General features: G+C 39.7%; 4 protein-coding genes across 6 annotated transcripts; 2 read left to right on the forward strand and 2 right to left on the reverse strand.

Annotated features, from left to right (window-relative positions):
- Positions 1–21,528: 21,528 nt before the first annotated feature.
- LOC121977809 (acyl transferase 4-like) lies at positions 21,529–24,121 on the reverse strand. The gene is made up of 2 exons (XM_042530230.1): positions 23,656–24,121; positions 21,529–22,617 (listed from the first exon to the last, which is right to left on the reverse strand). The coding sequence occupies exons 1-2, from the start codon at positions 24,091–24,093 to the stop codon at positions 21,778–21,780; spliced, it is 1,278 nt and encodes a 425-aa protein (XP_042386164.1). The 5' UTR covers positions 24,094–24,121; the 3' UTR covers positions 21,529–21,777.
- A 10,828-nt stretch (positions 24,122–34,949) lies between these two features.
- LOC121975950 lies at positions 34,950–38,259 on the forward strand. Of its 2 annotated transcripts, none has more exons than XM_042527892.1 (7): positions 34,950–35,294; positions 35,377–35,526; positions 35,619–35,735; positions 36,909–37,027; positions 37,132–37,323; positions 37,408–37,498; positions 37,980–38,259. In XM_042527892.1, the coding sequence occupies exons 1-7, from the start codon at positions 35,040–35,042 to the stop codon at positions 38,073–38,075; spliced, it is 1,020 nt and encodes a 339-aa protein (XP_042383826.1). In that variant the 5' UTR covers positions 34,950–35,039; the 3' UTR covers positions 38,076–38,259. The 2 variants fall into 2 exon arrangements, with proteins under 2 accessions (XP_042383826.1, XP_042383825.1); XM_042527891.1 differs by having other exon boundaries at positions 35,377–35,502; positions 35,577–35,735.
- Positions 38,258–39,003, reverse strand: LOC121975951 (16.9 kDa class I heat shock protein 2-like). The gene has a single exon (XM_042527893.1). It carries the CDS (start codon positions 38,901–38,903, stop codon positions 38,433–38,435), a length of 471 nt encoding a protein of 156 aa, XP_042383827.1. The 5' UTR covers positions 38,904–39,003; the 3' UTR covers positions 38,258–38,432.
- A 1,881-nt stretch (positions 39,004–40,884) lies between these two features.
- On the forward strand, positions 40,885–53,162 carry LOC121975953. Of its 2 annotated transcripts, none has more exons than XM_042527894.1 (6): positions 40,885–41,520; positions 41,596–41,807; positions 50,342–50,630; positions 50,706–50,791; positions 50,864–50,961; positions 52,489–53,162. In XM_042527894.1, exons 1-6 carry the CDS (start codon positions 41,161–41,163, stop codon positions 52,719–52,721), a joined length of 1,278 nt encoding a protein of 425 aa, XP_042383828.1. In that variant the 5' UTR covers positions 40,885–41,160; the 3' UTR covers positions 52,722–53,162. The 2 variants fall into 2 exon arrangements, with proteins under 2 accessions (XP_042383828.1, XP_042383829.1); XM_042527895.1 differs by having other exon boundaries at positions 40,890–41,520; positions 50,864–50,955.
- Positions 53,163–72,089: the final 18,927 nt, after the last annotated feature.

Genomic DNA, 72,089 nt, shown 5'->3' on the forward strand with positions numbered 1-72,089 from the left:
CGTTGGGCACGTGGCGCTCTCCTTGTTGCTGACGTAGATCTCCGACCGGTCGTACGACGCTCCGGCGAACCTGCAAAGAATTCGGGCCGGGAAGGGGTTCCCGGCGACGACCCTCCGACGCTCAAGTCAGGCAAGTGGACAGCAAAGAAGTGGCTCCGAATATCAGAGAATTCATACCTCCGGCGAAGTGTGAGGCTCCTTATATAGAGCTGGGAAGGGGCTCACGCACACACACCGAGGCTAATACGTGTCCTCAGCCCATACCTCAGTATGGACTTGTCAGAAAAGCTTACTTGACACCATACTGCTACAGTCCGAACACATCTTTGATGGGAGAGCGGAACCCTCTGTCATAAGATCCTGCGTATGGCCTGCTCGTCAAACATGCCCGCTGTCAGAAAATGTTCCCTTGTCCTTTTGTCTCTTCTTACCTCATGCCGAGCGTCCGGCCGGTCGGCAGTTCCATCACGTCCGGTCGGTCGGTCCGCTCGGGAGAATCCCAGTGGTGTGCTCCGTGGACTTAGCAGTATTGCTACTTTATGCCTTCGGCCGAGCGAGCCACCCGCTCGGCCATACGACCTTGTTCAATATGAGCGTCGGAACCCCGACTCCCGCTAGGGTGTCTTTGCTTTCAGTTAGACTCCGGTCGACCGGTTGGTCCAACCCCTTTTTGGTAGGCCGGTCGGCCCACCCTTCTCCGATAATCCTTTTAACCTTTTGACCTCCACGTGACGTTGACTTCTCGGAAAGGGGGTCCCCTGTTCTTACCGTCGGATCACTTGCCTCCCCTTCAAGTCTAGTCGAAGGAGGTGATTAGTTCGACTGACTGGACCATCAGTTTAGCCGAACGACGTCCTTCAGCTATCATCCTCTCGGAATCAAAGGGGGTAGCCAAAACGCCAGTCAACGTCACCCTCCCTCTGACCTCCTTGGAAGTTTCACCAATCTCCGTCATTAAGGCCAAGCACGCGCCCTGCGCCTCGATAAGGCGCTTATTAAATGCTCCCCTGTGGCGGAGTGCCACGTGGCATTGCTGCCGTCAGCGTACGGCGGCGGCGTCGCAGGTGATGAGACCGAGGCGATTCGAAATCAAGGGCCCGATGCACGCTCCGATTCTCGCGACCTGGATCCAACGGTGGAGGCCGCTCGAGCTCCGCCCTATAAAATCTTCGCTTTCTCCTCTCTTCACCGCATTTGCGTCTGTGCGAGTTCACTGTTTCTTCTTGCGCTCCAGACTCCCGGCGGTCTCGCGCTTCTGTTTCCGGCGATCTCCGGTGCTCTCTCCTCGGTCTTCCTCTTCGTCGTAAGGTTCTTCTTCCTTCTCTCTTTGATTCTAGCATTTTCTTTGCGCTTCTTTCCCAAGTTTTCGTCCTCGGGGGTACTGTTTCGTTGCCGTCTTCTTCCTTTTATCCTTTTTCATCTTTTTTGGTTTCGTCCGCTCGGACAATGGCTAGTTCTTCTCAGCCACAAGACAAAGCCCTCGACCCATGGTATACTACCATGGAGTCACGCTTCGATCGGCGCGACGCCGACCTTTTGATAAATAGTTTTGACATCCCTTCTAATCTCGAAATCATCTTACCCACCGCCTCCGCTCGGCCCCACAAACCGTCGCGCGGAGCATTCTGTGTTTTCCGCGACCAGTTTACTTCAGATCCATCCCTTCATCATTGACGTCTGTAATTTTTTCGGCGTTCCACTCGGGAGCCTAGTTCCCAACACTTTCCGCCTTCTATGCGGTGTAGTCGTCCTATTTAAAATCCATAGCATTCCCCTCCGACCGGAGGTTTTCTATTACTTCTATTACCCTAAACAGTCTGATCCGGGCACTTACATGTTCCAGGCTCGTCCCGGCTTGGTTTTCTTCAATAAAGTTCCTTCTTCCAATAAGCATTGGAAAGAATTTTACTTTTACATTCGCCTTCCCGAGCGGACGCCCTTCCGAACCAAATGGCAGGTCAGAAATCCTCTCTCCCCAGAACTCAAAAGATTCAAGACCCGGCCGGATTATCTTCATGCCGCCAGCATGCTCGCCGGCCTGCGGGTTGACATCAACAAGTTCCTTCCGGAAGGGGTTATGTACATATTTGGCCTGAGTCCGATCAGAACCCCCTCCCAAGCAGCTTCGGTAAGACTTTTACTCATACCTTTGCTTTGATTGCTAACTGATTTTCTCCTTTTTCCTTTGCAGCTAATATTGTCATGGAGTCGGTGATGGCTGGTATTTTGAAGAGGAAGGCGGCGGCGCTCGAGGCCGCGGCTGCTAAAGAATTGGAGACGCTTGGTATTCAACCGGTTGGCTCCAACGAGGGAGAAAGCCAGACACATACTGGGGAGTCGGCCGCTCAGGCTTCCCACCCAGAGCCCGCGGCTGGTACAACTGCCAGTCAAGAGCCTTCCGCCCGGGAGGAAGGTGTTAGGATCTCTTCGTACGGCTAGAGAGGGGGGTGTGAATAGCCGACCCCAATTGCTCGCGTTTCTTTCTACAAACTAGGGTTAGCACAGCGAAAACTAAATGCAGAAAGAAAACAGGAGAAGAAATCAAACCTCTACACAAGGATGTAACGAGGTTCGGAGATGAAACTCCTACTCCTCGGCGTGTCCGTAAGGTGGACGAAGCCTATCAATCCGTCGGTGGATGAGTCCCCGGAAAACCGGCTAAATCAAACTCCTTGTGGGTGGAGAAACCTCGCCACAATCACTTGCAACAGCAAGCTAAGAGTACAAGAGAATAGCAAGAACAAAATACAACAGGAATGTAAACACAGTAGCTTGCCTTCTCGTCGACTGGGGTCCCGGATGAAGTAGCAACTTCACGGACAGATGCAACAAGCAACTCAGCAGCAGCTGATCCAGTCGTGGAATGAAGCTCACGCGAAGCTTCGACAAGGAGGAGCTCAAGCACAACAGCACGAGGGAAGGAAGAAGAAGAAGAAGAAGGAGGCGTTCACCAAGTCCTGTAGCCCTCTTTTATACTGCGAAGAAGAAGACAGAGAACTACTTCCGAAGGTGCGCAGCTTCTGATCGGTCCATGGACCGATCGGGGAACCTCTGATCGGTCCGCACCGATCAGGCTTCGATCCTAAATCGATCGGCGTCTCACGATCGATGCGTGGACCGATCGAGGAACCTCTGATCGGTCCATAGATCGATCGATTCCTCGACCAGCGATCTATGCACGATCGATGCCGGCCGATCAAATGAATCGGTCGGCGACCGATCCACGGCTTCTTTCGAGGTTGCGTTGCCTCTGATGGTCTCCGGACCGATCGATTCTGTCGATGAGCCGCGATCGATTACGATCGGTCACCGGGCCGTCGAGCAACACGATATCCGGATCGGTCACGGACCGATCCAAACTTCGACCCTAAACCTAAGGCTTCCACACCAACATCCGGTCAACCTTGACTGTTGGTACATCATCCCTGCATCCGGTCACTCCCTTGACCGCTAGCACTCCGCTAAGTGTCCGGTCAATCCTTTGACCCACTTAGACTTTCCACACCAGATGTCCGATCATCTCTCATCCATCTGGATTTTCCTCTTCGTGCCAAGTATCCATCACTCCTTAATCTACTTGGACTTTCCAACACGGATGTCCGATCACCCTTGATCCATCTGGATTTTCCTGGCCTCACCAGGAGTTTCACCTAGCTTCACTCACTAGGGTTTCACCGCTGCCTCAGGATTTCCACACCGCCTAACATCCCAGTTAGGACTTTCCCATTGCTTGGCTTCACTCACGGGACTTTCCAACCGCCTAACATCCAGTTAGGACTTTCTCCTCCTCTTACTCACCAGGACTTTCCCTTGTGCCAAGCTCCTGCTTGGACTTCTCGTCAAGTCACCATACTTGGACTTTTCGATGCCAAGTCTCCATACTTGGACTTTTCGGTGCCAAGCTCCTGCTTGGACTTTTCGTTGCCAAGTCTCCATACTTGGACTTTTCGTGCCAAGCTCACTTGGACGTTTCGTTGCCAAGTCTCCATACTTGGACTTTTTCCCGAATCAGTCAACCAGGTCAACCTTGACCTCTGGTTGCACCAACAATCTCCCAAACATCTATTCTTGTCAAACATCAAGAATAGAACTCTCTTCTCGTCAAATATCAACATACAACTCAACTGGGTCAATCTTGACCTAAGGTTGCATCAACAATCTTCCCAAGTCAAACATCAAAATACAACTCGAGTCAAGTCAACTCGAGTCGGGCCAAAACCAGTCAACCTTGACCTAAGGTTGCACAACAATCTCCCCTTTTGATGTTTGACAAAACCCATAATCAAGTTAGGTTAACCCGATAACCTAACTTAGGTTTTCAACCATCTTCATGTTCTTTCCTTGAACATTCTCTAGACATTCTCCCTAGGTTAACCCGATAACCTAACTTGGGTTCTCCAATAATTCTCCCCTTTTGACACACATCAAAAGAATTCCAATGTTCTTCCTCGAACATTCCTTGACATTCTTCCCTAGCTTAGGTTAACCCGATAACCTAACTTGGGTTCTCCAATAATTCTCCCCCTTTTTGACAACATCAAAAGAAAAAGAAGGGTATCAAGGTCAAGAGTTTCTTCCTAATGAAAGTCCCATACTTTTCATTGAAACTCTTAATTTCCCTTGATACTAAACTCAACAATCAACTTAGTGATAATCCCATATCACTAATCCTCAAAGTCTTAAGGAGTAAAACTCCCCAAAAGTCAACTCCCCTTGACAATTAGGTAAAACTCCCCTAAAGATCAACTCCCCTTGACCATTGCACCAACAATGTCTTGGAGTTTCAAACCTTTAGAAACCGAAACTCACTCCCAAAACTGAAATTTCAGACACCTGCTGAAAATCGAAGCGCACGCGATCGGTCCTCAGACCGATCAGAAGCCCTGGATCGGTCCCGGACCGATCCACGCCACTGAATCGATCCATTCCGATCAGTCACCGGACCGATCAGGCCTTCCTGGATCGGTCGGTGACCGATCCGACCTCTAATCGAGATTTCTGATTTTCTCCGGGAGAAGTTCGAAACTCACGAAAATTACAGAAAATTCCAAAATTACGAAACTTTGAGGATACATTCCTCATATCATACACTATCAAGGAAAAATAGTTTTCTATGAAAATAGTTTCCATTTTTCAATCTTGATACAAAGTTCAAAAACTTTGAAATAGTTCAAGTTTAACTCAACTTTGTATCACAATGTTCAATGATGAATGCTATCACTAGGAAAGCTTCATCAAGGTTTTTCAAATCAATTTTAAAATGCTTTTAAAAACATTTGAATTTAGGACCATAATCTTAGGGCTAGATGTACATGACTTGTACACAAGCTTTCCCTATGATCCTTAATTTCTTGAATTAGGGTCATATAGGTACAAGGACAATGCACCTTGATCCTAACTCATGATCTTAATATCTCACACACATCTAAGGTGTATCAAACCACATTCAAGTCAATTTGATGTGAGATATGGGTTAAGGTCAACTTAGGCTAAGTTCTCATGCATTTTCTAAACACCAATTTGATCTCAATATCAAATTATATGTTTGTCCTCAAATCAATTTCATTGATTATAATGCAAGAGATGATGACATGGCATATAATGATATCATAAGTAAAAATATGTGCCAATGTCATGATGTCATGGCATAAAGTTTGAAAACTTAAATAAAGCATGACATATAAACTAGCCTAAGCATTATCATGACATTTCAAATGATAATAAAATAAATATGATGTCATGGCATGGCATATGGCAACCAATCATGGCAAGTTAGCACAAATAAAATACCTAAATTCCCTATCTAAGTATCCTTAGCCTTAGCTAACTTAAAATCTAACCCTAGATTGCCCATATATCCCTAAGAGAAAACCAAAATCCCAATTATGGTATTTCTCTAGGTTTTCTTAAATTGTGCCAAATAAGATTAAAATCGATATTTTTCAAATATGGCACAATTTACTCTTCAAGGAGTAAATAATAATTCTTTTTCATTTTCAAAGGTTATCAAAACCTTGAAAATGCTCCTTGAGTGTCAATTTCCTCAAAGTTGGGTTAACTACCCTTCTAATTGGAGTTGACACTCTCTAACCCATCTATGGGATAGAGAAGATGCTCCTAGGAACCCAATATCTATGTGAGCTCATTGGGTTCACTAAATATTCACTAGCGATGACTTCCCTAGCAACCCTCCTAATGACCCTCCTAGGCTTTGAAGCCTTGGTCATTTGGGACTCATCAAGATCAACTCTAGGGGTGACTCCCCTTGTGACCTTGGTGGTCTTCCTAGCCCTAGGTTTTGTTCCATAATCGAATGGAACATCATGATAGGTGGGCTTGACCACTTGGGACTTAGGTTTGTGACCCATACCTTTCTTGTCCTTGGACATTGGTTTTTGACCCTTAAACCCTAGGGATGACTTCTCCATGTTCTTAAGAGTTTTTTCCAAAGTATCAAGTCTTGACTTCAAGACTTGATTCTCCTTCTCTAATACCTCAATTTTTGATTTATCACTCTTCCTTGAGATATTCTTAGGCATATGTCTAGTTGATTTAGGATTCCTACCTAGGTTATCCTTAGCCTTAGATGGGTTGATCCTAGGGTTAGCCTTTCTAGAATTATCCTTATCTAGACTCACATGTTTAGCTCCTAAGCACATGTATTGATTCCTAAGGTTATCATGCTTGTTATCATCGACAAGTGCAATAAAATTCCTAGCATGCATTTTATTAGAATTGCAAAAATAAACCTTAGAGGTTACCTTAGGGTTTGCCTTAGCTCCCCCTATCGATGTGCCCGGTCTCTTGCCCTTGTGAGGTTGCCTCCCCCTCGGACAATGGCTCCTATAGTGTCCCCTTTGCTTGCATTGGAAGCACACGATGTGCTCCTTGCCCTTGCGTTTCGGGACTCCGGCTTCCTTGACCTTTGGCGCCGGTGGAGTCTTTCTTACCCTCTTCGGGCACTTACTCTTGTAATGTCCATGTTCCCTACACTCAAAGCACATAATGTGTAATTTAATTGAACTTAAATTGCTTGAGTTACCTAGGGTTGAGGGTGGATGCGAGCTCTCTTCTTCATCCCTTTCGGAGGTAGAAGCTTCTTCTTCTTGCTCCGAACTTGAAGAAGAACTCTCCTCCTCTTCATCCTTAGATGTTGAGTAACCCTCAACTTCTAATTCCTCTCCTCCATGATGTGAGCTACTTGATGACTCACTTGTCTCCTCTTCATGATTTGAAGTGGAGCTCTCCTCATGGTACTTGGCCAATTTATCCCATAATTCCTTGGCATTGTTGTAACCTATCTTACACAAGATGTTAGTAGGCAATGAAAATTCAATTATTCTCGTTACCTCTTCGTTGATTTCGGATTTGTGAATTTGTTCTCTGGTCCACTCCTTCTTCTCAAGAGGTTTTCCTTCCTTATCCACCGGAGGAGTAAAACCTTCTTGTACACAAAACCAATTCATTATGTTAGTCATAAGAAAGTACTTCATCCTTACCTTCCAATACGCGAAGTCACCGCATTCGTAGAAGGGTGGAATGGTGACATCTTCTCCGAGTAGATCCATCCTCTAGCTCATGCTCCCCGGGTGTTAATCCGATGAAGAGCAAACCTTTGCTCTGATACCACTTGTTAGGATCTCTTCGTACGGCTAGAGAGGGGGGGTGTGAATAGCCGACCCCAATTGCTCGCGTTTCTTTCTACAAACTAGGGTTAGCATAGCGGAAACTAAATGCAGAAAGAAAACAGGAGAAGAAATCAAACCTCTACGCAAGGATGTAACGAGGTTCGGAGATGAAACTCCTACTCCTCGGTGTGTCCGTAAGGTGGACGAAGCCTATCAATCCGTCGGTGGATGAGTCCCCGGAAAATCGGCTAAATCAAACTCCTTGTGGGTGGAGAAACCTCGCCACAATCACTTGCAACAGCAAGCTAAGAGTACAAGAGAATAGCAAGAACAAAATACAACAGGAATGTAAACACAGTAGCTTGCCTTCTCGTCGACTGGGGTCCCGGATGAAGTAGCAACTTCATGGACAGATGCAACAAGCAACTCAGCAGCAGCTGATCCAGTCGTGGAATGAAGCTCACGCGAAGCTTCGACAAGGAGGAGCTCAAGCACAACAGCACTTCGCAACAGGAAGGAAGAAGAAGAAGAAGAAGGAGAGCGTTCTCCGAAGTCTTGTAGCCCTCTTTTATACCTGCGAAGAAGAAGAGCAGAGAACTAGCCGTTGCGTCGCAACGGCTAGATTCCTGATCGGTCCATGGACCGATCAGGGAACCTCCTGATCGGTCCACTGACCGATCGGGCTTCGATCCTAAATCGATCGGCGTCTCGATCGGGTGCGTGGACCGATCAGGAACCTCCGATCGGTCCATAGACCGATCGAGCTTCCTCGGCCAGCGATCTATGCACGATCGGCCCGCCGAGCCGATCAAATGGGTGGATCGGCCGAGACCGATCCACGGCTTTCTGCGGTTGCGTTGCCTCGATCGGTCTCCGCATCGATCAGATTCTAATCGATGAGCCGATCGATTACGATCGGTCACTGGACCGTCGAGTAACAACGATATCACCTGGATCGGTCACCAGACCGATCCAAACTTCTCAGCCCTAAACCTAAGGCTTCCACACCAACATCCGGTCAACCTTGACCTGTTGGTACATCATCCCTAGCATCTGGTCACTCCCTTGACCTGCTAGCACTCCCCGCTAAGTGTCCGGTCAATCCCTTTGACCCACTTAGACTTTTCCACACCAGATGTCCGATCATCTCTGATCCATCTGGATTTTCCTCTTCGTGCCAAGTATCCGATCACTCCCTTGATCTACTTGGACTTTCCAACACCAGATGTCCGATCACCCTTGATCCATCTGGATTTTCCCTTGCCTGGCTTCACTCACCAGGAGTTTCACCTAGCTTCACTCACTAGGGTTTTCACCTGGCTTTACTCACCAGGATTTCCACACTGCCTAACATCCCAGTTAGGACTTTCCCATTGCCTGGCTTCACTCACCAGGACTTTCCAACTGCCTAACATCCCAGTTAGGACTTTCTCACTGTCTGGCTTCACTCACCAGAACTTTCCCTTGTGCCAAGCTCCCTGCTTGGACTTCTCCGTGCCAAGTCACCATACTTGGACTTTTCCAGTGCCAAGTCTCCATACTTGGACTTTTCCAGTGCCAAGTCTCCATACTTGGACTTTTCCGGTGCCAAGCTCCTTGCTTGGACTTTTCCGTTGCCAAGTCTCCATACTTGGACTTTTCCGGTGCCAAGCTCCCTGCTTGGACTTTTCCGTTGCCAAGTCTCCATACTTGGACTTTTTCCCGAATCAGGTCAACCAGGTCAACCTTGACCTACGGTTGCACCAACAATCTCCCAAACATCTATTCTTGTCAAACATCAAGAATAGAACTCTCTTTTCGTCAAATATCAACATACAACTCAACTAGGTCAATCTTGACCTAAGGTTGCATCAACAATCTTCCCAAGTCAAACATCAAAATACAACTCGAGTCAAGTCAACTCGAGTCGGGTCAACCAGGTCAACCTTGACCTAAGGTTGCACCAACAGAAGGCTCGGCTCAAGAAGAAGGACAACTCCCCCAACCAAAGCGGCGCCGCACGGATACACCCATCCGTTCGGCTACATCGGCTGTCCATCCTCCCGAGCGGACCACGGCTGATTCGAGAGGCAAAGCCCCAGCAGTCGAGGCAATATCGTCCGATCGGACCCCCTCTCACTTGGACGCGCCGGCGGATCCTCTTGAGGCAATTCCTGTCAGCGTCCTTCCGCCCGCTCCCCGTCAAGTCCGGCGTTCAACCATTTTATCTCAATTTTTGGCGCCGGCCTCTGATCCTCTTCCATCCTCCGCTCGGGCAATCCCCGGTCATGGCTGCACGGTTAGGGTCACTCTGCATCTCCCCACCGAGGAGCTTTTACCCGAGTCCAAGCGGCCAACTGTGCCTGAGCACACCATCACCTTGAAGGGGCCCTTAGCTGAGATGTGGGCCGACGCTCGGGCTCGCGTCGCGCTAATCCCCCTCCACAATTTGGCCAACAGCCACATGCAAGAGGCCACGGGGGTAAGTTCAGAAAACTAAGTTTTTTCTGCATTCTTTCCGATCGGCCTATTAATGATTCTGTTAATTGCAGAGATGGGTAGAGGAGATAGTTGTCTCCAACCGCCTGGCGATGGTGGACGAGGAATTAAGACAATTGAAGGCGGCAAGCAGTCCGTCCAGCTTCCAAGGTCCCTCATATGCCGAACTGCAGAAGGAGCTGAAGAAGGCCCAAGACTTGTTGGCGGCCGAGCAGAAAAAGACGGCCGATCAGGCCCATACCTTGGGCGAGCTCGAGCGGCAAGTCAAGACGCTCGACCAAAAGATAAGCCTGGCCACCACTCGGAAAAACACTGCTATCTCCGATTTGGAGAAAAAGAACGTGGAGGCTCGGGGCCTAGAGCAGAAAGTAAAAGAGCTGATGGAGCAGCTTGACGGAGAGAAGGCGAGCCGCTCGGCCGATGCAAAGAAGCATAAGGACGAACTGCAAACTCGGCAGGAGTCCCTAGCCGCCTCCCAAGCGGCCTTCAAAGAATATCAGGAGGCTGAGCCGAGCCGGGTCGCTGCCCTGAGACAGAATTATATCCGCTCGCCCGAATTTTCGGAGAAAGTTTGCGAGCGGATGTATACTGCGTTTGACCTTGCCATGGCTGCCACCACCACATACTTGAAGTCCAAGGGGCAACTTCCCGAGTCCGCCGTCATCCCGGCCGCAGATCAAGTGGCGCTCCTCGACAACATCCCGAAGGACCTCTATGATTACCTAGAGTAGAAGTTTTACATGTAATTCGGCGGCTCGGCCAAGGACACTCCTCTTTTGTAATTTGGCCACTCGGCCACAGTCTCTTTAATATGCTATCCTTTCGCTTGTTTTGTCCTTTTGTTAGTTAACATGTGTGTTGTCCGCTCGCCTATTATCACACCTTTCGTGATCGAAAAGTATTTTTACGAAGTATTTTGCGTAGCTCTTCCGCTCGAGCGAATATGTCATGTTTCGCCAGAAGAGGTTGTTCGCTGGATGTTGGTAAGTACCTTTGGGTACTGGACCGAGCGGAACGTAGAGGCGGTCGAACGATATTGGCGGCGAATACCTTTGGGTACTTGCTCCCAAGTCCTCTTTATTACCTCTGTCCGACCGTAGGGTTTATAGTCGCCGGCTCGACTCTCGATATTTAATGTTGGAGCTCGACGGTCTTCCGCTCGGAGGGTTTATAGTCGCCGGATCGACTCTCGATATTTATCGTCGGAGCTCGACGGTCTTCCGCTCGGAGGGTTTATAGTCGCCGGCTCGACTCTCGATATTTAACGTCGGAGCTCGACAGTTTTCCGCTCAGAGGATTTATAGTCGCCGGCTCGACTCTCGATATTTAACGTCGGAGCTCGACGGTCTTCCGCTCGGAGGGTTTATAGTCGCCGGCTCGACTCTCGATATTTATCGTCGGAGCTCGACGGTCTTCCGCTCGGAGGGTTTATAGTCGCCGGCTCGACTCTCGATATTTATCATCGGAGCTCGACGGTCTTCCGCTCGGAGGGTTTATAGTCGCCGGCTCGACTCTCGATATTTAACGTCGACGGTCTTCCGCTCGGAGGGTTTATAGTCGCCGGCTCGACTCTCGATATTTAACGTCGGAGCTCGACGGCCTTCCGCTCGGAGGGTTTATAGACGCCGGCTCGTCTCTCAATTTTTAACGTCGGAGCTCGACGGCCTTTTGCTCGGAGGGTTTATAGACGCCGACTCGTCTCTTAATATTTAACGTTGGAGCTCGACGGTCTTCCGCTCGGAGGGTTTATAGTCGCCGGCTCGACTCTCGATATTTAATGTCGGAGCTCGACGGTCTTCCGCTCGGAGGGTTTATAGTCGCCGGCTCGACTCTCGATATTTAACGTCGGAGCTCGACGGTCTTCAAGGCTAATTTTGACACTGTAGTTCGGAGAAGCTATTTGCCATCCTTTATCATTTTACTTCCTGCATTACAAGGACATAGGCGACCAAAACATATGTAAAATTACATCAACGCACCTCTCACCCAGCTCGGTACGGCTGGAGATGATTCGCGCTCCATGGTCGATCTAGCTGTCGTCCGTCTTCATCTTCCAAATAATAAGCACCCGAGCGGAGCTTTTCGATGACTTTGAAGGGACCTACCCAAGGAGCCTCCAGCTTGCCAACGTCGCCGACCGGCTTTACTTTCTTCCAGACAAGATCGCCAACTTGGAATGCTCTGAGGATTACGCGCCGGTTGTAGTTTTGTTTCATCTGTTGCCGGTATGCCATCAGCCGGACGGACGCCTTGGCTCGCTCTTCATCGGCCAGATCCAGCTCCATGTTCCTCCGCTCGGCGTTATCCTCATCATAATTCTGGATCCGGACGGACTCGACGCCGACTTTGACCGGAATAACCGCTTCGCCGCCATACACCAAATGGAAAGGCGTGACGCCCGTTCCTTCCTTTAGGGTCGTGCGGATGGCCCATAAGACGCCTAGCACTTCATCCACCCAGCTTCCTCCCAAATGGTCGAGCCGAGCGCGCAGAATGTGAAGAATTTTCCGGTTGGCTACTTCGGCTTGACCATTACTTTGGGGATACGCCACGGACGTGAAGTGTTGCTCGATGCCGTAGCTTTTGCACCAATCTTCAAACAACTTTCCCGCGAACTACCGCCCGTTATCGGAAACAAGTCGGCGGGGGATGCCGAACCGACAGATGATGTGTTGCCATATAAACTTTTTGACCATCTGCTCGGTGATCCTTGCCAGTGGCTCGGCCTCCACCCATTTGGAAAAATAGTCGACAGCCACCAGTAGAAACTTCTGCTGACCGGTTGCCATAGGAAATGAACCCACAATATCCATCCCCCACTGGTCGAACAGACATGAGACGGTAACTGCTTTCATTTCCTCCGTCGGTCGGTGGGAGAAGTTGTGATACTTCTGGCAAGAAAGGCACGTCGCGAAGGTCCGAGCGACATCTGCTTGCAAGGTTGGCCAGAAGTATTCGGCCAACAGGATCTTCTTAGCAAGCGATCGTCCGCCCGGATGCCCTCCGCACGATCCTTGATGCACTTTTTGGAGGATGTATGCTGCGTCTTCTGAGCTCACACATTTCAACAGCGGGCGGGAGAAAGCCTTCTTGTAGAGTTGGTCTCCAATGAGCGTGAACCGACCGGCTCTCTTTCTTAATTGCTGGGCTGCTTCCCGATCGGATGGTGTTGCACCCGACCGAAGAAATTCTATGATGGCTGTCCTCCAATCACTCAGAAACTCGAGGCCCTCCATCCTGTCGACGTGTGCCACCAAAGATACTTGTTCAATTGGCTGCTGGATGACGACTGGCGTTATTGAACTTGCAAGTTTGGCTAACTCATCTGCCGCCTGGTTTTCCGCTCGAGGTATCTTCTGGATAACAACTTCTCTGAAATTGGCCTTGAGCTTTTCGAAGGCTTCAGCACAGAGCTTGAGCCGAGCATTGTTAATCTCAAAAGTTCCAAAAAGCTGCTGAGCGGCCAGCTGAGAATCTGAATGCAGCGTTACCCGACCGGCCCCCACATGCCGGGCGGCCTGTAAGCCGGCTATAAGGGCCTCATACTCCGCTTCGTTGTTTGTGGCTCTGTAATCCAGCCGAACGGACAGATGCATTCGTTCTTCTTGTGGAGAGAGCAATAATACCCCAATTCCGCTTCTGAGCCGAGTAGATGTCCATCCACAAATATTTTCCACATGGCTTCGGGCTCTGGCTTTTGTACTTCAGTGACAAAATCTGCCAAGGACTGCACCTTTATCGCCGAGCAGGATTGGTACTGAATATCAAATTCGCTCAACTCCGTGGTCCATTTAATGAGCCGTCCGGACGCTTCTGGATTCAACAGCACTCTTTCCAATGGGCTATTCGTCCGGACGACGATAGTATGCGCCAAGAAATAGGGACGGAGGCCCCGAGCGGCGAGGAACAAAGCGAAAGCCAGCTTCTCGAGTCCAGTGTAGCGAGATTCAGCATCTTTTAAAATATGGCTTAGAAAATATACAGGTTCTTCTCCGTTCGTCCTTACTAGTGCCGAGTCCACTGCTTGCTCAGTTGAAGATAAATAGATACAAAGCGGCCCACCCACAGCTGGCTTGGCTAGCACAGGCAGAGAGTTCAAGTACGCCTTCAGATCTTCGAACGCCTGATCGCATTCTTCATCCCAGTGAAACTTAGTGGCTTTGCGCAAGATTTTGAAAAACGGGAGGCTCCGGTCGGCTGTCTTCGAGATGAATCTGGACAATGCTGTTATCCGACCGGTCAAGCGTTGTACTTCTCTCAGATTTCTTGGAGGCGGCATATCTTGTAATGCTTTTACCTTGCTGGGATTTGCCTCGATGCCCCGCTCGATCACTATGTATCCCAAGAAACGCCCGCCTTTTGCTCCGAACAGACACTTCTGAAGGTTCAGCTTAACTCCATATCTCCTCAGCATTCGGAAAGTCTCCTACATGTCTTTAAAGAGATCGGCCGCTCGGACGGACTTAATGAGAATGTCGTCCACATATACTTCTAGATTTCGCCTGATCTGCTCCTTGAACACTTTGTTCATCAAGCGCTGGTAGGTGGCTCCCGCATTCTTCAGTCCGAACGGCATCACATTGTAGCAGTAGGTGCCGTCGGCTGTAACGAAGCTAACTTTCTCTTGATCTTCTCGGGCGAGCGACACTTGATGGTAGCCCTGATAAGCGTCGAGCATGCATATCAACTCGCAGCCAGCTGTGGAGTCCACCAGTTGATTGATCTGGGGCAAAGGATAAAAATCCTTTGGGCATGCTTTGTTGAGATCCCGAAAATCGATGCAAACTCTCCACTTGTTGCCCGGCTTGGAGACTAGTACCACGTTCGCCAGCCAGCTCCGGAACTGTACCTCGCGTATGTGGTCGGCCTCTAGGAGCTTCTCTACCTCCGCTCGGATGATTGCATTTTGTTCGGCGCTGAAGTCCCTCTTTCTCTGCTTCACCGGTCGAGTGTCTGGTCGGACATGGAGTTCGTGCTGTGCTATACTTGGTAAAATCCCGGGCAGCTCATGTGTCGACCAAACGAAGACATCACAGTTTCTCTGGAGGCATTTAACCACTTCCTCTTTCTGGCTCGCCTCCAGATCGACCGCAATGAATGTAGTGGCCTCCGATCGGGTCGGGTGAATCTGCACTTCCTCTTTTTCTTCATACACCAAAGAGGGAGGTTTTTCAGTTATGGTGTTTACCTCAATCCGGGGTGCCTTCCGAGCAGAATTGGCTTCTACTCGGACCATCTCGACGTAGCATCGCCGAGCTATTAGTTGATCTCCTCGTACCTCTCCCACTTTGTCTTCGACCGGGAACTTGATTTTCTGGTGGAAGGTCGAGACGGCCGCTCGGAACTCACTGAGAGTCGGTCGTCCCAAGATGACGTTGTATGCCGACGGCGAGTCTACCACGACGAAGTTTGTCGTCCGCGTCCTTCTGAGCGGCTCCTCTCCTAGTGAAATGGCCAGCCGGATCTGTCCGACCGACAAAACTTTGTTGCCCGTAAACCCATATAGGGGGATTGTCATGGGCAGCAGCTCGGCTCGATCAATTTGCAATTAATCGAAGGTCTTTTTGAATATAATATTGACTGAGCTCCCTGTATCAATGAAAACGCGGTGAATAGTGTAGTTGGCTATTACCGCTTTGATGAGGAGAGTGTCGTCATGCGGTACTTCGACTCCCTCCAAGTCCTTGGGCCCGAAGCTGATTTCAGGGTCGCTCGCCCGCTCTTGGTTGCATCCGACCGCATGGATCTGAAGTTGTCTGACGCTTGCCTTCCTTGCTCGGTTAGAGTCACCTCCAGTCGGCCCGCCAGCTATAATGTTGATTTCACCTCGGGAAGTGTTGCTTCTATTTTCTTCTTCCCGAGCGGACGATCTAGGCTGCTCCCTAGACATCCGGGGATTCTCACGCCTCAGAGTATGATGCCGCTCGGGAGTCTGTCTTTGTCGCCTGTCGGATGATGGTGATCGACGGCCGCCACTCCGGGGAACGGGGTGGGCGATCAGAGGAAGGCTTCGGCAATCTCTCGTGTTGTGTGTATCCGTCCGGTGAAATGAGCAAAACATTGGGGTCCATACCTTCTTCTTTGGTTTGGGCCGCTCGACAAATGCTTCTTGAATGGCGTGGGATCTTGCCTGTTGTGGTGGGCGAGCTGCCTCAGCCCGCGGTCCTCTAGGTGGCTGATGAGAAGTATGAGGCTTCCATTCGGCAGGGACCTGCCGCTCGATTGGAGCTTCCTTTCTTCTGGCCGCTTGGGCCTCTTCTACATTAATATACTCATTGGCTCGGTGCAGCATGTGATCGTAGTCTCGGGGTGGCTTCCGAATGAGCGATCGGAAGAAGTCACCGTCCACGAGGCCTTGCGTGAACGCGTTCATCATTATTTTTGAGGTGGCCGTTGGAATATCCATGGTCACCCTGTTGAACCGCTGGATATAAGCTCGGAGTGATTCGCGGGCCTCTTGTTTGATGGCAAACAGACTGACACTAGTCTTCTGATAGCGCTGACTGCTGGCAAAGTGGTGGAGGAAGGCCGTGCGGAAGTCTTTGAAACTTACGATGGATCCGTCCGGCAGTCTCTGAAACCATCGTTGAGCCGATCCCGAGAGGGTGGTTAGAAAAACTCGACACTTCACTCCATCTGTGTATTGATGAAGGGTAGCCGTGTTATCGAACTTTCCCAAATGATCGTCCGGGTCAGTGGTTCCATTGTATTCACCGATCGCCGGGGGCACATAGTGCTTTGGCAGAGGGTCCCGGAAGATGGCTTCCAAAAACTGACGGTTGATCCGCTCGTGGGAGGTTTCCGTCCGGGGGGGGGGGGGCCTTGCCCTTTCTACTGTCCCGTATTGGCACTTCGTCTGATGAAGATCCTCGATCACGATTAACTGCTGCGGCTCCTGGAGGCGTGCGGAATAGGGCCCGGTGAAACGGAACCGTGGCCTGAGGTGCTTCCGCTCGGCCTCCTGACACTGATATCGCTTGCTGCTCAATCCGCTCGACTTGCGATTTCTGCCTTTGTTCCACAAGCTTCGCTGCTCTTGTCTCGATCAACGTGTCGAGTTCCTCTGTGGAGAGCATCACCGAGTGCTATCGTCCAGCTTCGTCCATTGCTTCCGATCGGATGCAGGAGCGTTCCCACAGACGGCGCCAATTTGATCCTGTCCAAATCGTTGAATCAACGGACGCTGGGCACGTGGCGCTCTCCTTGTTGCTGACGTAGATCTCCGACCGGTCGTACGACACTCCGACGAACCTGCAAAGAAGTCGAGCCGGGAAGGGGTTCCCGACGACGACCCTCCGACGCTCAAGTCAGGCAAGTGGACAGCAAAGAAGTGGCTCCGAATATCAGAGAATGCATACCTCCGGCAAATTGTGAGGCTCCTTATATAAAGCTGGGAAGGGGCTCACGCACACACACCGAGGCTAATACGTGTCCTCAGCCCATACCTCAGTATGGACTTGTCAGAAAAGCTTACCTGACACCATACTACTACAGTCCGAGCACGTCTTTGATGGGACAGTGGAACCCTCTGTCATAAGATCCTGCGTATGGCCTACTCGTCAAACATGCCCGCTGTCAGAAAATGTTCCCTTGTCCTTTTGTCTCTTCTTACCTCATGCCGAGCGTCCGGCCGGTCGGCAGTTCCATCACATCCGGCCGGTCGGTCCGCTCGGGAGAATCTAGTGGTGTGCTCCGTGGACTTAGCAGTATTGCTACTTTATGCCTTCGGCCGAGCGAGCCACCCGCTCGGCCATACGACCTTGTTCAATATGAGCGTCAGAACCCCGACTCCCGCTGGGGTGCCTTTGCTTTCAGTTAGACTCCGGTCGACCGGTTGGTCCAACCCCTTTTTGGTAGGTCGGAAGGCCCACCCTTCTCCGATAATCCTTTTAACCTTTTGACCTCCACGTGGCGTTGACTTCTCGGAAAGGGGGTCACATGTTCTTACCGTCGGATCAGTTTCCTTTTATAACCAACCATGAAGGGAATTTTTAAAAGAGAAATTTTTATTTTAAAATTTCTGGAAACAAATTAGGAAGTTTTAATTTTGTGTTTAAAACTTTCCTTGTTTGGAAGAGTTGTAGGGGCCGGCCATATTAATAAATAAAAGGAATTTTTAATTAAATTTTCCTTTCATTGACAAGGAAATAAGAAAGTTTTTATTAAAACTTTCCTTATTTGCCAAGACCAAGGAATATAAAAAAGAGGGAGAGGTGTCTCACCTCATAACAATCTATCTTGTTTGGTTCCTCTCTTCCTTGGTTGGTGGTCGGCCCCTCTCTTCCTCTCCATCTCCTATTCTTCTTCCTTGGCCGGCGGCATCTTCATCTCAAGGGTTTTGGTTGGTGGTCAGATTTTGTTAAAGGAAGAAGAAGAGATAGGAGGCTTTATTTCTAGCATCCCTTGGAGCTTAGTGGTGGTGGCTGAACCTCATCTTCTCTTGGAGTTCTTATGGTGGCCGAAACTTGCTTGGAGAAGAAGGAAGCTTGGGTGGTTCTCGTCTCGATAGATCGTAGCTCACACGACATCCGAGATAAGAAGAGGAATACGATAGAAGATCAAGAGGTTGTTGCTTACAAAGAAAGGTATAACTAGTAATTCTATTCCGCATCATACTAGTTTTTTTTGTATATATTTTGAAATACCAACCACAAGAGGCATATGATTCTAGGTTTCGAATTTGTGGTTTGAGTTTGTGTTCTTTTGTTTTTTTCGATCTTGTGATTCGATTGTTCCTTTTGGTTAAACCTAGGGTTACTATAAGGAAATTAAATATTAAATTTCATTGAAAGGCTTTGTCTAGAAAGTGATGGTTGCTCCTATATCCAAGAAGGCCCAGTGCCTCGCCATGTTTAACCTGAAAGCCAATCTCTGAAATTAATATTTAATTGAATTTGTAACATGCGTGGATTTGGATCAATAATGTTAAGTATCGTTTGTGATCCAAGTCTAAACCTCTAAGAACAGATAAGTTAAATTTGGAATCAATAATGTTAAGTTCTATTTGCGATTCCTAATTTAATTTCTAAAGAACACAATAGGTTGTTAGGAATGATTCAGGACTTGCACAAAATTTTTGTACAGGGGAACCGGTACGATATTCCAAGTATCAACCAACATGGTAAGATACTGAGAATATTATATAAGGCTAAATGCCTTTTTGTTCAGGCGGGCTTTGCTCGGCTGAGCACATATGAGCGCGGGAGCACTCACTTGGTCTACGGTCGGTCGGTCGGTAAGATACTAAGAATATTATATAAGGCTAAATACTTTTATGCTCGAGTGGGCTTTGCTCGGCCAAGCACGTATGAGAGCGGGGACACCACTCGGCCTGCGGTCGGCCGATGAGATACTAAGAATATTACAAGGTTGAATACCTTTATGCTCGGATGGGCTTTTCCTGGCTAAGCATGTATGAATGCATAGAGCTCGGGCGGGCTTTGCCCGTCCGAGCATATATGAGTACCTAGATATTCGCTCGGCCTACGATTGGCCAGCAATATATCCTTCCTATCTCTCTTAACCTTATCCCCTCCTTCATTCGCTCGGCCGATCTATCATAACCCGTATCATATGATGAGAGACTTCAGAATCTCAAATCCATAAAGAGGAAGATATACCTAATGTACTAGAAGACGACAACCTATATAAGAAGAAGTAGACATGACAAAGGGCTGTGAAGTAATGAATTGTTGAAACTGCTCAAACATATGTGGATCTAAAGAGAGGGCAACCACTACTTTACTAGAATAAGATAGTCCATTTAGCAACTATTGTGATTGATTACCAGATTTTCATAAGGTATTCTGATGTAGCAATGATGGTTGTTGAGGTCGTGATCGCTGATATTGTTGTTGTGGTGGTCATTTTTACTGCTGCAGTGGCTTACCTTTGTTAACAATAATGGACATTGAGACTTTTAATGTCCTTTTTCTTTGCAATAAGCACACTCATCAATAGAAACCTTCAAAGTTTATCTATTTTGATTATGCGGCATGGACTGCTATGGTGCTGCAAAAACAAATGGTGTAGATGGTGCAATAGTCCTCTTATCAACCTGAGACTTAAGAACCTCCTCAGCTATCAATTCATGTACTACTGAATCAACGGAAGGAACAGGACTATGATGCAAAATTGTTCCACACAACCCTTTAAAGTCATCACGAAGTGCCATCAAGAATTGGACCAGACGTTGTTCTTCTCTACGAGTGACATAAGTTGGGAATGCTCGTAATTCTGAGGATTCTATTTGCTAACTGGTCACATAGTTCTGACATAGTAGAATAAAAATCTTGGATGCTCATATCTTGCTGCCGAAGTGCACAGATATCTGCTTCGAATTGATATTATTTGGCAAAGTTAGACTGCATGTATAATCTTGTCAGATGATCCCAAACCTCTTTGGTTGTCTCATACTTGGCAATCTTCGCATTATTGGTCTCCCAAACATCGAACAACTTTGGATAATCATCAGTATTGATGTCTGTAGGTTGAACTCGCACACTTGAAACATATCCCCATATAGATTTTCCTCATAAATTTTTTTTCATAACATATCCCCAATACGAATAATTTTTTTCATCAAATCAGATACTGATCGATTGAAGCGAATCTTCTATGCGACCACTCATGATGATAGAATTTACAAATAATCGAACACCAAACAAAACCAAGTATTGCAAAAACAAAAGAAACTCAATCAAAACTGTACGGTTGGCCAAAAAAATTGTTCTTCAATCAAATTATCAAAAAAATATAGATATGAAAGCTCTGAAACCATATAAAAATTGACACCAAAGAAAAAGTAGTCATCTTGATTTGATGAATCCAAAAAGTGATTAAGAAATAAAGAGTATAAAATCTTATATAGTTAATTATTAAAAAAAAACCTAAACGTTAAATTGAAAAGGTAAATGACTAAATTTCCCTAAAGGATATAAACAAATAATTCTAATAAAATTAGATAATCTAATAATAATGATTGATATTGCGATAAAAATAAAATTTTATCGCTAAATTAGTGACAGATTATTAATTCGATCGCTAATTAGAGACGAAATTTTATTTTTGTCACTAATTCCGTCGTTGTTTGTGTGTGTGCTTTTTTTATTTTCTAATTAATCGCATAAACTTGGTCATGCCATATTAAGCTGCTTTGTATCTGTTCTACCAAGTCCCTGTGCAACTTAACACACACATTAAAAATACATACAAATCAAATTTAAATCCTTTGCCAAACACATCAAATAATACGAGTGGACACGACCATTTAAGGAATGCAACTAACATTAATTTTCCATTTTAGAACATCATCGAGTCCATTATTAACATGAAGCAAATGTTACTCATAAATGTACTGTGTAACAATGTCAAGAATAGCCATCACATTTTGCATTGCTAAACAAGATTTATTTTGACAATATTCTCAATGTAACTTCATAGATTGCAAATATGCATACATGATACTTTATTACAGATTGAAAGTAAAACTAGTTGTAACTTCATAGATTGATGAAATCAACAAATGCATAAATGAGTAGGTAATGCTATATTGGAATTTATCTCATAATGGACAAATTGATTTTCCACTCGAGTAGTGGATCATCCTACCATATAGTGTTGCAACTAGTACTAGTTGTCCATTATGAGATAAATTCCAATATAGCATTACCTACTCATTTATGCACTTGTTGATTTCATCAATAAACCTTTGCTCATGCTCCTTCATGACTACTTGTCCTTCCAAACGCACACCGTCCTTAGGCAAAGGCTGCTTTAGAAGGATGCCATAAGTGAAGGAAAAGTCATGTGTTTTAGGGGAAATAGAGTTGGGTATTCCCCATCCATAGTCTGTTTCATAAAACTCTATCCATCTCCAATCTGACAAAGTCAAATTATTGTAGCTAATTGAAATCTTATATGGATCTTCCTTGAAGTTGCCTGAAGCCCATTCCTTAAACTTTGTTGGTAAACTTTCTTTAGCATCTCTAATGAACCTCACCAATTCAGCAAGTGATGCCTTCATGATTTGCTCACCGGTTGCTGTGATAGATAAGAGATAGACACAATTTCCATAATAGCCGGGCTTTGGCAGTTGGAACAATACACGACGAATATCAGCAGCAAAGGCGAGGCACACATGATCTCCAATGGCACTGATTGCCCGTGTTCGACATTTCCATATAATTGCAGCCATGACCTCAAAGGTGGTGAATTGATTGGATGTCTCTTTTGCAATTTTTTCCTTCAATCTTTCGATGGTTTGAATCGAGAAATCATACATGGAATTCACAATGTCGAACTTGGCTGGGAGAAGTGAAAGTGATGACTTTGAGAGCATTGGAGATGCGGGAATCGTGTCTCTGTACCAGATTGGATCGATAGAGGGATGAGTTTGACCGCAAGCAATCTCGCCTATGGCTTTTAAGAATTGCCCAACGCCGATGCCATCAAACACCAAGTGATTGAATTTGAGTCCAACAACAAATCCACCACATTGGAAATGAGTTACCTATGCTTGCACAATTTAATTAATTTGCATTATTATTTGAATAATAATTTATGATTATAAAATGAAGTTTAAGAATTTTAAATTGCAGGAAAGTATTATTCATTTTTTTTTGCAATTGTTTTACTTTACAACCAACGGAGTGATTGATTTGGTATATTATTTATTTTTAAAATATCTTTAATTTAATTTAGTATATTATTTATTCGTTAAATCTATCATAATGTTCATATTCAAGTTAAATTTAGCAGTCACAGACTTCTTTTGCATCTACTATTAAAACACCGAAACCCTAAATCTATCAACGTTAAACACTGGCCCCTCCTTGAGATATCATTATATGTTTGACTACTAAAATTAAAGACCATCAAGATGATCATTAAAGAGTATTTTAGCCAACACAAATGATGTTTTTATGGTTAAGTAAGAGCATTAATGGTCTTCTATACATGCATCATGTGGTAAAAGGCGATTCACGGAGTTAAATCACGGATGACTACTAGCCATTAGTGTAAATGGCCAAGACATGGGGGAGGTTATGCTCGATCATGCCGAATTTTAACTCCAAGACCTCATATGATAATACCCCATGTCTTAACCATCACACCGTCCCGAAAAAACTTCTATACCTGCATCATGAAATAATTAATGGTGGTTTGATATTGATATTTTAACCAATAGAAGATGATGACTTGTTTGATTGTTTTTTTAGTGATTAAAATGATAATATAAGACTGTGCCCTTACTTTTTATTTGACAATTAAAAGATCATCAGATAGCTAGCAGCTATCTAAGTGTTTTGGTCATGATCTCAAGTAAAATGTCTCTAATTTATTATCCTTCTTTATAAGTTATTAGTTTTTAGAATAGTGACTAGTATATAAGGAAGGTATTTATCTCCACTTTATCAAGATTCGAACCCTGCATCTCATTATGACAACACTTTATGCGCTAGCACTAGACCCATCTGAGAGGATCACAAATTTATTTAACATGGTAAATATATTAGTTGTATAAATATACCCATACATATTAACAAACCTGCATCATCAGTATCATTTCTTGTTGGTTCAGATGAGGGGGACAACTCGGAAGCAGCTCCTCTGTCACCACGCTAAGGGGGATCGCCGCCCAGTCATTCAGGCTGCGATCAGCCACCGCCGCCTCCACAAACCAAACGCCCTCGCCATTGCAGGCCACCTCGACGCGGTCGTCGAAGGAGACAACGCGGCCTGCTACGGGGTAGTACGGGACAAGAGCCTTGGCCAATGCTTCCCGGATGACCTTCGCCGCCGATAATGACACCCCATGACGATGGTGCTCGAGGTTACTGTTTGGATACACGGAGATCATCTCCAGCATGAAGGCCAACCCCAGGGCGTGGTCGATGGAAGAGAGAGGAAGCGTGGCGCTAGGCGTTGGCTCGCATGGTGCTACGAGCTCCTCCGCCACCTTCGTCACCCAGGACGCCATGCTCATCTCCTAACTGCTCCTTCACTCTATATATAATTCTTTTTCTTATGAAAATCGCTATATAAAAAAAATAAGAATATACATATATGATATATTTAATATTTTGAGAAACATGTGATTAAAAAAAACCAATAACTATTTTAAAAACACAAGTTAACATGAAATTTTAAACCACGCACCTGCTTCTAGATATCATATATTATTATAATACTAAAATTTTGGTGAAGGAAATTGAAGTGTAATAGTTCATTTCTAAAGCTCATGTATTCGTTTAAAAATGAAACCCTATTTTCTTGCAGTGTTAGAGGTTAATAATGAGTCCGTGCTCCACGTAAAATTGTCGTGGTGCAGGGAGGTCCGTAATTCCATGGGACACCATGATTCATGAAGAACTTCATCGAAGTTCAATGGTGAATTTTGTCTTATTACAAGAACCTCGAGTATCGGATCGGAGCATTGGAGGTGAAGGTTTTGATCCTTGTTTTCCCAACCTCGAATCGCGCTAGAAGCTTTGGGAGCGTGTTGGCGACATTGCCACTAGATGATTTTAGTGACATTAGAAATGCTATGGAAAATTCGATCATCGATGATACTTAATTAGCTAGCCTTCGACAAGCTTCTTGAAGAAAATGGCTACACAAGTTGGGGAGAGCATATATAGACTTAATCAGGATTTGCAGTTTTGCACTAGCTCATTCCTGAGGTGCCAAATCTTGAAACACCGCATTATTATCGCTAAAGTATTAACCAAGTTTTGCATGAGTTTAATTTCCTATTCCAAGCCAGCTTTGTGCTCGGAATTGACCTCAAGACTTATTAGAATAAGCATCCATTTAGATATCAACTACCCCAACCCGTGGGGACTTGCAAGTGATATAGAAAAGGTGTATAGTAGACTTAATTGACATTAATTTACTTTAGAGACACTCCAAATGGTAGGTTCCCATCAACATCCATGAACTAATAAGCTGAGCCAAGTTTAATTTTATGTTATTCAATTATTTTTAATAACGTAAGCTAAATTGTCTTTAAAATAGATCAAGTCTTTGAAATGGTTATTTAATTTTAACTTATTTTATTTTTTATAAACTTGAGGTTTGTTAAGTTTGATTTGAAGTTGATTAGTTTAGATGTTATTGAGGTCTCAATTTACATTTTTTTTTTAATAATTTTGAAACTTTTATTTTTTCAAATTGAATTTTAAAACATTGTGATACATCAAAATCAAACTAAAGGATTCATCAATCGGATCTAATTATCATTAATCGGAAGGCTATATTGCATATCAAAACAATGACATATGAAGGGCGGACTTGAATCCAACACTATAACCATTGTTCCTTGTCACCGTATGAATTCTTGCAAGCATAGTGGAATAATCTTTTTCAAGGAATACCAACAACTAAAGTTCTCAGTAACGAAAAGAGGAGAGGGAGAAGAAGAGTGAACAAAATTAAGAAGATAATGCGCAAAATTTTTGACTTCCACCTTTTTTATATGATGCAGAAAAAGATAACGATTATTCTATCGGGTGACGAGAAGGAGGGAATAGAGAAGAAGCCAAGAAAAAATTGAAGAAATAAGGAGAATAATTATAGTTTGCAAAAAAGAAAACTTTATTACTAATTGAGGGATGAATCCTCATACAACTAGATAGGAGTTTCTATATATTCTAGACCCTAAAACAAGAAAGGAAAGAAATCCCAATATATAGACCTCAATTACAATCTTATAGAAAAAGAAAAGATAACTTTCTAAAAAAGAAATATCTTGGTAGAAATTAAAATTAATAAAATAAAATATTGTTTTAAACTAATTATGACCAATAACTACGAGGAATATCAAAAATACCATAAAAATAAAAATTACTAACAATAGTCACTACAAGAAAAAAGATAAAAGACAACACCTTTTATACGTTATTTATGTGGCTGGAAAAGCGTTGTTAAAAGCACTGTTGTTAAAAGTGTGCTAAAAACAATGCTTAAAAAGTGTTGTTATTTTTTGCAAAAACAACGCTTTTACAACTTTTAAAAAACATTGTCGTTTTTCTCAAAGACAACGCTTAAAAAGTGTTGTTATTTTTGAAAAGACAACACTTTTGTAACACTTTAAAAACATTGTCGGTAGCCCTCAGGGCGTAGCGCAAATGGTGGGCATATGACATCTCTGGCGTAATGGCCAGGAGTCGATTCTCAGGAACTGACGACCTGAGGTTTACCCCATCACGCGCCTATGGCCTGTGTACCTGCATGAACCCCCTCCATATCCATGGGGCCGGCACTAGGGGGTCGCTAAGGTAGCATATCTACCTTTTTTAAAAACATTATCGGTTTTGCAAAGACAACACTTAAAAAATATTATATTTTTTTTGTAAAAAATAATGCTTTTGCAATGCTTAAAAAGTATTATCTTTTTTAGCAAACACAACATTTTTTAAATTGATAGAGAAGCTTTGTCTTTTTTAAAATAATTTTTTTTAACAACAGATATAGAAGATATCCATAAACTTTACAAACAATATCCACAAAGAGAAAATAAATACCCACAATTTTTTAAAAAATTCAACTATTTAGCAAAAGATACAATTTCATATAATCTAAACAAAAAATATGTCCACATAATCCACAAATTAACTTTGTATCCATATCTGTTTAGTTTATACAAAAACAAAACCCTTAGATTGTATGAAGGGAAATAAATTCACAGAAGTACCTAATAGCAAGATCATTATCCACTAAATTTTGCAAAATATCCTCCACTGGTTGACTTATGATACCTTTCTTTGGGCCTAACTTCTCAAGCTCTTTAACACTGCATCAAAACAAAAATTTGTATAAGTAGACAAAGAAATGTTAAAAGTTATTGCAACAACCTTTGAGATCCTGAATAGAGAACATGATCTATATCTATAAAAATTCACTAATTTAAAATAGCAAGAAAGCAGATGAATATGCACAAACAAGACAAACAAATCATTCAGTGCAAGAAAGCAAGTAAGCAGGTTAGAAATTAGATTCTACGCATATCATTCACTAATTTAAAAAGCAAGAAAGCATATTTTGTGCATATCATTCTAAACTGACTTATGCTCCTATGCTTCATTAGTGACCCGTGTTTGATAAGGCTATATAAACAAGGCAAACAAATCAAAAATCCAAAAAACAGACACACGTACAAATTAGAAATAAAAAATCTGCACACGTAGTTGTTGAAATTCAATCAAAAACTACCATTCGACTAGTTGGAAGAGGGACATGCGGAAGTATTTACAAACGGCGATAATGAAAGAATGGATGGGGAGACAAAATGGTCTCTGAACAGACAGATGGTGTTGGTCGGGGGATTTTTGGGCCAATCGGATGGAGAGGGTAGAACGATCTCGTACTCGGGAGGGAGTTCAAAAGTATTTCTCAGAACCTCGGCGTCGCCCGCATCAAACCGAGACTCCATAGTAGTGTACCAGAGTCTGGGAACGACGGTCGACGGTTGCGAAGAGCTTGCCATTGCAATAGAAAGCAAAAATAGCGGAAGATATGAGACCAAAAGAGCGAAAAGACTATCGGAAGGTCACCAATAATAAGGAGGGAAGGAAGCTTACAAGATGAGGATCGTCGGAGCATGAAAGGAGAAATGGTCGAAGAAGACACGCAGAAGGACCCCGGAGGAAGAGAACGAAGGATTGCAAGAGGACAACACGCACCAGATCGCAGGAGAGCACAAGGCGCATGAGCATGAAGGTCGGGAACGCGGTAGCAAAAGTGTGGAGAAGGCGGTGGGGCAACGAGCTCATATACCCCGGGCTCGGCCGACCGGAGCCGTCCAATCCAGGTCATGAAAACTTAGGTGAAGATCCAACCATTGAATTTAAACCACCAAACATCGCCATCAATACTTGTCGCGTAAGGCGTGCGGTGGCTGCAGGCGTGGCACGTGGTGTGCTACCACGGGTCGGCAATAAAAGCCGACATGAGAACCTGTTCTGCCTTGATGAAAAAGGATTTACACGTTTCCCGAGAAATTGAGGTGACATCAGGCCAATCTGCGTTCGTCCAGGACAGACGGAGGACAAAGTATTCAAGTATAGGCCTTTGCTTGTCCGATCGGATCAAAGGAACACGCTTATGACCGAGCGACCATCTTCAAAAGGTCGTACGGAAAGGAAGGCCGATCGGGATGGAATCTGCTCACGCAATAGTCCAGTCAGTTGGACCACGACCTCCTTCGACTATACTTGAAGGGGAGACATATGATGCAATAATAAGGGGGTCAAAGTCACCTTAGATTTGCACCCCCTGGACACCTTGGGAAAAGTCTTCGCCATAATGGAGGTCAAAGTCAAGACGATCAACGCCCCTATCATAGGTCGGGCGGCGAATGGTTTGCCCGACAAAGATATGAAAGGTCCGATCCGACATAATCACTAGCTCAGCCACCAGCTGAGCTAAGACGCTCAAGACAGGAATGAACGCCAAGTGTCTGCAGAAGCATGTCGAGCGGCTACCCTGCTTGGGTTTACATCAATGACCAGATCAACAAAGTAGAGTCATGGTCGAGCGAATCATACGCGGACAACGCTACTACAGCCGAGCGGCTATCCCATTCGGTCTAGACACATGCAGCAATGAGATAGTGGAAATATCGACCGAGCGGCTATCTCGCTCGGCCAAGTAGTAGATTCATCAGCCAGACAACGAAGACTCCAGTCGAACGACTACTCTGCTCGGCCCGGCAACGAACGACATGGGGACAGGGAACTCCCAGCCGAGTGGTCATCCCGTTCGGCTGAGCAGCTGACACCAAAGGGATACCCTTCAATACCTTTTTGGGAGTTAGTGCCTCCGACGGGGCGGTATGATCAGGCAGAAGATCGTACATCGGAAGATATATGCTTAGCTCGTTAAGGTACTGATTATCCCCTAGGGATAAAATATCAATATAATATTAAATCTGGTATTGAGGAAAAATGTGACATTTTGTAAAGAAAATTGATGAAAGCAAAGGAAAGGAATTGACGATGGAAAAAACATTGGTGGCCTTAATGAAAAAGAAAAAAAAAATATAAGGGAGAAAGAAAAGAAGAAGCTGCACGATGAAGAAAGAGAGATGAAAAAGAAAATAAAAAGAATATAAAAAAGAGAATCGTGGACTTACCTTCTATCACAACTGACCTCCAAGGTTTCGACTGTTGGATATATGTGAATGGAGATGAGGTGAAAGAAGGAAGAAGCTTAATGTGAATAGGACTTTAGTTTCATATTGGGAGTTTTAAGGTATTTTTGTTGATTTATATTGATTCATATACTTTGTTTGATGCGAACAAATGCATGGGGAGATGCTCTCTCTCATGCGTGGTGTTCATGGGGTGCAAATCTAGAGCCTGGATTATACTGAACCAAATTGACTCGTGTGCGAGCACGACTTGCGCGCGTCAAATGCCAGACTGGTTAGGGTAAAATTTGTCCAAGTAGAACAACTAACATTTTATCACGTAAACTTTTTTGCTTCTTGTGTAACATATGCATTAAAGAAAGATTAATACAGCCGAGTGAAACGTTGTCGTTTCACAACTGGCGAATAATGATCATTAAACGATCATTAATGTTGCCCATTAGTTTGAGCTCTTATATAAGGAGGTTGCGACCACAGGCAAAAGGTTACACACTAAAAAAGTTGAAGCTCTCCACTTATGTTCACCTTCTCCTCTGTCTTGCATCTCTTGCTTGGCGAAGTGTCCGTGATAGCAGTCAGGTACCTCTCAGTTCTCCCTGACCATCAATGCTTGGTGGGAATCACAGTTCACCGTTGTATTATGAGAAACAGACGACTCGAGAAAGCTTCGAAGCATAGTCGGAGGTGGGGCGAATATGTTTCAAGGAAACTGCGTATCGCATGCCTCGATTCATACATTCGGCCGCTCGCATCGCTTGGTCGGCCTCAACGCTCGCCTGACCTCATCGCCCGCCTGACCTCATAGCCCGTTCGGTCGCTTGCATCGCTAGCCTGGTTGTAGCGCCCGCATGGCCTTAGCGCCCAACTGGCCTCTCGCTCGGCCTATTTGCTTGCCCGATTAGCCACTCGCTCAGCTTGTTTGCTTGCCTGACCGACCTCTCGCTTGGCCTGTTTGCTCACCCGACATGCCACTAGCTCAGCCTATGTGCTTACCCAACCGGCCACTCATTCGGTCGCTCGGTCTTTTTGCTCGCCTGACCAGGCACTTGCTCGACACACTCACCTGACCGATCGCCCTCACTGCCCGGTCGACTGCTCTGTCCGGTCGAACTTGCTTGGCCTTACTATTCGGTTGGCCTCTCTACTGTGCAACTCGAACGCGGGGTTGATCACTCACCCGCTTGGTCTAACTACTCGCTCGACCTGTCTACCCGATCGGCCAATCTACTACTTGCCCGCCCGACTCTTCAGTCCACTCGAACTTTGCTGCTCGGACTCGGAGCTCGGTCTGCACCTAGCAATTAGCAGAAATCAGCCCCTGCTGATAACTTGAGATTATCTGCTCAGGTCATCTCTACAGATAAGTTGAATTTAATTCAGTGTAATTTAAATTCAGCTAATACTCCATAAATCTCCGGCAGTATATTGTTTGTCTAACATCGAGCTCATGGTTGGCCAACTGCTAGCAGTGGAGTTAGTCGCTTATCTTTGCGACGTGCCAGTAGAGGAATGCCTCCCAACTGGTCATCTTCCACACTCGCTCAATCTTCGACGGAATGCCTCCCGATTGGAGATCGTGAGCGCTCACCCCCTGTGAGGTCACTAGCCCCCACAAGGGCCACTGACCCAGTAAACACTCACTTTCACGAGGGTTGTCGACCTCGCAAGCGACCTTTGAGGTCGTTGACCCTACTGGCAACCTCACGACTTTCGAGATCGCTCGCCTTAGCTTGTGGTGATATCAGAGGGCGAATGACTTCAAAGGTTGCTCGTGCTTGTTGGGCTGCCTCCTCCTTGATGTGTGCGGCACCCTCACGGGGACACCGACAAGAAGAGGACGTCTTATGGGCTGTCAATCACGGTTGGATGATGTCAGTTGTGATTGCTAATAATAATAATAATGGTAGTAAAAGGTGGAATCCGCTATCTAGTGACCTCGCATGGTCAACCCCATGACCATCCGTGAGGAATTAAATCAGAAAGTTGTAGTTGACCAGTGCGATGTAGAGTTTTTTTTCCTTAACTTTGTAAAGATTCAAACACTTATCCTATGATAGTAACTTTGCTCCATACTAACCAACTCAATTTTACCCCGAATAATAATAATAATAATAATAATAATAATAATAATAATAATAATAATAATGCAGGGAATTGTTTTCCACCGATTTGAGGTGAGATTGGATGAATTTATAAATCTGTGTATGCATTAGATAAATAATAAAAAGAAAAATAATTCTTTTTATTTTTTCTAAGTGAATAAAAGAATGGAATATAATTCATTTTTTAATGCAGTAAACAGATCCTTCGAATTTTCAAAACTCCGCTCATGATGATCGGTCATGGCCGGTCCCAAGCCCGGATAAAGGAGGAGGGTTGCGTTAGGTTGCCAGCCAGCGTCAAACTATGGTAAATATTTCATGAATGAATCCATTAAACTATTGTGCTAATGCTAGGTTGTTCCCCGGAAGGAACGCGTTGCAGGGTCCGACTGTAACGTCTCGGCAAGGACCGCTACATCTCCAGAACTCGGGTGTAGTGATAAATATGCAAGAGTTCGTGTTACAGGGTCCGACTGTAACGTCTCAGCAAGGACCGCTACATCTCCATGAGAACTTGGGTGTAGTGTTAAATAGGCAAGAGTTCTCACACCATAGGTTAGATAAGAACAGATATGATAGGAAAACTAATAATCTGATATTTGGAACATGGAACATAGGAACTCTCACTGGTAAATCAATGGAGGTAGTAGATATGATGATTAGGAGAAAAATTAATATTTTGTGTGTACAAGAGACAAAATGGACATGTGAGAAGGCAAAGATGATAGAGAACTCGGATTTTAAGTTATGGTACACTGGAAAGAGTAGAACAAGAAATGAAGTGGGTATTATTGTAGATAGTTTGTTAAAGGATGAAGTTGTAGGAGTAGTTAGAAAAGAGGATAGAATTATAGCCCTTAAGATAATAGTGGCGAAAGAAACTATGAACATAATTAGCGTATATGCACCACAAGTAGGATTAGATGAAGCTACCAAATTAAGGTTTTGGGAGGACTTAGATGAAATATTACAAAATATTTCACCAAATGAAAGGATTTTAATAGGAGGTGATCTAAATGGGCATGTCGGAGTGAAAAATGAGGAATATAAGAGAGTACATGAGAGCTATGGGTTTGGAACGAGGAATGAGGAAGGGAAAACTATATTAGATTTTGCGATAGCATATGACCTTATATTAACTAATACGTTTTTTAAGAAAAGAGAAGAACACTTAGTCACATTCAAAAGTGGGAATAATAAATCGCAAATTGACTTTCTTATGGTTAGGAAGAAGGATAGAAAAATTTGTAAAGATTGCAAAGTCATCCCTGGAGAAAGCTTAACTACCCAGCATAGGGTAGTAGTGTTGGATATACGCCTTAAACATAGTATCAATAGAAAGAAAATATATACAATTCCTAGAATTAAGTGGTGGAAGTTAAAGGATGGGAAGCAACATATATTTAAGGAGAAGATAGAAGTACAAGCATTAGGTGAAATATATGATGACTCTAATACAACATGGGATAAGATGGTATCAAAGTTAAAAATAGTAGCTAAGAGTGTCCTCGGTGAGTCAAAGGGGTATGCACTGCTAAGTAAAGAATCTTGGTGGTGGAATGTGAAAGTACAAGAGAAAGTGAAGGAAAAACGAATAGCTTATAAGGAATTATATATTTGTAAGAATGAAGAAAACTTAAAAAAATATACAATAGCTAAGAAAGAAGCTAAGAAAGTGGTGAGTGAAGCAAAAAAAGAAACTTTTGAACGGTTATATAAAAAATTGGATACAAAAGAAGGGGAAAGAGACATTTATAGAATAGCTAAAGTGAGAGAAAGAAAAACAAGAGATCTTAGTCAAATAAAATGTATTAAAGATGAATGTAATAGGGTATTAGTAAGCGATGGAGAAATAAAAGAGTGGTGGAAGAGGTATTTTCATCAACTTTTTAATGAAGGTTTAGGAGACCAACTTAACTTGGGTAATTTAATTAGGTCAAATGAGCATAAAAATTTTAATTTTTATCATAGAATTCAAACTTCAGAAGTAAAACAAACTTTAAATGAGATGCACAATGGAAAAGCCGTTGGACCAGATGATATTCCGATAGAGGTGTGGAAGTGCTTAGGGAAACAAGGTATTGAATGACTTACAAAATTATTTAACATGATATTCAAAACGAAAAAAATGTCTGATCAATGGAGGATAAGTACTCTAGTTCCTTTATATAAGAATAAGGGAGACGTACAAAATTGTGCAAACTATAGGGGTATTAAACTAATGAGTCATACTATGAAACTTTGGGAAAAAGTAATAGAAAAAAGATTAAGGAAGGAGACCACAGTGACAGAAAATCAATTTGGGTTTATGCCTGGAAGGTCGACAATAGAAGCTATACATCTTCTTAGACAATTAATTGAAAAATATCGGGAGCAAAAACAAGATCTACACATGGTATTCATTGACTTAGAAAAAGCGTATGATAGAGTCCCAAGAGAAATTATATGGCGAATTTTAGAAAAGAGAGGTGTTAGCGTAACATATATTGAACTAATTAAGGATATGTACGAGGATGTAACGACCAGAGTAAAGACTTCAGGCGGAGTAACTGAAGCATTTCCAATAAAGATAGGGTTACATCAAGGATCAGCTCTAAGTCCCTATCTTTTTACACTAATTATGGATGAACTCACTGCGCACATTCAAGACACAGTACCGTGGTGCATGTTGTTTGCAGATGATATTATTTTGGTAGATGAGACACGTGAAGGAGTAAATGCTAAGCTAGAATCTTGGAGGGAAACACTAGAAGGGAAAGATTTTAAGCTTAGTAGATTAAAAACAGAATATATGGAATTTAAGTTTAGCAATATTAGAAGTAATGAAACAATTGTTAAGATAAGAGAGGACGAGTTGCCTGGAACCGAGCGATTTAAATATTTAGGATCATTTTTACAAAATGATGGAGGGATTGAGAGAGATGTCTTACATAGAATACAAGCAGGATGGGTGAAATGGAGGGGAGCGTCGAGTGTTTTATGTGACCGTAAAATACCTCTTAAACTTAAAGGTAAGTTCTATAAAATTGCAGTTAGACCTGCTATGTTATATGGAGCTGAATGTTGGGCTATGACTCGAGCACACGAACAGAAGATGAGAGTTGCAGAGATGAGGATGTTAAGGTGGATGTGTGAACATACAAAGATGGACAAAATAAGAAATGAGAGCATTAGAGAGAAAGTCGGAGTTGCATCTATTGAGGGAAAACTCCGAGAGACACGTTTAAGATGATACGGACATGTACTTAGACGACCAATAAATGCTCCAGTTAGGCGTTGTGAAACTATGATAAATATGCATATCAAACGAGGAAGAGGAAGACCAAAAAAGACTTGGTTAGCAACAATAAAACAAGATAAAATATATTTAAATATAGATGATGATATAATAGGAGATAGAGCTCAATGGCGTAAAAGGATTCATACAGTCGACCCCACCTAATGGGAAAAGATTTGGTTGTTATTGTTGTTGTTGTATTTTTATTTGTTCATCATGTTCATTATCGTAATTCAAACAAAGAATTTTGTTACTTTAAAATTAATACTGAAATTTTACACATTATTATTTTAAACCCTCCTCTTGGGAGAAGGAGCTCTCCTCCACACCCTTCAGACTTGGCACCGCCAAACCCACTCAATCGCGCACTGATTCGCACCCTTTCTTCCATCTTTGCTCTTATGGCGCTCCACCTCCACGGCCTCATCCTCCGCTCCTTCTTCCCCTCCTCGCATCGCCAAGCCGCCTCCACTGCCGGAGCGCCCTTCTTCCTTCCTCATCCGACCTTTCCGCCGTGCACTCCCCGTCTTCCTCTCCGTTTCAAGCCCCGTAGGAATTACCCGTCCGTCACCGGGAGGCTCAACTCGTGCTCTCCGCCGGCGGCCTCCGCAGCAGTCTCACAAACAGCAGAACCCGTAAAACTCACACATTTGGAGGTTCTCTCTCTCTCTCTCCCCCACAGATTTGTTATATCCCTAGATTTACCAATCGGGATGCCGTTCCGTCGTTTTAATTTAGAGTAACAGTTGGCTGTGGGATGTCGACGGAGTCAGGATGTTGGTAGATCCGATCCTGGTGGGGAACTTGGACTTCGGCGTGCCTTGGCTCTACGATGGAGCTAAGAGATTTTTGAAGAACTTCAATGTGAAGATGATTTCTTCTGTTTGTGTATGTAACTGGGTGTTCATGAATCTGACTTTGTTCATTCGATAAGACAGCTGCAGGATCTTCCTGAGCTCGATTGCTTGCTGATCACGCAGAGCCTTGACGACCATTGCCATGTCAAGACCCTGACTCCTCTCTCGAAAATGCTTCCCGAGTTGCCTGTCATCGCCACCCCTAATGCTGAGGCGATTTTGACCACTCTGTTTAAAAATGTAAGCACCGACACTTTTCTTGGGCAAATGTTTTTGGTCGACTTAGTCCAGTAATTGGTGAAGTAGAAATTACATATGGTGAATTAATCTTATGGTTATTGATCATAATTATGAATTAATCTTACGGTTATTGATCATAATTATGTAAAGTGGCATTAAATTGGGGTGATACACCATTACTCAACTTGTAGTTAATCTTATGGTTATTGACTACAATTAAACAAAGTGGAAGTAAATTGGGGCGAGACACTATTACTCAGCTTTTAGTTATAGGTGTTAAAGGAATGTAAGTGAGAAGCCCATTTCTTTCGGTGAGGCTTCTTGAGCATGCTAAAAGGCCTCCCACCAAAGTTCCTTAGAATTTTAAGAGGATTGGGTTTTGTTGGACTTCAACATGATAGTGGTGCCAAATCTAATCTCTAGTGATGTTGGGAGTAAAGGAGTGTTAAAGGAGCAATAGGAAGTACGAAGCTACTTCCTTTAGTTTTGCATTCTTAAGTGAGGTTTCCCTGCTATGTGCCTTGATTGGACTTCCTCTTGGGCTTAAACATCAAGATGGTGTCTGTTTAGCACTTTGAAGTGCCACTAGGATGAACAAAACTCACGAAGAAATCGAATTTGATAAACTGAAATATGAGATGTCATGAGAGGTTAGGGCCTCTTTGAAGGCCTCAAACATGATCAATCCTCCTTAAAATGTGGGAATAATAACCTATTTCTAAAATAACATACTGAGGTATGATATCATATTTTCACTGAATGTTGGAAAGTTGTTCATAAAATTTGTGGAGATATTGGATGAAACTAACTTGTCTGCTCTACTTAATCCAATTTTTCCTTTTTTTGATGTTATTATTCAGCACAAAATGTCAGATAAGTATCATGCATGCTTTTAATTGTTTATCTTAATTATAATCATCATCCAAGAGAATGTCTTTTGAATTTTAGTTTATTTAATTTTTCATTTTCTTTGTGTCTAACAATTGAAATCTTGCTTTTATTTCTCATGGCATGGGACTAATCTATCTCTCTGTCACCGTGTTCATGGTTGAACATACGTCTTGTGATCGCATGAAAATGAACTAATTATTTTATGCTCTGGTATAAGCCCTAGTTTATCATTTCTGCAGATTCTTTCATTGCTGAATACATTCCATGTTGAATTCTTTGTAGGTTACCTATTTAGAACCGGGTCAAAGCATTGATTTGGAGGGAAAAAATGGAAGTAAAGTTAAAGTCTCTGCAACTGAAGGTCCAATTTTGGGGCCTCCTTGGCAGAGGCCAGAAAATGGGTTAGTAAGTTAACACAACGGGAATTTTAGCTCGTTTTGCAGTTCGCCTAGTAGAGATTTCATATTTATTCGAGTAATTTCGTTTTCCGGTAATCTAAGGACAGGTATATAGTTGAATCTGGACAAAGCCATTTGACTCTCTACTATGAGCCACACTGTGTATACAACAGTTCCTTTCTACAAAATTACCAGGCTGATGTTGTCATAACTCCAGTCATTAGGCAACTGCTTCCTGGTTTCACTTTAGTCTCTGGACAAGAAGATGCTGTGCTTCTCGCAAAGTTGTTGAAAGCCAAGTAATGACTGACTTTATCAGTTCCCTTGGTGTCTTATACTTACTGTCTTGACTAAATGAAATTTATGGATGATGATTCTTTTAGATACATTGTTACAATGAAAAACGGTGACCTCGACGCCAAAGGACTTCTTTCATGGATTCTTTATGCGGAGGGCACAACAGAATCATTCCAGGTAAGTAAGCTTTGCAAGTCGAAAGATGATGAAATGCTGTGCTACCAAATGTTTGTACCTTTATGAGCACAGCTTATGAAGAGTTGACCGCAAAGTGTAATTTAAGAGAAGAGACGAAGTCTGAACACGTAGATTATAAAAAAAAAAAGAAGTAAATTCACATGTTTTGCAACTTTTCAATGCTTAATCAGTAGATTCCAAGTAATCTAGCGCTGAAACATCAATCATGTGGGTTAAACTTTTAGCACTAGGTAATGGCTTCTCTAATGAGCAGTTTTGTCCTTTGAAAAAGACATTGTTTTAGTTGTGGAACTAGTTTTTCCTAATAATTAGTTATTTTTCAATAAATTTGTTAAACTGAAGATTATTCAACAAAATGTAACTTCTATATTCACAGTCATGTTATTGATGAACTCTGAGCTATTTATTTATCTAGTTTCGAAATTCAGCTTAGCCTGCTAGAGACTTTTTATTCCTGCAGGAATTGCTGTTGAAGGAATTGCCAAACGTCCAGGTGTTGGAGCCTACGCCTGGTGTGCCATTGGAGATACCTGTGGTTTCTGCTGTCTCACAGTGAAGCTCCTAAATATACAAAACTGTTTTTCTTTTTTTACCAATTATATATAACACAGTCCAATCACAAGTATGCGTGTGTATATTCTTGCTTTCTTCTTCAGTTTCAGTTCAAGTATTAGAGGAATGATTTCGCAGTCGTATGCAAACAGCAACACGAGAGGAGAAAGTTCCGAACGCTTTCAGTATTCGAAGATTTTGAGATTTTTATTCGATTATTGAACACATAGAATTTACAGAAGCAAGACCTAAATGAGAAGTAGACAGCACATGCAACATGAAGAAACTCAATCAACAGAGAGGATCGAGGAGTAATTCACCAGAAACAGGGGCGGGAGAGACTCGATCCCTCATTACAAACTCAGCCGGAGATCTCAATGGACTTCACTTCCGGCTTCTTCACCTCCTCCTTGGGGATCGTCACCGTCAAAACACCATTCTCCATGCCCGCCTTAACCTGGTCCACTTTGGCGTTCTCCGGCAGCCGGAACCGGCGCAGGAACTTGCCGCTGCTGCGCTCCACGCGGTGCCACTTGTCGTTCTTTTCCTCTCGTTCCTTGGCGCGCTCGCCGCTGATCTGGAGGACCCGCCCTTCCTCCACCTCCACCTTCACCTCCTCCTTCTTGACGCCGGGGAGATCGACCTCAAACACGTGCGCCTCCTGCGTCTCCTTCCAGTCGATGCGGGTGTTGGCGAAGGCGGAGGCGTCACTGGCGACGCCGGGCCGAGGGTCGGCGAGGGCACCGAAGAAATCGAAGGGGAAGCCGTCGAAGGGATCGAAGAAGTCGAGGGAGAAGGGATCGAAGATGTTGCTGCGCCTCACGATCGACATTGTCGGTGGCTCTCAATCAGGCGTTCTCGAACGTTTGTCGAAGGCTTCGCTATAACAATGGCTAAACAATTCGACCTGGGTGCTGATTTATAGAAACGGGATAGAAAGATCTGGAAGCAACTATAGCCGTCTCGTTTAACTCGCTAGAAGTGTCTAGTGTTTGCCTCCCCTTCGCCAGCCATCCGAAACAAAAAAGATCTCAAATTGTTTTTTTTAAACAAAAATGAAAGGGCACGCCATTTTCAATTAAAATCATATGCACATCCCATTTAAAATAAATTATCTGAATTTAAAAATAATAGTGATAGAAGTTGATAAGTAGTTGTTATGTATAAAATATAATAACTAGTTGCTATATGTTAGCGTAGTTATCTGTTAACTTTTAGATAATAGATTATGATAAAATAATATTTATTTAAAATATAATGGGTTAATGAAATTTCTTTAATTTATTTTACTCATTGATATGTTATTTTAATTAGACTATTACCCTCCAATAAATAAAATATGATAAAAGTTAACGCTTAACTTCTATAGTAACAACTATTTGTTAGTTTTTATACAATTAATTAATTATGATCAAATAATATTCATATTCATTTGAAATATAGTGAGTGTTATGAAATCTTTTAATTTGGTTTATTTATTGAAATATTATTTTAATATAGTTACCACTCTTTAATAAACAAAATTAATATAAAATAATGATACTATTGTAGAAGCTAGTAACTAGTTGTTATACATTACAATAATTACTTGCTAACTTTTACACATCGATAATGATCCGATAATATTCATTTAAAATATAATAGATGCAATAAAATCCTCCTAGTTTGTTTTACTCATTGAAGTATTTTTTAATCAAGTTATCATTCTTCAATAATCAAAATCAACGTAAAATATTAATACTATTGTAAACACTCGCAATAGCAGCTACCTACTAATTTTTATATAGTTATGATTGAATAATGTTCATTGAAATATAATGAGTGTTATAGAGTCCTAATTTATTTTCTCATTGAAATATTATTTTAATTATATTATCACTCTATCGTATTAGAGACAATTTATTTTAAATAGAGTGTTTATCTATTCATTAGTATAGATGGTTAAGATATATAGAAAGACATAATCGGATACGTCGAGTTTTGATCCTAAAATTTTATATAATAATATCCCATATTTTTATCATGCCGTCAAATGTGTCTCTTATGATTTATCAAATGATATTTTCTTTATTTTGATTTTGATTATTTTTTTAAAAAAAGATTTTAAAAATAGTTTACATAATATGTTATAAAAATAGAGTATTTTTTATATTATAGTGGTAATATTTATTATAATAATTGTTGAATAAAGATATTTTAAGAATAAAATATAAAATATATAATTTATTTCTATTTTTTAACCATGCCATTTTAAAAATATGCGATTTGATATTTATTTTTTTTTCCTGCAAAAAGCCACGTGCGCCTCCACGTGAAGTTCATCACCTCCTCTCCCACCCGCAATCTTATCGTTAGCCAGTTCACTTTTGTCGTGAAATATAGCCGTTGGCCGACGGTTCGCCTCCTCCCCACCGTCCATCGCCACAATTCCCGCGCCCCCATACAAGCGGCGCACGGATCGCGACCACGAGCCAGGGTGGCGATCCGAGCCACCAGACAATCCGCTCAGCTGCACCCGACGCGTGTCCTTCAGTCCACGTGGCGCCCCCTCGTCCTTTGATGCCCTCCGAGCGTGTTCCGATCTGATCACAACTAGTAAAAGGCTATTGGATTCTTTTAATACGCGGCATACGCGTCGAACTTATCACAATCCCCTAATCTGGCAGAGATTTACGCAGCGATCCGTTCGTTCATTGCGTCGGAATAATACCCGCTTTTCTATTGGTCTAGAACATCAGATCCCACTAACATGACTAATAAAAGATTGTGTATTTTTGCGAGTAACTGCCAACGGAGAAGCATCCCTGATTTCGTGGCTCCTTTTGCTGCTCCCTTCTTCTTCCTCCATTCCGTTGTCCTTCCCTTCTTCATCACTCGAGTCCTTTTCAGCGGCGATTTCTCTTCTAGTTGCATCGTTGTACACTTGTCTACTTGTCGGCGTCTTCTGTTTCGATCGGCTTGGTCTTTGATTCGGGATCTTCGTAGTTGATTGGATCCGGAGTGCCTGCGTTTCTCGCCTCTGATCTCGGAGTCGAGGGCTCTTGGGCGGTAATTGGGGTTTCTTCTTGCAGTTCTTGGCTTTTGTTAGAATGTCGGGAACAAGCTTGCAGGTGGGTCACCGGAATGAGGAGCATCGATTCTACGATGCCTCCACGGCCAGGAGAAACCGTCATGGCCATCACCACCGACAATACCAACAGAGTTCTCAGAGATATACCGGCACTTCCTCTGGATTTTCGCCCTTCTTTCAATCTGTTCCCATGGACAAGGCTGAAGTGACGAAATCCAGCGTTCCCGAGCCGGAGAAACGATCAGGAGAGGAAGATGTGCCTAAGAAAATCGTGACAATGAATGTTTCGTGTATTAGTCCTTCTGCCGATCGTCCTTGCAACTTGGAACGGTTTTTAAAGTCAACGACTCCAGTTGCCCCCGCTCAGTACCCTTCCAAGGTTTAGAAAGTCTCCTTCTTTTGTTGTTTCTCGCCTCTCCTCATGGAGTCTAATAGGCGTTTGTTTGGTTTGCAGATGAAGATGGGAGGATGTATGCCCTCGGGTGGGGAGTCCAGGCCTTATTTCGTTCTTGCGGACCTCTGGGAGTCGTTTGCGGAGTGGAGCGCCTATGGTGCTGGTGTTCCTCTTGTTCTCAACAGCAGGACCAGCGTGATCCAGTATTACGTACCCTTCTTGTCAGGCATCCAGTTATATAGTGCATTGAACAAGTCGTCGACTGATTTCAGGTAAGTAGCTTAATTATAGTATTTCAGTGGTTATTCTGTGATCTTGAGTGCAAATAACTCGTAACGAAACATCTATTTGTCCCTTTTAGTTCTTTCCGTTCGAAATATAAAGATTACAATATTAGTTTGGTAAGGATTCTGTTCCGTGGGTGACTTGTAGATCAGATTGTACCATATATCATACCAACAATCAGTATGAGTTGATGCATAATAGAACCTGTACTTTTCAAGTAAATAGCTTAATTATAGTATTTCAGTTGTTATTCTGTGATCTTGAGCGCAAATAACTCGTAATGAAACATCTATTTGGCCCTTTTAGTTCTTGCCGTTCTAAATATAAAGATTACAATATTAGTTTGGTAAGGATTCTGTTCCGTGGGTGACTTGTAGATCAGATCGTACCATATATCATACCAACAATCAGTATGAGTTGATGCATGATAGAACCTGTACTTTTCAGCCTGCAACACCTTGCCTCCTATGCCTCCTATGCTCTTTCTAGTCAAGCCTCTAAGGCCAAATATGATTAGTCCTAAATGAATACAACTATGTCTTCGGGTGAGGAGTAATCTTGCTGACTTTTCAGTCATAAGATTTAATCGTTATTCTCCTCCATCAATAAGGTGAAGAAGTTGTGTTCTGTGATGGTGAAAAAGTGAAGTAATGAAAGAAAATCTTCCTTCGTTGTACTGTCTTCTAGGATTTAGTGTGTTTAGTTGTTCATTTGAGAATATAGTAAGATCCCTTTCTTCGTTCACTAGTTCTTCTAATCTATGATTAGAAATACTATTTCTTCTTCATGTTATAATATTATCTAGCCAAGAAGTTCAGTTCTTCTTCCATCCAATGTTCGGGACGGGCTTGTAAAAGTCCCATTTGATGTTGAGAGTCTGGTTTAACTCATTCTGAATGAGGAGAATGGAAGGAATAAGTGTTAGGCTGTCTTCTAGTAATTATCTTTCATGTAGATAACTTGCTTAAGTCCTTAGTTAAGTTGTCTATACTTTCTTTCCACTTAGTTGCCTATGTTGTCTTTTGAATTTGTGTTTCAACTTGAAGTAGCTTGTTTTCTAATAGTGTAAGTCTATGATGTAATGATGCTAGTACAATATCCGTTTGTTGGATTAGGATCTGATCTCTGTTTTCAGTCACTTCAAGGTTACAATATCCGTTTTCTTTAGTCTTTGAAAATCGTTTAGAAAGGTCCAAGGGTTCTTCATAATAAGTATTCTCAAAGTCAAGTTTGTTCATTTGTAATTGATCTCCTCAACGGTAGTGTGTAAGATCTTAAGTTCTTCTATTATCTGAGTTTTGTTTGTTGTAATTAATTCTTTAATCTGCAGTAAAATTGTTTTAGACTGAAGTTCAAAATTTTTATGCTTGTTTTCTTCTATAAGTTTAGAAAGATTTAAGATTTGTTTCTTAGTAGGAATACTAAGTTGATTCAGTTGGCTAAAGCATCTATTTAAAGAATCTTGAGATTCTGTTAGAAAATCTATATTTCGTTTCAAGTCGCTTATAATCTAAGTTTGTTGGAGTAAAGTATTAGATACTTTCTCTAATATGTAATTAGTCTATCTTTGTTGTGATTCTAAAGATGTTTCTAGACTAATTATTAAGTCTGTGATGGTGTTTAAGTGCGGATTGCATTCATTGTAGACAATGATGATGATTTCTATATTTGACATAACAGCTGTGTTTGTGTTGATATGTTGTGATAATTTTTTTAGCTGGAACTTGTATGACTAAGTCTAAATAATCTAATTTTTGAAAGTCCTAAAAGTCTTTTAAGCTAGAAGTCATGCATTTCTATGGTCATAAGGTTCTTAGGGCTCTGATATCAGGTTTTTTTAGTTTTTTTTTTTGTGATTTTTGGAGATTTAGATTTTTTGTGGGGTTTTTATTGGTGATTTTTTTGGAGGAACTGGTCCAAAGAGACGTTACATTGTTCATAGCCAAACCCGTAAAGGACCTTACAATTGTACCGCTGCCCCGACTATTTTTAGGGTTTGAGGTTGATTGTCTTCCTTCCTTAACCCGCATATGACTTATCTGGCTAAGTCATATGCGGGTTTAGGATATTAAGGCATAGCCTTCTAAGATCTAGTTGAGGATTTAGTTCGTCATAAGGCAAGTTGATCTTATTTCTTTATGAAATATGTAGAACATTTATAGCATTATAACTTAAAAGGAAATTAGATTGGAGGCAATTATGCAAGGAAATTATAATATGTAAATTACATATGGAAATTAAACTACGAGAGGAGATGTATTTATAGATGAAGATGAGAGCTTGCTTTGGTACGAAGGAAGTGTGGTGGAAAGATGAGGTGTTCACGCCAGATGAGTGGGGAATAAAGTAAGTGGAAGGAAGGAAAAAAGAGTTACTGGGGAAAAAGTATCCACTATGCGGTGGAAATGAAGAAACTTTTCTTCTTCTGTTGGTGAAGTGTTGTTCGTAGTCATGACTTGCGTATTTGATATGTTATGATGTGGATGTGTCATAGTTATGGCTCAATCATGCTGTCTAGATTCTGATCTTCGACTGAAGCTAAGGATGAGGCTCATGAGGTGGTAGTTCTGGCTTGAGTGTCTAAGTATGTTGTAGCAGATCTAGCTAAGTTGGCGAGTTTATTGTCGATTCATTGTTCATTCTTTTTCCTATAGTGTTGGTAGAGTGTCTTTTGTTGAGCAGTGAAGTCAAACCAAAAAATCTAGTATTCATGTCTTGGAACTCGTAGATTTTTTTCGTATATGTTTCTCTGGTGTGGAGATATTTGGAGGATCGTTGTATTTGTTCCATAGCCAATTACTACTTTAGATTGACGCACGCCAATGTTTCAATTTGTCTGTTGGTTCACCATGGGTTGCCCATTCAAGATCCAGATCAAAAGGAAATACTCTTTGATGTCTAGTTGAAAACCATTCATTTCATCGATATCTATTTTTATCGAATGTCTAGCTGGTTTGATCTTCAAGTTTATACATTCTGGTAGGGAGCTCTTGAAAGTAGAGATTATAAATTTTTTCTTCAAGGGCCTGAGTTATTATATTATCTAATTTCTTTAGAAAGTTTTTGACCAAATCTAAGTCATGTATTCAAAGTTTATGTAAAAGCCCATAATCCATAAGTTAAATGGGTGATTAGTTTTCCCATGAAATTGTGCGGAACATATTGTTCATAATCAATATTTGCCTTGTGGAAAGAGTAGAGTAGCTAACATTGACAATCATAGTTCATTGAGTTGGCACAAGACTTGTAGAACTTCTAACATTTCAATTTGTTATTGAATTGAGCTTCATACACAATTGTCATAACTTTTGGAGGACGTGTATGAAGTATTTTAAGTATCTCGCATAAGTCTAAAAAGGTTTGAAGTATTGAATTTTCAATCAATCTGTGAATGTATGTCGAAATGTCTTCCAAAATACTAATGGGAAATCTCAAAAGTATATTTTCTAAAGCTTATAAAGTAATTTCAACTTTTGCTTTAAGTTGTTGTTTATGAAGTTTTGCCAAAGCTAAGTAATTCGGGTGATAGTAAAGCTTGAAGTGGGTGTGTCTAGTTTTTCGGGGTAGGAACTTGTTGCTTATAAGTATTTGTGGGTTGGATTTTTCCATCTGTCTTAAGTAATGCAATGAAGAAATTAGAACTACTTTTGCCCTAATAGGAGTAAATGCATCATCTAAAGAGTAGAATCCCTTGTAAGAGGGTTTGCCACATTCTTGAATGACAGTTTTGACTTCTTTCCATTCCGCATATACTACTACTTCTTGGGTACTAGAAAAGATTGCATAGTAAGAAAACTTCTTGTTTTTTTGTTTCTTCATTGTAGTCAAGAAGTAGTTAGATAGTAATCTTGTAGTTGGAACTTGTTAGTATTGTAGGGATGTTTCAAATTTTGTCAAGTAGACAATTTTGTACAATGTCAAGTTTTTCTATTAAGGGCATTGATTGCTTCTCTTGAGCCAATTCTCAAGGCAGGCAGAGTGGAAGCAATGACTGCATGACATCACCAATAGCACCGAGGTTGCACAAAATTGTCCATGCAAATAACGCAGGAGGTTTCTTTGCAGTCGTCATTGACCTCCTCGAAGACAACTCTTTTTATCAACAGCATCACCATGGGAGATGTTGGTTCGTTATCAACTATGTCGACCTCCAACAACTCCAACTCTTCCTTTTCATGCCCCTGCCAAATCGTTACTCCAGGTCGTGACAGAACATTTTTAGGACTGACAATAGTACTTGTGTTGGGCGATGTGGGATCGAGGATCTACATTTTAGCGACATCCTATGAAGAGATGAACAATTGCTTCATTGTAATAAGAAATAATAAATAAAAAGAAGAATGATAGCTTTCTATTTATAAATAAATAGATGTTTAATATTAAGGACACCTTATTGTCGTCTTATAAGCCTTTGGTAGGTTGCATATCACATCATTCCTAAATATTGAAACTTGACTTGTTTGTATGTGTAGCTTGATCCGCTAAAGATTCATTTTGCCTAATCATGTCATGTGTCATGTCAAAATTGAAACTTGACTTGCGCTTGTGTATAGCTTCATTCGCCAAAGATCCCTTCTGCCTGCACATGACCTGGGGGATCTGGCTACACGAGGACAAGCTAGGTTTTAGTTTTGGTATAACACATGACATGAGTAGGCTGAATGAATATTTGGAGGATCAGACTATACACGCGGGCAAGCTAGATTTCAATTTTTGGGAATGATGTGATATACAGTCGACAAAGGTTTGTGGGATGGCATGAGATGTCCTTAATATTAAGCAGCTATTTATTTATAAATAGGAAGCTATCATTCTTCTTTTTATTTGTTTTTTCGATGGAGCGATTGTTTATCTCTTTATTAGGTGTCGTTGGCATGCAACTCCTTGGTCCAGCGTCTCCCGATGCCAGTACCGTTGTCGTCAGTCCTAAAAATCTTCTAATGCGACTTTGGGGTTTAGGGTTTGGTCGGGGTCATGAGGAGGAGGACGACATAGTCGAAAACAAACCGGCATCAACCTCGATGGTGCTGTTGCTCAAAAGAGGTGTCTTCGAGGAGGTCAACGATGACTGTTGAGAAAACTCCTTCGTCGTTTGCATGGATGATTTCGTGGCGACCTTGGTGCTATTGGTGAGACTGTTTAGTCATTGCTTCCACTCTGCTTGTCTCGAGAATTGGCTCAAGAGTAGCAATCAATGCCCTCAAGAGAGAAACTTAACATTGTACAAAATTATCTACTTGACATTTAACTTCATGCACAATTGTCAGAACTTTTGGAGGACTTGCCCTCGGGTTGTCAAGAGAAGCAATCATGCTCGCAAGAGAAAAACTTGACATTGTACAAAATTGTCTACTTGACAGCATTTAGAATATCCCTACCATACTGAGAAGTTTGAACTACAAGATTGTTATAATTAATGCTTTGTCCAACTGCTTCTTGACTATAATCCAAAAACTGAAAAGCAAGACGTTTTCTTGCTATGCAGTCTTTTTTGGTATTCAAACAGGAGTATATGCTGAATGGGAGAAGTCAAAACAACCATTCAAGAATGTGAGAAATCTTCTTACAAAGGATTCTACTCTTTAGATGATGCCTTACTTATATTAGGGCAAAAGTATGCTCTAATTTCGTCATTACATTACTTAAGATGGATGACCAAATCCAGCCTACAAAGACTTGTAAACAACAAGTTCTCAGCCTGAAAAATTAGACATGGCTTTACTTATCAGCCTAATTACTTAACTTTGGCAAAACTTCATAAACGACAACTTAAAGCAAAAGCTGCTATTACTTAAGAAGTAGTAGCTTCAGAAAATATATTTTTGGGATTTCCCACTACTATTCTAGAAGACATTTTGACATACATTTGCAGCATGGTTGAAAATTAACATTTCAGACCTTTCTAGACTTTATCTGAGATACTTAAAATACTTCATACAAGTCCTCTAGAAGGCATGCCAATTGTGTATGAAGCTGAATTCAATTACAAATTGAAATGCTAGAAGCTCTGCATGTCTTGTGCCAAATCAATGAACTATGACGGTCAATGTCTCTATTTGTTCTGAAAGGTAAATGTTGATTATGAGCAATATGTTCTGCACAATTTTAAGGAAAACTAATCTCCCCCATTTACACTTATGGATTATGAGTTTCTACACAAAGTCTAGATACATGACTTAGATTCGATCAAAATTCCAAAGAAATTGGATAATATTATAGCCTAGGCCCTAAAACCCTCAAAGAAGAAACTTTCGTAATTTGTACTTTTGAGCTATTTGTACTTTTGAAAGCTCGAATGTATAGATTTGAAGATTGAACTAGCTAGACATTATCCATGAAATGAATGGTCTTCAGCTCCCCACCTTCTGATTCGGATCTTGATTGGGTGGCACTTAGTGAACACCAACTGAAACAGTCTAAGATAGTAATTGACTATGGGACAAATATGACGATTTTATTCAATTATCTCCTCTCTAGAGGAATATATACGGAGAAAATCTACTAGCCCCGAGACATGTGTACTAAATTTTTTCCATTTGACTTCTCGAAAAAAGAATGAACAATGAATCGACAAGCTTAGCTAGATACTATAGCATACTCTGGCCAGAACTACCATCTCCCGAGCCCCGTCCTTAGATTTAGTTGGAAATCAGAATCTAGACAATATGATGGAGTCATAACTATGACACAAGCCCTGACGTCATAACATAGCAAATACATAAGTCATGACTATGAACAACACTCCACTGGCAGTTGAAGAAAAGCTTCTTCATTACCATCACATAGTGGTTACCTTTTCCCCACTAACTTATTTTCCTTAGTGGACATTGCATTCTTCCACTTACTTTATTCGCCACCCATCCTGAGTGAATACCTTATTTTTCCACCCCACCTCCTTCATACCGAAGCGAACTCTCATCTTCATCTATAAATACAACTTCTCTCATAGCTCAGAAGATATTGAACACCAGCAAGAGAAATGTGTGCAAGCTTAGAGTGTGTAAGTTAGTTCTGCAATTTGTGAGTGTGTTTTAATTTCCTTGCTTAATTGCTCTCTAATTTCCTTTTGAGTTGTAATGTTATAAATGTTATACATATTTCATCAAGAAATAAGATCAGCTTTCCTTATGACGAAGTAAATCCTTAGCTAGGTCTTAGAAGACTCTGCTTTAATCTTTTTTAAAAGCAAGTCAAACTTCCCGTGTCCTTTTCTGGTGTGCACAATAACTATGTAGGGAATGAGTAGAACCTTGGCCGGATAAGTCCTGAGCAAGCTAAGGAAGGAAGACGATCAGCCTTGACATCCATTGATGAAATATTTATTAGATTCCTTAGATTAAATTTGGTTCGTTCCTCATCTTATTCCTTGCTAAGAGTATGTATGGAACTGTTCAGTGGGGAAATGTCTGAAACGACCAACACATCTCTTCAGCTTCACCCCATAATATCTGATCTACAAACAATAATAATTTTATTATAAAGCTTCATTCAAATTCTTAAGATCTAAAATTGATTGGATTGAACTATCATAATGAATGCCACGCACTGTAACTTGAATTATCAGGCTGGTGAGAATTGATCCTAGTTAAGACATTGAGTAGTGCTCACATTGGAAACTGGATCTAAGACATGGAAACTATAGTTTGTTTGCTATATATGCAATTTAGTAAACTTACTAATAAGAATTATTGCTACACGTCAAAATTTAAAGCATCTATAGTAACTTGAATTGTTTGTTACTTTCGCTTGAATTGTTTGTTACTTTCACGTACTAATAGGTTATTAAAAAAGTGGATATTACTGATTGTAAAACAATTGATGTCCACAATAACTTGGAGTAGAACCTGAGTTCAGTCCCTTAAATCTAGTTCCTTCTTTGAGTTGCTTCTAAGATACATGGAATTGCTAGTCTGTTTGTCATACTCTTAGAGTATGTGAATTGCTTAGTGATGTGACTGTGTTTTGGGCACTACCTTATGTAACGGGAGGAAACATGTGCTGTTTTTTGGGGAGTTGTAAGCATATGTTTGATTGGCCTCCATTTGTTGAATTTAGCTATGAAGTGTATTTAATCATTTGCAGAGTTGTAGGCATATGTTTGATTGGCCTCCATTTGTGGAATTTAGCTATGAAATGTATTTAATCATGGATTTATCTTTTATATTTATGTGCAATATAATAGATACATTTCCATTTACTTTTTGAATAAAATTATTGCATGCCATTTCCACATAAAGAATTCAATAAAACATTGTGTGTAAAAAAAAATCTCCTTACTATCAATAATTCGATTTGATTAAATCCTTTGCCTGTGGAGCAATGAAAACATAGTATGGAAATTTTGGACTGCTCCACTCCAAGTTTCTAGCTTAAAGCTAATAATCTATATCTTAGCCCATGTTGCCTTCCTAAGAATCTGTTAAGATATCATTAATACAAACACCTTTCTTTCAACATGTGTAGTTTTCAGTGAATTTTTGTCTAAGACTTCTATGAATTGGCATACTTGTCAATCTAATAGGAGACCTGGTGATGAGAGTGATGGTGATAGTTACCGGGATTCAAGTAGTGATTTAAGTAGTGACCATGAACATGAAAAGAGGCTCAGCTACTCAAAAGCATGCGGTTCAGAGCATGTTGATGAAACCTTGCCCTTAGGGATGGATTGTCTTTGTTGGAGAGAGAAATATTGGAACCAACAAGAGGGATCTTCAAGTGATGATGGGGATTGTGGGCATTCACAGCCTGATTTGCTGTTTGAATATCTTGAACAGGACCCACCATTTGTTCGTGAACCTTTATTTGATAAGGTATGCATGCTTTTCTTACCTTTACAAAATTAGTTTATTTTCCTTTTGATATTTAATTTCAGTATGTTCCTACAGATCTCAGATCTTGCCGGTCATTTTCCTGCATTAAAATCTCTTAGAAGTTGTGATCTACTTCCATCTAGCTGGATTTCAGTTGCATGGTGAGATTTGAATTATTTGAAATTCAATTATTGTTTGAATTATTGGATTCTCTCTAACCTGAATTTGTTTAGGTACCCTATATACAGAATCCCTACAGGCCCTACACTGAAGGATCTGGATGCCTGCTTTCTGACATTTCATTCTCTTTCGCCTCCGATGAAAGGTAAAGGTATTGTTTTTTAGTGTTCACGTTCTTGTATATCATTGTTGCCCATTTATTGTACAATAAACTTAAGCCATCAATTGTTATTAACACTGCAAATTTTCATAGTTTTTTTGCTTTTTCAATTTTCTTCACCACTGCTAACAGTCATACTAATACTTGTTTATTAGTTGTTGATAAGCTGGCCATGGAAATACTATCAAAGTTGTGAATTCTCTTAAATCTGCCTTCTTTGTCAACTGCAAGTTTATTTATAGGGGAAGGAGTTAAATCTACGGGAGGTGGACGAATTTCTTCTTATCTATTTTTGTATTTATTTTATGCATCAATATTTTTATTTATTTTTTTATTTTTTTATAATTTATTTTAATTTAATATTTAATAATTTTAATTTTCTCTTTTTTAATTTTTCTTTTTGATTTGGCCATAAATAGACTGTATAGAAATTTTCTTTTTTGTAATGAATTGATCGGTCTTTTTCTTTTTTATATGAAGAAAATTTCATTGATTCTTTATTTTTATATACCTTTATTATTAGAGCATCTATATCAGCTACCTTATTCAAAGATTTTACCCTAAATTTTGGATAGGGTAGCTAAAAAACCTTTTGCATCAGCTACTCTATCTATTCTCTAAATATAGATTTGATGAATAGTGATTCTTTAAATTTAGAGAATGAAAACTCTATCCTAAATATATAATAATATTTTTTTTCAATCTTTTTCTTTCACTCGTTCTCTTTCCTTCCACTCATTCTATAAATATAATAATAAAAAAATAGAAGAAAGAGAAGAAAATAATAAAAAATTGAAGATAATGGAAATTTTAAGGTGTAGTGAAAAGTGATTGTCTAAATTTATTATAGTGAGCTATTTACCTTAAATTTTAGATATAGTGATAGGGAAATTGATGTGGATGCTTTTATATAATTGGATCAAGCTGTCTTTTTAATAAACCTATCACGGCCTTTTAGAACTAGTAAATCTCCACTACTTATCTGTTAACTAATGAAATATTTGCATGCTAAATCATCCACATTGTACAATCATCTGCTGGATGAATTGGCATGTGGAAACATCACCAGTTAACAGAATCTTGATAGTACTTTGTTACGATTTTATACAATATACAATAAATTTGTTATATTTGAAACTACATAGTAGATTTGATCATAAAATCTGTGATATATTTTGTAAACAACCCCTTGCGTATCATTCATGCCTTGCTCTCAATGTCATACAACATTATTTGACAGTTTTTTTGCTACTTTCCTAGTTTACTTGAGATTTACATCCTTTTCGCTTTAACTGTCCATGGAAAACTTGTACTTTTACTAATGAAATTCACACATTTTATATTGAATTTAGAATATTAAAAATGTCAGTTGATGGCTCAATATGGAAGATCTGTCAACTATATATAAATATACAACATGTTTGCCACATTGTTCTTGTGAGATTTTTAAATTGTCAGTTGCAAGCATTCAGAAGTACCATATAACAGGCGCATTGCTCTTCCTTCATTGCAATGCAGAATGTCCTACGGCTTCTGTGCCACAAGGGGTGAATGGTGTTGCTGTGGTCTCCCTTCCCACTTTTGGGCTTGCTTCCTACAAGTTCAGAGGATCTATTTGGACTCCCAACGGTGGGAGAGAGTTCCAATTGGTGAATTCCCTAGTGCAAGAAGCAGAAAAATGGGTGCGACGTCTGAATGTTGATCACCCAGACTACTCTTTCTTCGCTTCACGTGGTGCCACCTGGAGATAGAACTTGATGACGTTGTGTTTTCCCTGAACTGCACAATAAGCGATAAGTTGCATCAGAACTCAGGAGGGGAAAAGACTAAAACAAAGAGAGACGAGAATAGAGGCTCTTTATTTATAACAAAAGAAAAGAGAGGAGATCCGGCGGTGTGAAGGAGGATGAACATGTAGAAGTCCTGGTGACTTGAGGAAGAACCTTCTTTTTGTATGCACAGTTTTTCGGAGGGCATTTTTTTTTTTTTTTGTAAATGTCCTGATCAGTTTTAAGCCTCCCGGGCATGTTGTGCAGGCTGCTTTGGTTGGTAGTTTTTGAGGGAGTGCGAAGGAGTGGACTATGAACATGTAGAATTATATCGACTGGAGGAAGAACTTTCTGTTTTTGTATGCACAGTTTTTTTGTAAGAGGGCATGGTAATGGTATTCTTACTGAAGAATTCTACAATGAGATTACATTTTTTTTTACTTTTCAATTAAGATAGATAAAATGAATTGTTCAATGAAATATATATATATATATATAGGAAGAACTTTCTGTTTTTGCATGCACAGTTTTTTTGTAAGAGGGCATGGTAATGGTATTCTTACTGAAGAATTCTACAATGAGATTACATTTTTTTTACTTTTCAATTAAGATAGATAAAATGAATTGTTCAATAAAATATATATATATATATATATATATATATATATATATATATATATATATATATATATGCGCTGACTATTGCTTCGTGAGCGACACACTTATATTCGATTTTTTTTGAAAAAAATTTATTTCTTTTATTGTCTTTTCCTTTTTGCTTTCTGCTCATTGTGTGATTTGACTTATTCCTAAATTGAAATTTCCCTCTCTCTTGCTCTCTTACTTTTGCTCTTTTGCCATCTCTTTTTGTCATATCTTGCTCTTGTTGGTAAGCAAAAGTAAAAATAAAAGCGTTCCAAGTTAAGTATAATTTACAGTTGCATATTTATTTTTGAGTTAGTTGGAAGTTCTCCAAACTATCAATGTAAACAAAGTCGATATTGTTTTGTTTAGCACCTCTCTCCATTTTCGATCATAAGTCTTTTCACTCAATCGTCTATTTTTTTAGCTCTCTGTATAATATTTTTTATTAAAATTTATGATCTTTCCACTCTACTATTTATTTTTCAGCTCTCTATATAATACTTTTTTTATTAAGATTTACGATCTTTCCACTCTATTGTCTATTTTTCAGCTCTGTGTATAATATTTTTTATTAAGATTTATCTTACAACGTATAAGCCCTAGCTGTTACAATATGTAACAACTATTTGGATATTTTAAATAACATTTTCTTACCATTTTTTGGTTATATAATTTGCAAGGAACTTTATTTTTTACATTATATATAATTTATATGTCTTAAATCCTAGCAACAAAAATATGCTAGATATGTATTTCATATATATTTTTTATTTTTCATATGTATTTATTTATGTATTACGTATTATGTAATGTACTTTTTTAGGTTTTTTTTTTTTTTTTTTTTTTTTTGGGGGGGGGGGGGGGGGTGACCAATAACTAGACTAGTAGTGTCAAATATCATTTTCCACATTTGAAGTCATTTCATTTTAAGCTATAATTCCCTCTAATCCTAATATATCATTAGGATTTATGCAACAACCCTGAAGCCTAACGCCTGGTACAACGTGTAAAAGAATCTACATAAGTTAATTATTTTAAAGGTGTTATACACAGTCCTTTGAAAGTAAACAGGATGCAATAAAAGCTTTTGAAACTTATAACGTGCAATTTTACAATGTTAATAAATTTTTTTTATAAAATTTAATTTTTTTGATTATATAATTTACAATAAACTTACCAATTTAATTCGTTTCAATTTTCCACAATTGATTCGATAGTAAATTATTTCAATTAAGTTGTAATTCCCTTTAATCATAATATATTATTAGGATTTATGTTACAACGTAAAATCCCTAACTGCTACAATGTATAACAACTATTTGGACAGTTAGGTGCTACATGTTGTAGCAACTACTTTGACAGCTAACTACTATAACGTGTAATAGCTACTTTGACAGTCCAAATAACATTTTCTTACCATTTTTTGGTTATATAATTTGTAAGAAACTTGCCAAATATCATTTCCATATTTCATTCAATGATAAGTCATTTCAATATATGTTATAATTTTCTCTAATCCTAATATATATTATTAGGATTTATACTATAACGTACAAGCCCTAGTTGTCACAATGTGTAGCGACTACTTGGACAAGTAACTGTCACAACGTGTAGCAGCTACTTGGATAGTTAGCTACTTAGTTGCTATAAATTAGTTAATAGACATTTATATTTGTCTTGTTGCCATTTTTTATATCCAGTTTTATAGTTCACATATTTGATACATTTTAATGTATTATGATTTAAGTTGTAACTGCTACAACGTATAACAGCTATGAATCGGGTAGCTACTACAACTTGTAACAACTACCCGACAGTAGTTGCTACACTTTGTAGCAACTACCCTACACTAGCTGCTACACGTTATAGCAGTTATGGCGATACCAATTAATTTATGGCGACTCATCAATTAATTAATAATGACTTATCTATTCTGGTTCATTGATTCGTCTCTTTCTTAGAATAACCACTCATACATGTTATAGTGACCACTTATAACCCGTGAACACATGCAAATGACTTTATCAGAAGGGTAATTGTGGGCGTGTGACACTCCTTCTATTCCTAATTTTTATAGTGGCTTTGTTTTCCTATAAATTGATAGTGTTGCAGAGGGAGACTTCTCGTTATCACTTTTGTTTCATTACTCTTTTACCAGCCTCCTCATTTTCTTCGTCATTTCTTTCATGACACTTTTACGAGTAGCATAACAATGATACCATCTTCCTGACACCACCTTCCTCATTCCTTTGATGGCAAAATGGAAATGACAAGGTGATCATGTTATCTTCCGGGGTGTATTGTAAGTGTTAGGATGTATACTAAAAGCCTAGCTTTTGGTATAAACATTTATCTAGAAATAAGAATCACATTGATCAAATGTCTACATTTATGATAAATGTAGTTGTTCAATTAATTTATATTGTAGATAACATGGTGTATGATGTCACACACAGAGGATCATGTTATCAGTACCTTATAAATTATAAACAGTAGCTCACGATCAAAATAGAAAAGAACAAACCATTGGAAGGTCGTAGTGTAATTAGGTATTAGTTTATCTTAACTATATAATTACACTAGTACACTTAGAGTGTATTGAGTAGGACCATTAGAGGTCGTTTCTTTTATACTGACCTTATAAAGGAACAAAGACCTCAGTTATTATGGAAGTGTGTGCTCTTAATCCTAATATAATAATAAGCACATATATTTGATAATTATTTCTTTAATTTATCAATGAGTGAGATTTAGTTCGATAAATCAATAAGCCCGATAAGTTGGGAAATGATATCACTTATAGTGTGTGTTGTTGATTATAGAAGGAAACTGTGTCCTAGTAATCTAGGTTGAGAATGTCCCCAAGAGGAGCTCATAAGGATTGTCATGTTAAACCCTACAGGTGGACTTAGTCCGACATGACGATAAAGTTGAGTGGTACTACTCTTGGACTAAGATATTAATTAAATGAGTTGTCAGTAACTCACTTAATTAGTGGACATTCGACATCTTAAACACAGGGAGACTAACACACTCATAATAAGAAGGAGCCCAAAAATGTAATTTGGGATTGGTGCGGTAGTTCAATAATAGTTCTCTAGTGGAATGAATTATTATTGATAAAATTAAGTTGTGTGTTCAGCGAACACGAGATTTTATCGGGAGACCAAAACCAATTCCTCCTCTCGGTCCCTATCATAGCCTCTTGTATATAGAGATTTATACCCACCACATACCCACCTTCTTACCCATCCAATGGGGCCAGCCAAGCTAACTTGGAACCCAAGCTAGGGTCGGCCAAGACCAAGTGGATGAGCCAAGTTGGTGGCCGGCCAAAGCTTGGGTCCCAAGCTTAGGTGGCCGGCCACTAGAATATTAAAAAGGATTTTTATTAAAATTATTTCTTATGTGGATATCATGGTTTTAAAAGAGAGTTTAAAAATAAAAAATTTCCTTTTATAGCTTTCTACAAAAGATTAAGAGAAGAGATTAATCTCTTTCCTTATTTGTAGATTAAAAGGATGATTTTAATTTTTGGTAAAAACTTTCCTTATTTGTAAATCATCTACATGATTAAAAGAGAGTTTAAAATTTGAAATCTTTCCTTATTTGTTGATTAAAAGGTGGATTTTAAATTTTAAGAAAACTTTCCTTTTTAACCATGTTCATGATTTAAAAGAGAGTTTAAAATTAAATATTCTCTTTTATAAGTTTCTACAATAGATTAAGAAAAGATTTGATATCTTTCCTTATTTGTAGATTAAAAGAGATTTTAATTTTTAGAGATAACTTTCTTTTTATCCACATGTTTAAAAGAAATATTTTAATTTATAAAATTTCTTTTTTACTAACCATGAAGGGATTAAATTATTGGAGAAATTTTATAAATTTCTGGAGACAAATTAGGAAGTTTTAATTAATTAAAACTCTCCTTGTTTATAGTTTGTGGTGGGCGACCATATGAATTGATGAGAAGAAAATTGTTTTTAATTAAATAAATTTTCTTTTTCAATGGCAAAAGAATTACGGAAATTTTTATTAAATTTTCCTTATTTGCCAAGACCAAGGATTATAAAAGAGGGGGTAGAGGAGGTTTCATGGCTAACGACTCTATTCTATTTTCTCCCTCTTTTCTTCCTTGGTGTGGCCGGCCCTTCTCCTTTTCTCTCTTCCTCTTATGTGGCCGAAATCCTTTATCTCTTGGAGCTTGGAGGAGGTGGCCGGATCTAGCTTGAGGAAGAAGGAGAGAAAGCTTGCATCCCTTGGAGCTTGGTTGGTAAAAAAAAAAGTTCTTCATCCTTTAGAAGATATGCTTGGCCGAAACTTGAAGGAAGGAAGAAGAAGGTGCCTTGGTGGTTCTCGTCTCGGAAGATCGTTGCCCACACAATGTCCGAGATTAGAAGAGGAATTCGGTAGAAGACCTAGAGGTTTTTGTTTGCAAAAGAAAAGGTATACTAGTATTTAATTTTCGCATCATACTAGTTTTATTTATTTGTAAAAAATACCAAATACAAGAGGCATGCGATTCTAGTATTTCGAATTAGTTTTCGATGTTGTGTTCTTTTATTTTTCTTTTCCTTGTGATTTGATTGTTCTTTTTGGTTGACCTAAAGTTATTTAAGGAAATTAAATATTAGCTTTCCTTAAAAGGCTTTGTCTAAGTGGTGGTGGTTGTTCCCATATCCAAGAAGGCCATGTGCCTCGCCATGCAGTCCTGGAAGCCAATTTTAGAAATTAATATTTAATGAAATTAATAACCTAGGTGATTTGGATCGAACGTGTTAAGTTCCACAGGAGATCCAAGTCTAAACCTAAAAGAACAATAAATTAAACTTTGGATCAAACGTGTTAAGTTCCGCAGGTGATCCAAGTTTAATTTAAAAGAACACATGGTAGCTAGGAAAAGGTTCAGACCTTTGTATAAAATTTTTGTACAGTGGAACCATTAGGTTTTCCGAGTAGCAACCAACAATTGATATCAGAGCTAGGGTTTTGCCTCTGTGTATTTGGTATTAGTTTAATTATGCACATGTCATACATAATTTAGGCAGGTTAATAGTAGGATGTGCTAACTTTGTGGATGCAGGATCCAACTATTATGCCTTATAGTTATTATGTGTGTGATTGGACCCTTGGACATGTCAAAGGCATTTTATTGTGTGTGCATGATTGTATTATAAAATACAGCAGGAGCTGTATTTAGTTTTATTAGGATTTTATTTTTGATCTAGTTACATGTACATTCCTTTTATGGAATATAGGATCAATGGATGTAAATTTTATTTTATGTTCGATCTAATTTACATGTACATTCCTTCGAGCAATATAGGATCGAAAAATGTAAAATTCTATTTATGTCGCGGATCGAATCTTGCAAGGCGTGGAACCTTTTGAGGACCAAAGGCGCAGCGGAACAAGGAGCAAGATGGATGCGACAACTAGACCCGGTGGCGGTGGCCAAAGATGGCAGCAGCTAGGGTTGGCGACACACGGAGGATAGCAATAGATAAAAGCCATAATAGTTGAAAATTAGTTTTTCTATTTATTGTTTTTATGCTGTGTTGTGTGTGCTTGTTAGTATGCATGTTAAGTAGGCTAGCATAGTCAAAATTCCTCATTTTAAATAACTAAGTGGGAGAGGGATTTATTTTTTAATAAATTCCACGGTCTCCATTACTGCTTTATAAGTGATGCAACAAGCTTGCGCGTTGGCTCTGAGTGCCTTCCTCCATATCGGATGAGTTTGTTTGCGGATCACTAGCTTAAACTTCCATTTTGGATGACTATAGGAAGTTAATTAAGAGCGTGTGATCTTCCCCATCGGAAGGGGCACAATCTTATTAATGGACTTAGTGTCAAGTAATGATATACACTTAGGCACGTCTAATAGTATCCTCCCCATCGGAGTCACTGCTATTATTTGTGTGACCGAAGAAAACCAACTATTAATTTGTCAAATAAATAGGTTGACAAGATAATAAAATTAAAAACTCCTCTTACAAATGTTTGATTTTGTATACGTCCACACTATCGTGGCATACAAAATTCAACGGTGTTTGAGGTAATTTTATTTTGTCATAAAAATTTATTGATAAGATAATTAATGGGTAAAACCCTCCTTTTACAAATGTTTAAATTTTGTATACGTCCATACTATCGTGACATGCAAAATTTATGGTGTTTGAGGTGTTGGTGAATTTAAATAATATTGTTTGAGGAATCAATGTTATTTTAAATTCAAAAATTTTTGACCAAATATTTGATCCAAGACAAATCAACTATTAATTTTATTCGTCATAAAGTAAAGTTGACGAGATAATAAAATTAATGGATAAAATCCCCTCTTTGATTTTGTATATGTCCACACTATCGTGGCATACAAAATTCATGGGGATTTTAAAGAATTGATCTTGACCAAATATTTTTGTGATTCTTAGGATTTAAAATGTTTGTCAATCCCCTAGTTGTCATACTATAGAAAAGACTTAGTAGTCCCAATTGTAATGATTGGAAATAGGACTTGGACATTAAGGTAGACTGTCTTCTTAGAACTAAGAACAATATAGGTGTATTTAATTCATTAGTTGAAACATGTCCAGTGGTGTAATCTACCAGAACCTGGAGTGTAGATACAGATGCTATTAATCATGTTCGCAATTCATTGCAGGGTTCCAGGAAACCCGACAACTAAATGAAAATAAAAACACCGTCCACATGGGCACTGCTGTAAAAGTGGCAGCTGTTGCAGTGGGAGATGTTTATCCTTTGATAAGAATAAAACATGGATTTTGAGTAATTGTCTTTACGTACCAAGTTTAGAAAGAACTAGTTTTCAGTTTCTAAACTATTCAAAGAACTTGATATTCTGCCTCTTTTAATAAAGTTGTTATCTGTTCTGGTATGTTGGTTGACAATTTATAAATCCAATAACTCTCACGATGCAACAAATGGAAATTAGTAACACATCTTCTAACTTTAAGAGAAAGCAACCTTCAGAAATAAACCAATTATATCTTTGGCATCTAAGGCTAGGTTATATTAACTTGAGTAGGATTTATTGGTAGTGGAAATCTTTCCAACCTGCGAGTTTTATTTGGAAGGAAAAATAACCGAGAAGCTTTTAAGTATAAGGGGTATGGAGCCAAAGATACATTGGAATTGATTCATTCTGATTTGTGCGATCCTATGACTATCCAGACAAGAGGTAGTATCGTATCGAATATTTCGTCTATTTTATAGACAACTATTCAAAATACAAATACATTTACTTAATGTACCACAAGACTAAGTGCTTTGATTAGTTCAAAGAGTACAAGGCTGATGCGGAGAAACGTTAAAGTAAAAGTATCAAGTCACTATGGTAAGATCGTAGTGGCAAGTACCTCTTGGGACAATTTAGGAGTCACTTATCAAAAAGTAGGGATTCAATCCCAACTAACTGCACCTGGTACACCCCAACAGAATGGTGTAGTAGAAAGAAGGTATAAGACTCTTATGGAAATAATTAGATTGATGATGAGTTATTCAAAAAATTACCAAGTTCGTTTTAAGGATATACTCTGGAAAAGAAAGTGAACATAGTACCTTCCAAAGTCAGAACTCTCTACTCATATAGAATTGCTGAATAGGCGTAAGCCTATTTTGAAGCATATTCGAATTCAGGTAGTCCAACACATATACTGAAGAGAGACAATGATAAGTTGGATAGGAATTCACTTGCTTGTGGGTTATCCTAGAGAAACGAAAGTAGGTTTATAGTCTTAAAAATCAGAAGGTCATTGTTAGCATCAATGACTGATTTTTAGAAGACTATATAATGAACCACAAGCCCATAAGTAAATTTGTTCTTAATAAAAGACACGGCTAATCTAGTACCAACTGTACAAGATGAAATATCACAAGAAACTACAACACGTATCACAATTGATACATAATTATAGACAGTGCATCATCGTAGTGGGAGGGTTGTCAAACAACCTAAAAGATTCATGTTTTGGAAAAATCTTTGGACTTGATCCCAAATGAACATGAGCCTGATCCCGGACATATGATGAAGCACTCCAAGATAAAGATGCAGCATCTTGGCAAAGAACAATGAATACAGAATTAGAATATATGTATTCTAATAAAATTTGGAAGCTTATAGAACCACCAGATGGTGTAAAAGCCATTGGGTGAAAATAGGTCTACAATAGGAAAAGATGGATAGACAGGAAGGTGAAAACTTTCAAAGCAAGGCTTGATGAAAAAGGAAACTTTTTCACTGGTAGCCATGCTTAAGTATATCCGGATTCTTTTATCTATTTGGCAAGTGGATGTCAAAGACAGCATTCCTTAATGGAAGTCTTGAAGAAAGCATCCATATAAAGCAACCAGAAGGGATCATTGCAAAGGGTAAAGAGCATCTCGTGTGAGCTCAATCAGTTTATGGACTAAGGCAAAGCTTCAAGGTCTTGGAGCATCCGGTTTATCAAAGTAATCCAGACCTATGAATTTATTTAGTAATCGGATAAGTCTTGTGTATACAAAAAGTGTGATGGAAACGTGGTGGTATTTCTTGTACTATACGTAGATAACATTTTTGGTAGTTGGAAATAATATCAAAGTGTTGTCAGAAGTAAGGGTATGGTTGTCCAAATAATTCGATATGAAGGGCTTGGGAGAATGTATATATTCTTGGGATCAAAGTAATAAGGGATCGCAAGAAAAGAATATTTTACTTATCCCAAGCTTCATATATCGAAAAAATCCTTGCTCGTTTTAAGCATGCAAAACTCCAAGAAAGGTTTCTTACATTTTTAGCATGGAGTAACTTTATCTAAAGAGATGTCTCCGTAGACATCAAAGTAGATAGAGGAAATGAAGGCAGTTCTTTATGCTTCGGCTGTCGGAAGCCTAATGTATGCTATGCACGAGATCAGAAATCTGTTTTGCCAAGGGCATAGTTAGCAGATATCAAAGTAACCCTGGACAAGGATATTGGACTGCAGTAAAGCATATATTGAAGTACCTTAGAGGCACTAGAGATTATATGCTAGCTTACAAGGCAGTTAATTTGGTTCCTATGGGTTGCACGGATTTTGACTTTCAATCGGATAGGGACAATAGTAAGTCAACCTCGGGGTTTTGTGTTTACTTTAGGAGGTAAAGTCATAACTATGGAAGAGTGATAAGCATATGTGTTTTTCTGGACTCCACCATAGAAGCTTAGTATATGGCAAGCCTCTGAGGTAGTCATAAAAACTGAATGACTCAATAACCTCAAGATAGACTTAGATATGATTTCTGGTTTATCCAAAGATTATTATAATTTATTGTAATAATAGTGGTGCAGTAGCAAACTCGAAGAAACCATGAGTCTATAAGGCAAGTAAACACAATAGAGAGCAAGTACCACCCAATACGAGAAATTGTATAAACGAGGAGAAGTTGTTGCTGCCTAGATTGCATCAGATGATGACCCTAAAGATTTTTTCACTAAGGCCCTTAAGGCAAGAGCTTTTGATGGACATGTTGAAGGGTTGGAATTCAGATGTATGACAACAGATATGGCAACTTAGTCTTTTAGTATAAGTGGGAGATTGTTAGGATGTATACTAAAAGCCTAGCTTTTGGTATAAACATTTATCTAGAAATAAGAATCACATTGGTCAAATGTCTACATTTATGATAAATGTAGTTGTTCAACTAATTTATATTGTAGATAACATCGTGTATGGTGTCACACACAGAGGATCATGTTATCAGTACCTTATAAATTATAAACAGTAGCTCACGATCAAAATGGAAAGGAACAAATCATTGGAAGGTCGTAGTAGGTCGTAGTGTAATTAGATATTAGTTTATCTTAACTATATAATTACACTAGTACACTTAGAGTGTATTTAGTAGGACCATTAGAGGTCGTTTCTTTTATACTGACCTTATAAAGGAACAAAGACCTCAGTTATTATGGAAGTGTGTGCTCTTAATCCTAATATAATAACAAGCACATATATTTGATATTTATTTCTTTAATTTATCAATGGGTGAGATTTAGTTCGATAAATCAATAAGCCCGATAAGTTGGGAAATGATATCACTTATAGTGTGTGTTATTGATTATAGAAGGAAACTGTGTCCTAGTAATCTAGGTTGAGAATGTCCCCAAGAGAAGCTCATAAGGATTGTCATGTTAAACCCTGCAGGTGGACTTAGTCCGACATGACGATAAGGTTGAGTGATACTACTCTTGGACTAAGATATTAATTAAATGAGTTGTCAGTAACTCACTTAATTAGTGGACATTCGACATCTTAAACACAGGGAGACTAACACACTCATAATAAGAAAGAGCCCAAAAATGTAATTTGGGATTGGTGCGGTAGTTCAATAATAGTTCTCTAGTGGAATGAATTATTATTGATAAAATTAAGTTGTGTGTTCGGGGCGAACACGGGATGCTTAATTTTATCGGGAGACCAAAACCAATTCCTCCTCTCGGTCCCTATCGTAGCCTCTTGTATATAGAGATTTATACCCACCACATACCCACCTTCTTACCCATCCAATGGGGCCGGCCAAGCTAGCTTGGAACCCAAGCTAGGGCCGGCCAAGACCAAGTGGATGAGCCAAGTTGGTGGCCGGCCAAAGCTTGGGTCCCAAGCTTAGGTGGCCGGCCACTAGAATATTAAAAAGGATTTTTATTAAAATTATTTCTTATGTGGATATCATGGTTTTAAAAGAGAGTTTAAAAATAAAAAATTTCCTTTTATAGCTTTCTACAAAAGATTAAGAGAAGAGATTAATCTCTTTGCTTATTTGTAGATTAAAAGGATGGTTTTAATTTTTGGTAAAAACTTTCCTTATTTGTAAATCATCTACATGATTAAAAGAGAGTTTAAAATTTGAAATCTTTCCTTATTTGTTGATTAAAAGGTGGATTTTAAATTTTAAGAAAACTTTCCTTTTTAACCATGTTCATGATTTAAAAGAGAGTTTAAAATTAAATATTCTCTTTTATAAGTTTCTACAAGAGATTAAGAAAAGATTTGATATCTTTCCTTATTTGTAGATTAAAAGAGATTTTAATTTTTAGAGATAACTTTCTTTTTATCCACATGTTTAAAAGAAAGATTTTAATTTATAAAATTTCTTTTTTACTAACCATGAAGGGATTAAATTATTGGAGAAATTTTATAAATTTCTGGAGACAAATTAGGAAGTTTTAATTAATTAAAACTCTCCTTGTTTATAGTTTGTGGTGACCGACCATATGAATTGATGAGAAGAAAATTGTTTTTAATTAAATAAATTTTCTTTTTCAATGGCAAAAGAATTAAGGAAATTTTTATTAAATTTTCCTTATTTGCCAAGACCAAGGATTATAAAAGAGGGGGTAGAGGAGGCTTCATGGCTAACGACTCTATTCTATTTTCTCCCTCTTTTCTTCCTTGGTGTGGCTGACCCTTCTCCTTTTCTCTCTTCCTCTTGTGTGGCCGAAATCCTTTATCTCTTGGAGCTTGGAGGAGGTGGCCGGATCTAGCTTGAGGAAGAAGGAGAGAAAGCTTGCATCCCTTGGAGCTTGGTTGGTAAAAAAAAAAGTTCTTCATCCTTTAGAAGATATGCTTGGCCGAAACTTGAAGGAAGGAAGAAGAAGGTGCCTTGGTGGTTCTCGTCTCGGAAGATCGTTGCCCACACAACGTCCGAGATTAGAAGAGGAATTCGGTAGAAGACCTAGAGGTTTTTGTTTGCAAAAGAAAAGGTATACTAGTTTTATTTCTTTGTAAAAAATACCAAATACAAGAGGCATGCGATTCTAGTATTTCGAATTAGTTTTCGATGTTGTGTTCTTTTATTTTTCTTTTCCTTGTGATTTGATTGTTCTTTTTGGTTGACCTAAAGTTATTTAAGGAAATTAAATATTAGCTTTCCTTAAAAGGCTTTGTCTAGGCGGTGGTGGTTGTTCCCATATCCAAGAAGGCCATGTGCCTCGCCATGCAGTCCTGGAAGCCAATTTTGAAAATTAATATTTAATGGAATTAATAACCTAGGTGATTTGGATCGAACGTGTTAAGTTCCGCAGGAGATCCAAGTCTAAACCTAAAAGAACAAATAAATTAAACTTTTGATCAAACGTGTTAAGTTCCGCAGGCGATCCAAGTTTAATTTAAAAGAACACATGGTAGCTAGGAAAAGGTTCAGACCTTTGTATAAAATTTTTGTACAGTGGAACCATTAGGTTTTCCGAGTAGCAACCAACAGTAAGCTTTCATATGACTGTACGTAGGAAGTTTGGGGTTGAAAAAGGAATATCTTTACTGCGAAAACCATTCCTGTTGGACCGTGTTGGTCGGCTAGAAGGGGGTTGAATAACCCTAAAAAAACACAAACACAAAATACCTTTCTCGAACTTATAACTTAAACACTTGCATAAAATTAAATAAAGAAAGCAATACACTAAAAGAAGAGGCTCACAAACTTGACTTAGTTACAACTGGGGAGGTTGTTAATCTAAGGAATGAATCACACACTAAAAAGATCTCCTACTATAACCGGGGACTTAGTTACAGCAGTGAAAGCGCAAAAAGAGAAGCTAAACTAGAAATGGAAGCTCACAAGTGTTGTATTACTAATTCTTGTTGTGTTATGAAGCTTATGGACCAAGACTATATTTATAGCCTTGGTCGGGGCGCTTGGAAGGGTTCCAAGCGTCTGGGAGGGGATAAAACTTTATCCTCGACGCAACGGTCAACGTCCACGTCGATATTGATAAACTTGAGATTCCGAGCGCCCGGAAGGGGTCTGGCCGCTCGGGCCCTTAAAGTCAACCTCGTTGACTTTTTTGGTCCGGACCCTTTGCTCCAGTTCAGCTCGCCTCTGTCCGAGTCTTCCGCTCCGGTTCTGGTTGCTTGGGTAATCTCAGCCATCCGGAATAGGGCTCACCCGAACCCAACTTCCGACCTTCTTGAGCAAACTTCCGCTTCGGCTTCCCGTCCCTCGGAAACGTCGTGTGGCTCCTTCTCGTCCGCCCGCGTACTCTTCCGCAGCACCTCACCCCTCGGATGCACCGAGCCCATCGACTCTCTCTCGTGTCGTCCTTCTCGCTAGCTGCATCTTTTGCTCGACTCTCTGTGCTCTTAAGCTCCTGCACATTTAGACACGAGGTTAAAACACCACAGGACCTAACTTAACTTGTTGATCACATCAAAACAACTTTGGGGTTCCAACAATCTCCCTCTTTTTGATGTGAACAACTTAAGTTAAGCCAGGGTAAATAGACATAGAAGTAAAACAGATAATATTGTAATAAAGTGCAAAAATTTAAAAAAATGTAATCTACCTCCCTCTAGACTTAACATTTTCCTTCTCCCCCTTTGATCACATAAAAAAATAGGGTACAAAGAGAAACTCTAAGGGTAATAATTTTGAAAACTTTAAATTTTTTTAAAATTATCAATATCATCAAAAATTTCTAATAACTTTAGAAAAAATTAAAATATTTTTGAGAACTTTTCTAAGAAAAAAAATTTAAAGCAAGAAAATTTTTCTAAGTTAAAAATTCTACGGTTAAAAAGAATTTTAAGTAATTAAAAAATGTTTAAAAAAATTTAAAGTATTATTTAATTTCAATTTTAATGCTTTATTAGTAAGTTAATTAAATATTTTATTTCAATATTTTAACTTTCAGGCACTGACGAGGCACTGGGCCTTCTTGGTTATTGGAGCAACAACCACTTTTTTAGACAAAGCCTCACAAAGAAATTTAACGTTTAATTTTCTTGCTGAAAGCGCTAAGTCTAATTTAGAGTTTAGGTTAAACAAGACTTTGGAACCCAATATAGGTTCCAACCAACTGGATTAACTAAGAATTTCTTAGGGACATATTTTTTTGAAATAATCCTAATTTGTCCCTTGTGATATCTAAAATACCAATTTAGATTGTTGTATTTTCTAAAATTTATATTATGTGAACATGCATGATTTTTTAAGTTATCTACTTGTATTTTTAAATCATTATTTTTTAATTTTAATTTGTCTAATTCTTCTAATGGGCAAGATTTAGCTAAAATTATTTTTAAATTTTAATCTCTTTTTCTAACTTACAGCAATCCTTAGTTAACAATTTAACAAACTTAAATAATTTATCGGGAGGAAGATATCATACCTGACTTACCTTGTTGATCTCATTATCCGTGCCTCCCCCTGAACTACTGTTTTCTTTCGACGTAGCTCCCCCTTCATCGATGCTCTCGATGCTTATTTCGGACGAGCTTGAATCGTAGTCCTCGTCTTGATGACTTGCCATTAATGCAAGTCCGGAGAAGGCCTCGACTTCCGATTCGGACGACGTATCGTCCCACGTCGCCTTCAGAGTCTTGTGCTTATTCTTTCGGACAAGCTTCATTCCTTTGTCCTTGTCCTTGTTCCTTAGCTTGGGGCAGTTGTCTTTGACGTGCACTTCTTCGTTGCAGTGGTAGCATCGGATCATCCTTTTTTTCTACCCTGCGGATGGTTAGTTTTTCTAGACTTACATAATTTCTTAAATCGCCTTACCATCATTACTATTTCTTCATCGTCGAGAGAGGATTCTGGCTCTTGTTCATCTCTCGTTGCCTTTAGGGCAATGTTGTGCTTCGACTCCTTCGTACCTGCACATCTCAATTCATGCACTTCAAATGTGAAAAATAATTCTTCTAAGGAAATAGTTTCTAAGTCCTTAGATATATAAAATGCATCTACTAGTGACGCCCATTTAGTATTTCTAGGAAATGAATTGAGTGTGTACCTTAGTGAATCTCGGTTACTTACCTTTTCTCCGAGATTCGAAAGTCTGGTGATAAGCTCCTTAATTCTCGAGTGTAGATGCGCAACTGTTTCGTCTTCTTCAAGTCTCAGGCTGGTGAACTGGTTGCGAAGTAAATCCCGTCTTGCGAGCTTGTCTTCGGATGTCCCTTTGTGTAGCTCAAGGAACTTTTCCCACAGTTCCTTTGCTGAGTCGTAGTTGCCGATCCGGTTGACTTCTTGTGACGGAAGAGCACTTAGCAGATGGAACTCTGCTTTACCGTTTGCCATGTAATCGGCCTGCTCCTTTTTTGTCCACTAGTATTTTTCTTTCCCTTCCGGTGCTGTAAAACCGAACTCCATTATCAAAAGTAAATCACAATCCGTTTTGAAAAATGCATGCATTCGCTTTTTCCATCTAGCGAACTCCCCCTCGAATTTTGGCGGGTATATGCTTGGTCCGACCATCGTCTTTGCTTTGATCGGCGGTTAGTCCTCCTGAAGCGTCCTGGCTCTTATACCACTTGTTGGACCGCGTTGGCCGGCTAGAAGGGGGTTGAATAGCCCTAAAAAACACAAATATAAAATACTCTTCTCGAACTTATAACTTAAACACTTGCATAAAATTAAATAAAGAAAGCAATAAACTAAAAGAAGAGGCTCACAGACTTGACTTGGTTACCCTTTACATCGAGAGGAAAAGAAAGTTCGTCTGCATCTTCAAATATAGTATCAAGTTTAAACTTAGACATAAAAATATCAAAGATCAAAAAATTTAGAAAATTGAAAGATGTATTAGAAGATATATAGAGCAACAGTTAGATTCTCTACAAATTAGTGATAAAAAATAGATATGGTATTTGAAGTTATTGTGTGTATATTTTAAAGGCTTGGTAATTTAGATATGCTGCTAGTAGTAGTAAATAAAACACAAACAAAGAAATACAATATTAAAAGTTAACAAAAGAGAGTATCAGATTCAATAGATGAAGGTTGTTTGTTGAGGTTGATCATCTTGTTCTCTAGTTTATTCTTTGAACACTCCATATTACTGAAGTATTGAAGAAAGAGTGGGGTGGTGACTGCATGCTTCTGCAAATTAACTTTGTCTCCTTGGTCTGGGAGTCCTATAATCAATGAAACATCTTTCCATGTGAAGTTAATCTCCTTATTATGAAAGATAAAACATTTGCCTTCAACGTCCTAATTGTCAAATATATTTTGTATAAAGTTTTAGATATTTACAATTTTAGGTATGACTATGACCCAAGCAAATGACCTTCCATTTATCAACTCAATCCGTCGGTCGTTTATGTTTAGTGGTGATAAAAAAAGCCTTGAAGTGAGGGTAATTATTTTTCCCATGCACTTTTTTATGATATGCACGGGAAACAAAAGTTCTTAGACTTCATTACAATGTTGTTAGTTTTTAACAATAATATGATATATTACAATGTTAGTTTTTAACCATAATATGATATATTATAATGTCTAGTAGTTGACTAATTACTATAACGTGATTAGTAGCTACTATAACATGGCTATTGATCATGTTGTAGCAGTTACGATCAAGCAGTTGCTACAATGTGATAATAAGTAGGGTTTAACCACGTTGCAGAAATCATTAGGGTTTAACTAAATTGTAGCATCTACTGTCGAGTAGCTGCTATAATGTTACAATCTTTTTTTTAAATCCTTATTCCTTGAAAGTATATCTTCAAAGCGAACACCTATAATCAGTTAACACCATTGTAGCACATAGGAGAAAAATCAAAATCCTAAAAAATCAAAACCCTAAACAAGAGGAGAAAAATCAAAACACTAAACCCTAACGAAATACTTATGATGGAGGCGAAGCTTTGGAGGAGAAAATGAGTTGTCACAGTGAGGTTGACAGATGACGACACCATTGGCCACTGATATACTTTCAATGAGAATCTTTCAAAATATTTGTTGCATGCCCGATTTAGGTTATAACTTTAGCAAAATCATAATTGCATAATATAATTTCATTTTTACTTTATAGTAGCTACCTGATTGATAGCTCTTACACATTGTAGCAGTTAAAACTTAAATTATAAAACGTTAAAATGAATCAAATAAGCGAACTATAATACTGGATATAAAAAATGATAACAAGACAAATATTAATGTCTATTAACTAATTTGAGTTGTTTTAGTAGCTGCTACATGTTGTGGCAGTTCGGGCATGTACGTTATAGTATAAATCCTAATAATATATATTGGAATGAGAGAGAATTACAACTTAAATGAAATGACTAACCATCCAATGAATTGTGGAAAATAATGTTTGACAAATTTTTGCAAATTATATAACCAAAAAATGGTAAGAAAAGGTTGTTTGGATTGTCCAAGTAGTTGCTACAACGTGTAACAGCTAGCTGTCGAAGTAGTAGCTACAACGTGTGACAATTAGTTGTCGAAGTAGCAGCTACAACTTGTAGCAACTAACTGTCCAAGTAGCTGCTACACATTATAGTAGTTAGGGATTTTACGTTATATTATAAATCCTAATAATATATTAGGATTAGAGGAAATTACAACTTAAATTGAAACGACTTACCATCGAATCAATTGTGGGAAATCAAAATAACTTAAATTGACAAGTTTGCTGCAAATTATATAACTAAAAAAAAATAAATTTGATCAAAAAAAGATTATTAACATTGTAAGATTGTACGTTGTAGGCTTCAAAATCTTTTATTGCATTCTCTTTACTCTTAAAGGACTGTGTATAGCGCCCTTAAAACAATTAACTTATGTAGATGTTTCTATCTAGGTGTCATAAACATTCGATTGACGCCCAATAAAGACAACATATCTTTTCTCCTATATTAGTTAAATAGTTCATTTAGAATCATATAAAAAAATATATTAGGATTAGAGAGAATTACAACTTAAAATGAAACGACTTATCAAGTAGCTGGTACACATTGTAGCAACTAAATGCCCAAGTAGCTGCTACAACGGTGTAGCAGGCGTTGAGCTTTATGGTTGTAGCATAAATTCTAATAATATATTAGGATTAGAGGGAATTACAACTTAAAATGAAACAATTTATCATTTGTTATGAAATATGAGAAATGATGTTTGGGAAGTTCTCTACAAATTATATAATCAAAAAATGGTAAGAAAATGTTATTTGGACTGTCCAAATAGCTGCTTAATGTTGTAGCAGCTAAGGTTTGTACATTGTAGGATAAGTCTTAATAAAAAAAATTGTACAAAGCTGAAAGCAGACAATGGAGTGGAAACATCAAGAATGGAGAGGGGTGTTAAGTAAAGCAGCATAAGCTATGTTTGTGGTGGGAGTTTGGGGAGATTTCAGTTTGCTCGAGAACAAGCATGCGACTGTAAGTTGTGCTTAGCTTGCAGTGCCTTTGCTTTGCTTGCTGGCAGGAGCGAGATGAGATGGAAGACAATGATGAAGGAAGGAACGAGAGCGAGAGCGAGGGAAATTTAGATTTGGGAACAAGTCGAGCCACACATTTTGTATAGAAGGTGGAAGGGTAGAGAGAATAAAAAGAATATTTTTTTACAAAGAAATCGAGCTGGCAACGCCACCTACGCGAGTCACTCATGGTCACGCATGAAGCGTCAGGCAATATATCATTTCTGTGTGTGTATGTATATATTGTTGGTCTCTTGCAACCGACAAGAGAAGGGGAGGGGGGTGAATTGCCCTGCAAAAAATAAACAATAATACCTTTCTCAACTTGATCGGGCTTTATCAATTACACAATTAAATAAAATATAAAGCAATAAAACAAGTACGAGGAAAATGAATTTTTTACTTGGTTGGCAATCAACGGACTATTGTTCTAAGGAATGTAAGCTTACTATTAAAATCTCCTTCTTGAACAGAACGTCGGAGGCAGAGAAGCCTCGTACACGACAATAATGCTCATAAATGAAAACTGA

The sequence above is a fragment of the Zingiber officinale genome, chromosome 4B, assembly GCF_018446385.1.
Source record: "Zingiber officinale cultivar Zhangliang chromosome 4B, Zo_v1.1, whole genome shotgun sequence".
Taxonomy (NCBI): Eukaryota; Viridiplantae; Streptophyta; class Magnoliopsida; order Zingiberales; family Zingiberaceae; genus Zingiber; species Zingiber officinale.

Coding starts and splice junctions, on each gene's coding strand:
- LOC121977809 (XM_042530230.1), bottom strand. CDS start 24,093: ATGAGCATGGCGTCCTGGGTGACGAAGGTGGCGGAGGAGCTCGTAGCA. Junction 22,618..23,655: donor AAATGATACTGATGATGCAG/GTTTGTTAATAT, acceptor GTGCAAGCATAG/GTAACTCATTTCCAATGTGG.
- LOC121975950 (XM_042527891.1), top strand. CDS start 35,040: ATGGCGCTCCACCTCCACGGCCTCATCCTCCGCTCCTTCTTCCCCTCC. Junction 37,028..37,131: donor TGGCAGAGGCCAGAAAATGG/GTTAGTAAGTTA, acceptor ATCTAAGGACAG/GTATATAGTTGAATCTGGAC. Junction 37,499..37,979: donor GCACAACAGAATCATTCCAG/GTAAGTAAGCTT, acceptor TTATTCCTGCAG/GAATTGCTGTTGAAGGAATT.
- LOC121975951 (XM_042527893.1), bottom strand. CDS start 38,903: ATGTCGATCGTGAGGCGCAGCAACATCTTCGATCCCTTCTCCCTCGAC.
- LOC121975953 (XM_042527894.1), top strand. CDS start 41,161: ATGTCGGGAACAAGCTTGCAGGTGGGTCACCGGAATGAGGAGCATCGA. Junction 41,521..41,595: donor CCGCTCAGTACCCTTCCAAG/GTTTAGAAAGTC, acceptor TTTGGTTTGCAG/ATGAAGATGGGAGGATGTAT. Junction 41,808..50,341: donor AAGTCGTCGACTGATTTCAG/GTAAGTAGCTTA, acceptor TCAATCTAATAG/GAGACCTGGTGATGAGAGTG.